At 45.0% G+C, this 70,000-nt stretch overlaps 4 protein-coding genes and 4 non-coding genes across 8 annotated transcripts in view; 2 read left to right on the plus strand and 6 right to left on the minus strand.

Annotated features, from left to right (window-relative positions):
- Nucleotides 1–11,185, minus strand: part of mtus1b (microtubule associated tumor suppressor 1b) — a 48,043-nt gene extending 36,858 nt beyond the window's left edge. The window contains exons 1-2 of the mRNA XM_030787962.1: nt 11,102–11,185; nt 206–2,019 (exon numbers count right to left, since the gene is read on the minus strand). Of these exons, the coding sequence (XP_030643822.1) occupies nt 206–1,807 (1,602 nt within the window). The 5' untranslated portion in view covers nt 1,808–2,019; nt 11,102–11,185. The remainder of the gene's footprint in view (nt 1–205; nt 2,020–11,101) is intronic.
- Nucleotides 11,186–20,007: 8,822 nt separating this feature from the next.
- mtmr7b (myotubularin related protein 7b) lies at nt 20,008–31,382 on the plus strand. Its single transcript, XM_030787878.1, has 14 exons — nt 20,008–20,031; nt 20,744–20,863; nt 21,122–21,284; nt 21,439–21,596; nt 22,065–22,193; nt 23,324–23,458; nt 23,787–23,919; nt 24,431–24,540; nt 24,753–24,878; nt 26,530–26,579; nt 27,343–27,543; nt 29,252–29,386; nt 29,782–29,908; nt 31,044–31,382. Exons 1-14 carry the CDS (start codon nt 20,008–20,010, stop codon nt 31,380–31,382), a joined length of 1,950 nt encoding a protein of 649 aa, XP_030643738.1.
- A 2,190-nt stretch (nt 31,383–33,572) lies between these two features.
- vps37a (VPS37A subunit of ESCRT-I) lies at nt 33,573–42,013 on the minus strand. The gene is made up of 12 exons (XM_030788152.1): nt 41,564–42,013; nt 40,899–40,973; nt 40,672–40,789; nt 40,328–40,428; nt 39,979–40,189; nt 38,926–38,996; nt 38,393–38,520; nt 36,323–36,381; nt 35,782–35,850; nt 34,878–35,021; nt 34,371–34,488; nt 33,573–33,898 (listed from the first exon to the last, which is right to left on the minus strand). Exons 1-11 carry the CDS (start codon nt 41,671–41,673, stop codon nt 34,408–34,410), a joined length of 1,167 nt encoding a protein of 388 aa, XP_030644012.1. The 5' UTR covers nt 41,674–42,013; the 3' UTR covers nt 33,573–33,898; nt 34,371–34,407.
- Nucleotides 42,014–42,551: 538 nt separating this feature from the next.
- Nucleotides 42,552–42,670, plus strand: LOC115824256 (5S ribosomal RNA). The gene has a single exon (XR_004025648.1). It is a non-coding gene; the product is annotated as a 5S ribosomal RNA (ribosomal RNA).
- Nucleotides 42,671–45,346: 2,676 nt separating this feature from the next.
- On the minus strand, nt 45,347–45,561 carry LOC115824355 (small nucleolar RNA U3). Its single transcript, XR_004025740.1, has one exon. It is a non-coding gene; the product is annotated as a small nucleolar RNA U3 (small nucleolar RNA).
- An 806-nt stretch (nt 45,562–46,367) lies between these two features.
- Nucleotides 46,368–46,582, minus strand: LOC115824257 (small nucleolar RNA U3). Its single transcript, XR_004025649.1, has one exon. It is a non-coding gene; the product is annotated as a small nucleolar RNA U3 (small nucleolar RNA).
- A 785-nt stretch (nt 46,583–47,367) lies between these two features.
- On the minus strand, nt 47,368–47,582 carry LOC115824354 (small nucleolar RNA U3). The gene has a single exon (XR_004025739.1). It is a non-coding gene; the product is annotated as a small nucleolar RNA U3 (small nucleolar RNA).
- A 4,391-nt stretch (nt 47,583–51,973) lies between these two features.
- The window catches only part of micu3a (mitochondrial calcium uptake family, member 3a), a 24,330-nt gene continuing 6,303 nt past the window's right edge, over nt 51,974–70,000 (minus strand). Inside the window, exons 5-17 of the mRNA XM_030787879.1 lie at nt 67,053–67,100; nt 64,478–64,560; nt 64,095–64,166; nt 62,590–62,631; nt 61,299–61,394; nt 59,434–59,448; nt 58,322–58,416; nt 57,927–58,098; nt 56,284–56,292; nt 54,341–54,449; nt 53,929–54,086; nt 53,098–53,154; nt 51,974–52,072 (exon numbers count right to left, since the gene is read on the minus strand). Coding sequence (XP_030643739.1) covers nt 51,974–52,072; nt 53,098–53,154; nt 53,929–54,086; nt 54,341–54,449; nt 56,284–56,292; nt 57,927–58,098; nt 58,322–58,416; nt 59,434–59,448; nt 61,299–61,394; nt 62,590–62,631; nt 64,095–64,166; nt 64,478–64,560; nt 67,053–67,100 — 1,055 coding nt within the window. The remainder of the gene's footprint in view (nt 52,073–53,097; nt 53,155–53,928; nt 54,087–54,340; nt 54,450–56,283; nt 56,293–57,926; nt 58,099–58,321; nt 58,417–59,433; nt 59,449–61,298; nt 61,395–62,589; nt 62,632–64,094; nt 64,167–64,477; nt 64,561–67,052; nt 67,101–70,000) is intronic.

Here is a 70,000-nt window from a genome sequence, read left to right on the forward strand (position 1 = left end):
TTTTTCCCCCATCTACCTTTTTTTGTCTACCCTTCATCTAATCTGTGTAATTTTGCAAATGAGGTCCAGTGACTAGAAAGTTTACGTTTGCTTGTCTTTGATTTCCTTCAGAGCGAAGCAGGGTTAAGGAATAGTCACAAACAAACAAACAAACAAACAAACAAACAAACAAAAAGAGTAGATTGGTAATGAGGAGGAGACTGACCTGGATGTTGCTTTTGTGAGTCTCCTCAGCTGTAGGTCGTCCATTGAGGAGGTGCTTTGTGCCTTCAGCGGCTCCTCCTGTCTCCTTCACGCTCTCCTTGTCCTCTGAGACGGTGGGATGAAGTTTGGGGCGGCGTTCCTGGCTGACCTCTGGGGTCGTCTCTGAACTCTGGCAGGTACTGTTGTTCAGCAGGGCTTTCTTTCCTTCTTCCTGCTGATGGTCTTTGACTTTCGGGTCAGGAACATGACCCGCGGAGGGTTTAACGGCAGCCATTCTGGCTTGGACAGAGGACGATCTCTGTCTCTTTCCCCCATCTTGGTTCTCCTCCTTCTTCAAACGTGCTACAGCAAGAAGCTGTTTTCCTTCGTTGGAGTCTCCCTGCGCTGGATTGGCTAATCTTGGTGCAGAGGTGGGTCTGGAGATGATCCTGGCCTTCACATTCCTCAGGTCAGGTCTGGGGAACCTCTTGATTTCAGGTTTAGTGGACTTTGGGGAGGAGGTCTTTGTGTTAAGCTTTGCATTAGACACAGCTGGTTGCTCTTTGGTCTTTTGTGTGTTGAGTCTTTGACCACTTCCGCGATGGGACGGTGAGTTGGTGAGTGAGTGGGCACGGAGGGGTGTGTTTTTGGAATCGTGTGGGGACGAAAAAGCTTGGGCAACTTCACGGTGACCTTCAAGATCGGGAACTACCTCGCTCTCACTCGAAATCATCTCCAGGACAATGGGGGATGAAGACAGCTCCGCCGGTCCTTCCTTGGTAGGCAACTCCACAGCCTCCTCGTGGAGCTCGTCCACAGGGCCCGTCTCAGGCCCCCTGTCGGAGCTCTGCGTCCCTGCCTTCTCTGACAGAGCCTCACACGTGTCCACCGAGGCAGTGGGAGGGAGGTCGAGCCTGGGGGTAGCTGGCTCTCCCAGAGCCGAGTCACTGCTAACGGCTCGCTCTGACTCGGTCGGACTCCCGTTGTCGCTCCTCGTCGCCACCTCTCCGGAGCTCACGGACAAGAACGAGTCCTCCTCCTCCTCCGCCCCGTCTTTGTCATCGTCGTTCTCCGAGGAGCACAGGGGAGCCTCGGTTTTCTGAGAGCCGTCTAAGCTCTGTGACCAGCTCACCTCGTACACACGTACGTTACCGTGGCTGTCCACATCAACATCACCATGGTTACCGTCCTGTCTCTGAAGCTCGGTAATGACCAGGGTGATGTTTTCGTTCCAGCCGTCGTCAGTGGCGTCCAGGTAGACAGAGACAGATTTGTCGTTCTCATTGTCGACAGACTCTGAGCAGTCTTGTCTTTGCGTGGCGTTTTGTTCGGGCGTGTCTGGGTGGCCATTCACGCCTTCCGTGCCTGTTTTCTTCCCCACGTCTCCCTCTGGCATGTCCACGTCCAGAGGACTGTCCACACGTCCACTGCTCAGGCTGCTTAAACTCCGGGTAGAGTCTGGAGACGCTTCGCCACGTCTGGAGGACGAAGGCGACTCGGTACACGATGAGGAGGAGGTCTGAGAGAAAGCGTTTCCATTCTGGTCTCCGGTGTGCAGCGGGAGCATCATACCACCCTGAGGGTTCTTCATCATCATCATCACACCTTCCTGCAGCTCCTCCATGACCGGACCAGTGAAGTACAGAAATACAGTGCAGGATCAGAGAGCTCTAAGAGCCATGTGTTCAAAGCCCAGGTCAGTCACCTGACTATGGGGAATGCAGACGTCCAGTTAGAGGTTCTGGATCAAACTGTCCAGGGCTGAGGAGCTGGATGCTCCCACACATCGGCATGACGAGTGTAGTCCATCGTTCAATGATTCTCCTTCACATGCATCTGAAGATTAAAGACAAACAAACATTTTTTTTTAAATGAAAGTAATCATGGTTCCTCTGAGTGTAATATGTGTAACAGAGCTGTTAATGAAAGAGCAGGACAAGGCTGCCCTCTACTGGAGTGCACTGGAGAAAATCACTCCAGCGTTCAAATCAGCAACACGTCAGGACAATTGTACACGACGGAAATATCAACTTTTTTCCTTGCTTTCTCTTTTCTTAAACCTAAAGGTGAAAGAGTCTATAATATTCTTCCCCTCCTCTTTCACATTAAAAAAAATAAAATCAGTTAATTGCAGAGGACGTTTAGTATGTTAGGTGCACTCACACTGCACTCACAGTGTGAGGGAGTATTATTGGCACTGAGTACAACCAGGAACATGCTGTCATTAGAAAGAACATCCATACTCCACTAGTCCCCAAACCAGACTAGCTGGTTCATAACATTTAACTATAATCTGTTAATTGAAACCCTGAAGGTTATTTTCAGTGTGACGTCGAGTTATGAAACGTGCTATTACACACACAGAGAAGACTCTGGAAAACCAGCCCTGTCAGTCAACTGTGTCAGCAAATGTGGGCCAGAGAGAATCTATTAAAGGAACCGTGGTTTTATTTTAAAATTCAGGACACAGCCTCGCAAAGCGCCTGGTGACAATCAGAGCCACAATACGGGCCTTGTGTTCCCACACAAAACACAGGATCACCATTACCGAACGACAGAGAAGGCAAAGAAAACACCATCCACTGTCTCACCAACGGCCTCAAACGCTTTTCCTCTCTCAACAATGACCGGCCTTCCAAGACACTGCAGAGCTCAAAAACCCCCAGAGACAACGACGCACTGTTTGAACATTTTTGAGAACTGTCATCAGGCGGATGAATGGAGAATGACTGTGGATATGAACTAAACAGAAAACTCCTTTCACAGCCGTGCCCTCTGCAGAGACACACTGGCTGTCGGGCCTTGGCCTGTACAGGACTGTGTGTTACACAATGTCAATGTGTCCCCACATTAAATATAAATGGGGAAAAACCAAAGAGAAGATGACTACGAAGGAGGTATGGAAACCTTAGACAATGCAGAATGAGAACACTCCGATCCTGCAGGATCAACGCTGGCTTTGTCTCCGGTTTCAGTGGTCAATCAGTTGAACGAGAAAAGGTTTTAAGAATCTTAAAAGATCCTGAACTCCAGATATCATGAGGCGCTTTCGCACCGGAGGAACTTTTCCATAGTTCTTAGAACTGTTGGAGAAAGTACCCCCTTATTTGCGTGTTCGCACCGCAGGAACTTATAGTTCTTTAGCTCCTACTTCAGGGTAGGTACTTTCTCAGTGCAATAGGAACCTTGTGACGTAGGTGTACAGCCATTGGTCCAGACGCAGGAATACGATGATTGCAACCGCCATTTTTAAAGATCCGTGCAAAATATAAAGTCTTAGAACGTATTTCATTTAGCTTTTGATATTCATGTCTCAAAATGTCTGGAATTGTAGGAGGGGGCACATAGTTTTTATGTTTTATTTTACCGGTATTTTATATCCCCCAACAATGACCATTTTGCAACGTCCAATGTATATTTGTACATTGAAGAGGTAGCGTACACTCCGCTTCGGTAGGTGCTTGTGTGGCTGTGATCCGCATTGTAACCTAAAATAAGAATGTGTTTATCCAGCTTACGATTGTAGGGCTGCGGCGGGGAAAAAGGGAAAAAAAAACAAACAAACAAACAAAAAAAACCCACGATGCCGGGCACAAGCACAAGCGTTATGCTAGCACCCGAAAAGTACTATGCCCATCAAGTCATTCACTGCTACTGCGGTGGTAAATGCATAAATGCATTGGGAAATTATTTTTTCCATTGGACTGGGTCTATCGCCATACAGTTTTATTTTCGTTAATCAATATTTCTGTCATTCAAATTCAATAAAACTCATTGCGTATACTGTAGTCTAGTTTGTCGATTTCTTTTGCCACAGTAATGGTTCTTTTTTTCCTTTTGGAGGTATTTAAAAGGTCTTAAAAGTCATTAAATTTGTACTTCAAAATGTGCAGCTATCCTGGTTAGTCATAAACAACAGCTCTTAGCTGCTGTACCGTCGGCCGGCTTACGTCACTTCAGCGTTCCTACTGGCGGTGCGAAAGCAAACAGAAAAAAGGCCCTAGAACGAATGTAGTTCTAGGGGAAGCTCCACAGGGGGTAGTTCCTATCGAATTACACCCTAGAACTGTTCGGTGCGAAAGCGCCTATGGAGAACCTTTCCTAGTTCCTAGTTCCTCGTTCAGATGTTTTTCGGCTGTGATCACTGCGATGTCTTTAGAGCTACCTCCTGATTTCTGACAGGGCAGCAAGGTTTCTCTGGACTGGTTTGTCTGTCAAACAGGTGATTAAAGACTCCATTAAAGATGCAAGAGAGAGAGTCGGATGACTAAAGGCCACAGTGCTCATCGTTACAATGCATGCAGGGCGCTCCTACCCACTGCTCTGAGATCAGTAACACTGTAGTTGTCTTTGGCTCCTGCGTGGACCAGGTTCAGGTTCTGCTGTAGTGTGTAGGAGAGTTTCTGACATTTGGGTTTTCACAGTTTGACTCTTGGCTGTTCACGTTAATGCAAGAGGTCGTGCTCCCTTTGGCATGTGCCTGGGAGGGTCACACACCCTCTCTCTGCCGGACAGTGATCACACGATTACGATGTGTGATATCTGAACGGAAGCGGTCAAGGGTCGCTGTAGTTGCGGTTCCTCTTGTGTAAATGGCACTACACTTGAAGCATGCCCTGTCACTGACTGACCCCACACAGCCTGTCATGTGGAAGGAGGCACGGAATCCAGTGTGTTTGGGGGGTAAGGGTAACAGGACGCTGTAAACTGAGGATAAAAGTGGGGAAAAAGTCGTGGCCTTTTGGTGCTTCAGATGGGTAAAGCATTGGTAGAGTTGACCCATGTTCTAATGTCAGAGTAGAGTGTGTAGCTATTCTCTGGTCTTTTAATTCTACCTAAACACAGGCCTGTGCAGACTGACCGGAACAGCCAAGACCCGTGACGAGGTACGTCACCTAGCCATAAACAGAACTGAATATAGAGGGGTTTTTTTTGTTTTGTTTTTTTAAATCAGCAATTTTCATTCTGCAACAGATTGTAAAGGATCCCCAAGAGAGACGGGCCTATGACATAACCATCAAACACCAACTATGGAACCTTAACCAGTAAAACCAATGGGATTTGGTTTTTTTTGTTTTGTTTTATTTTGTTAATTTAATGTATATTTATAAAAAAACCCAGGATGTATGATATGTAAATGTAGGTGGCTGTTCGGACACTGGTACGTTCCGTGTTTGATGCGGAATGTTTTAGACATCTCATACACTGCAGTCTTTTCTCCTGGATGAGATGTGGAAGGCAATGCGTAATCTCTGACTCTGACAACGACACTCGCTCTCACTGTGACATGTCTGATCGTTCCTCCGTTCTCGATTATCCCGTGTCAGAGCGGCCTCGTGTGAGCGTGTCTGACATGACTGTACTCTTCCCAGCTTAGCTGGATCCCAGACTACGCTGCACGCTGTTCCATTCCCTGGAGTCCTGTCTGACCGTGTTAGGATCAATCCTTTGTCCCTGAGGAGGGGGATAACTCTACATGCCTGGGCATTGTTAGTGTGAGGAACTTTCTCTAGTGTGTTTTTCAGCATGCCTGTGTCCATGAAGACAGAGAGGTTTAGAATGCCCTGGAATGTGACGGAGGGATTGCCCCGGACTTTTCACAGGACAGCGAGAACCAAAAAAAAAAAAAAACCTGAAAAGGAGCATTTAGCTGTCAGTGATGTTCTCTTTTGTTTGGTTTTTAAATTTTCCATTGCTGCACTTTTCACTCCTTCTGAACGGTCAGCAAAGATCACACCTGTAAATACCAGCAGACAAATTTGTTTTTGTTTTTTGTTTTTTTACACACTTGGGGCAGAACATGATTATTTAGTAGTTCTTTAATTATTTGTCTATTCGTCTGCATGTTGAAAACATGACCCAAAATTCCGTGTCCCGTCTTTGCCTGGGTGGTTTTGCATTAAGTGAAGTCATCAGAGGAGAGCTAATGGATCCTTTCCTCACAGAGCGCTGTTCCAGAACGTTCCACGGCCCTGCGGCTTGGGGGACCAGTGGGCCGGAAAGATATGGAGCTGGGAAATGAAGTCGCTTAAACGTCAATACTGGGTTTTAAAAGAGCTGGTGTGACAGTGGGGGGAGACAAGGCTCCTGTTTCAGCGTGTGACCTCCCACAGAGACAGCGACTGAGAAAGAAATCGATGTCCCTCTTTCTCCCAACCGTCAAACACCAGAGTGTACGACCTCTGTGTACCAAAAGGGTCAGACGAGGGTTAAACACCCGCACTCTTATATATTTACACAGCAGTGTACACATGGTGCATGCTACATACAGATAACAGCAAACACTGTGTTACTATGATCACAGTTAGAAAACCCAGGTGTTTTATTCGCCTAGTGCAATTCGTTTCCCTCGGAGCGAGGGAAGGCATCGTGCAGTGTCACGTTTCCCGTTTCCCTCAGACTGCGGCGACTGCCTGGGCAGTGGCTCAGGATGGTTGTGCGACGTATACTCAGGACAGTTAGGATTGCATAACGACACAACCGCATTCAAAATGGAAAGAGAAAAATATTCCATTGACAGACGCACTGAGGCGGACTACAAAGCCTGGATTGTTCTGAATGTCTGACTCCCTGTTCGTCTCTCCACTATTTCATCTCAGACCTTCTGCCTCTTCTCTCCCTGTAAACTGTCTGACTGAAAACGCCTCCTTTCCTGAAGGAGGAGAGTCCATTGTTTCCCCCCCCCCCCCCCCCCCTTCTTTTCGGCTCGGTCTCGGCCACCTGTTGTGGTGTTCTGACGGGGCAGAGCAGAGAGTGCTGTCCGCGGGGCTAAAATGTTCTTTTGTCACAAACATGAATAAAGTTCAGTCTGTGTCAGCAGCACACTGGACTTTGGCCCCGGCTGGGACGACGACTTTAGACTTCTAGGGGCAACTGATAATGCATTCCTTCTCTCTCTCTCTCTCTCTCTCTCTCTCTCTCTCTCTCTCTCTCTCTCTCTCTCTCTCTCTCTCTCTCTGACTCTGTCTCCTTAGAAATTAAATCTGATTGGCACTTTATTAAAGACAACAGTCATGTATTTATCAGTGATGTTAGATGATACTTTTCTGTCCCTCGCTTTCTCACTCTCTCTGTCTCTCCCTCGGTACAGTCATGTATTCAGGAGTAATGAGACTAAATGACCAGGCATTAGCGGGTGGTCTACTTTGGAAACTGTGAGGCTTTGTGCTGGATGCCATTCAGACACACACACACACACACACACACACACGCACGCACACAGTTGCCGTCAGTGCCAGCACTGAGCAGATGGATTTTAACAGTATATCGCAACTCATTCAGAGAGAGAAACCTGGCTCTGTTCACCTCTGTCATTATAAACACAGGCCATGCTACGTGCCGGGTCCGTTTGAGCTTTGGATCCCTATACAACTCAGAGTCATATACAAGTCAGAGCAATAATCCAAATTGTGATGTTATTTTGTATATGGAGTCCAGTTAAATGGGTAAATGCTTTAGCACATTAATCTGACTTTAAGGTATTATAACCAAACACAACAGCGTGTATTATAACCAAATACCACAGAGAGCATTATAAGCAAACACTACAGAGAATATTATAACCAAATACTACAGAGGGTATTATAACCAAACACCACAGAAAGTATTAAAACCAAATACCACAGATAGTATTATAACCAAAAACTGCAGAGAGTATCATAACCAAATATTACAGAGTGTATTATCACCAAACAGCACAGAGAGTATTATAACTAGCATTGGGCAGTATCAAGGCATTACGGTATACCGAGGTATTTAGAAATCCCGAAAGTATGATTTTCAATACCGTCAAAAATACAGACGCTCCTCTTTCTATTACATTGATACAGAGATGCTGTGTTGAGGTAGCGTGACCAGGCGTCCCGTTTTGCGTTGCACTGCACAGCATTTCGACCCTTTGTCCCGCATGTCGTTGGTCATTTGGTTTTTTAATCGTTAGTAATAAGAACACATGGACGCTTTCTTTTACCTGCCCGTCACATGAACCGCTTATGCTACTGCGGCATAGTTTCTACTCAATTTAATTGCGCTACGTCGAAAGCAGCAACCTGGTCCATACAAATGCAAAATAGCCAAGCATTTCTAAAAGCCTGGCTTTCATCCAATGGCTAAGAAGAGAGCAGTGAAGGCGATCATCAAGAGGCTGTGACGGCCGTCAATCAAACTGTGCAGTCGTGGGGCCGGTGAACTCCTCTGCTACTTCACAAAAACCAAATTTAAAGAAACTTTGCAGATATGAAGGTAAAAGCTACTAGGTCACATCGGGCTACAAAGAAAGGAAAAAGTTCTTTTTGTAAAGAATGGGCTGCGACCTATTCTTGGGTGTCCTTACTTAACTTTTTCCAGTTAAGGAATAGTAAAATTAGCCTGCGCGCCTCGACCTTTCATGCTTCCGAGCGATAGAACATATGATTGCTCTGAACGTTGCGAACGACTTGGGTTCGCTGACAGTGTCTTAATATGCAATTAGCCTACCTATAATAAACACCTATACTTTGTCCTCTAGTCGATTCCACGGCACACCAGTTAGGCCATCAACATCCCTCCCTCATACAGAACTATATAGAGCAGAAAAAAACAAAAGTAACCTGTACAACATGAAAAAATAAATGCATATGGAATCGATATTCATCATATAGACGTAAGATTACTAGGGCTTTTAGATAACCACTGACCGATTAAGCAACGGCTAATTACTTTATTTATTTATTTATTTATTTATTTTACACAAATACCGTCATGTACCGTATACCCCGGTGACATGTCAGGAAGGTATGAAGGTATGAAAAAATAGACACTACCCATGTCTTATTATAACCAAACACCACAGACAATATTATAACCAAACACTACAGAGAATATTATAACCAAACACTACAGGGTGTATCATAACCAAATACCACAGAGAGTATTATAACCAAACACTACAGAGTGTGTAGAGCCTGTGTATGCGGTCCCTGGTGCATGGCTGCATGTTCTTTCAGACACTGTGAACCTTAGAGGCCCGGTTTCATACTCTCGATCAGTGGAATTTATAGATCTTATCTGTGACAGGGAGTCATAGACCGCATGGCTCAGATTTACGATAACCATAAACAGATTCAACAAATCGCTTAAGGTTATGACTCACAGCCTGGTGTGAATGGAATCATGGAAAATATTTCTAAATCAATGGACACAGTTACACAGTCCAAATTCATCCAATACAACTCACTGTGTGAATATCCAAGTGTCTGAATACACTGTGTCATTTGACTGCATAACTGCTCAAATGTGTGTTTCTGTGTATTACAAACAGCCATGACAGAACATGGTGTACGCAGCTGCACACCACTGATCTGGGGTCAGTGTTCATCACTTATGTTTTTCATTCCTATACTGTACATATGAATCCCCTCTTTTCATTTAAATCATCCTTTCATCCTTGCACTCCGGTTCCCTTGGGAACGGCCTGGCCTGTCTGGTCGTCTACAGACTCGTCAGTCTGGACTCCCTTCTCCCAACGTCTGCTTTCAGTACGTTCTTAACACGGCTGACGGACAGCCCTTCAGTGGCTCACTGTCATAATCCTTCACACCTTATAATGTGTGCTGAACTCCAACAGCCGTAAAGTAATGCCCTTACAACCCAGTCTGTTTCAATGCATTCAAACAGACAGACAGACAGACAGATTTCAGATGCTGTCATTAATGTCTCTTTAAACGTATTCAAGCACAGGCAGACAGACAGAGAGACAGATTTCAGATACTGTCAGTAATGAGGTACTGACATCATCTTACAACATCTGTATCATTCCATCACTCCATCCTATCAAACACTCAGTGGACTCCTTCACTGACAGGAATATGAGAAGGCTGAAACCTGAACACAGACATGCATGCACGCATGCGCGCACACATACACACACACACACACAGGCACACACACACACACGTACACACACAGCTGGTGATGGGTGACTGCCAGTGCAGGGGTCACAGAAGGATCCTGCATTGACCAGAGCTGTCTAATTTAGGGGATTGTGGTGTTTCAGAGGATAGGTTTGTGTATAGGGTTAGTGTTTAGGGGTTAAGTTTGTTTATGGGGTTAGTGATTAGGGGATACATTTGTTTAGGGGATAAGTTGGTTAGGGGTTTATTCTTTAAGGGTTAGGTTTCTTTAGGGGTTCAGTGTTTAGTGGATAGGTTTGTTTAGGGGTTCAGGGTTTAGGGGATAGGTTTGTTTAGGGGTTTAATCTTTAAGGGTTAGGTTAGTTTAGGGGTTCAGGGTTTAGGTTTGTTTAGAGGTTTAATCTTAAAGAGTTAGGTGTCTTTAGGTGGGTTAGTGCTTTGGTTGTGCAGTTCCATGCATAAACAGATCAGTCAGTCAATAGCACTGGTGTGTAACGTCAGGGGTAGCTGGAGAGAGGCCAAACACACACCATTACTAATGCAGCTAACCTCAAACGACTGTATCTCTATTAATCTGCTGTAGCTACTGCTAGTAAAGCCAATGACTTTTCCTGTCATCTGACAAAAACACAGGAAAACTGACGCACCGAGCTTGAGAAGATGATTTGGGTGCATGTGAGCTATCAGAGTGTTACTGTGTGCAGAGACACAGTGTGAATCCACTGGAGTTATGCTATAACTATCGCTCTGTGTGTCATAAATATATCAATTACTTATGTAATACACATACCATCAAATGTCCACCTTCATCAACACAGCAAAGGCATGACGTTTGATCTGTAATACACCAGCTTTAACTGAAACATCATCCCTGCAAGCACACACACACTCTCTCCCCTTCTCTCTGACACACACACACACACACACGTACACACACACAGGCACTCATGCTCGCACACACGCACACACACTTCATGAGAAGTCAGTCAGAGATGACCATATGTAGCAAAAAGTTGCTGATAACTTACCTAATATTCAGCATTCCAGTCAGGGAGTAATATAGCAGGAGTCCTTGAACAGTGATAGGTTTTCTAAGCACACAACCTCCCCCCATGCAGGCACACACACACACACGCGCGCACACACACGGACGCACGCATGCACTGACTGTCCTGCTACTGTGTCTAAGCCTGTCCCTATTGCGTCTGATGATTCTGTTACTGTTCCACACAGCTCTGAGCGTGGGCAGTCTCAGCCTGGCGAGAGAGAGAGAGAGAGAGAGAGAGAGAGAGAGAGAGAGCGCGAGAGGAAGGGAGAAACAGAGAGCAAGGGAGAGGAGGAGGAGGAGGAGAGAGAGAGAGAGACAGAGAAAGAAAAAGAGAAAGAGAGGGGGAGAGAGAGAGAGAGAGACAGAGAAAGAGAGGGAGAGAGAGAGAGAGCACCCTCCCCTACAGACCTCAGCCTCTGCAGCCAAACTGTGCTGCAGTAACACCATCCAAAGCTCTGTTGTATATGTGTGTGTGTGTGTGTGTGTGTCTGCGTGTATGTGTGTGTGTGTGTGTGAGGTAGTGACTTTTCCAAAGGCAGCCAAGGAATGTGTTTTTCCCCCCTTACTGGGAGTCCTTCATGCCAGCAGCAGCAGCTCTTCCCTTGCTGCGACAGACACACACACACACACACACGCACACACGCACGCATACAAACATGCACCCATGTGAGCTTCTTGTAGGTACACACACACACACACACACACACACACGCGCACACACGCACGCATATAAACATGCACCCATGTGAGCTTCTTGTAGGTACACACACACACACACGTAAAACATTCACATATGTGAGCTTCTTGTAGGTGTACACATACACACATGCACACACACACACATACAAACATGCACACATGTGAGCTTCTTGTAGGTGCTTTTGCGCACACACACACACACACACACGTACACACACACACACACGTACACACACACACAGGCAGACAGTTCAAGGACTAGCCCTGGTGGGGAGGGCTCTCTCTACCCATGAGGAGCCATGGTGCTAACTTCACTACAGGAACACAGGGAATGCACGCGCGCGCGGGCTTGTGTGCGTGTGTGTGTGTGTGTGAGTTTGAGCGGGGGAGTCAGTGAAATGGGGGCAGGTTATCATGTAAAAGTCAAAACAGCGGCCCTCTGTGTCAAGCAGAACTACAGTTCACTGTTGCTAAGCAGCCAAAAAACTCCCTCTTTTTTTAGGAAATGGATGAACAGTGACAGAGGAACGGTGTGGAGAAACGATAAAAAAATAAATAAAAAAGCACAAAAGTTAATCTCAAATTTTTAAAATGCCAATGAGCTAAGCGGGATGTAATGCATATATATGTCTTTGTATGGACTATCAGATTTAGATGATCTAATCTAGATTAGAATAATCTAATCCAGGCACATGGATGTTCTTTAAGACAAAAGCCCTCCCACACAGACCCCCCCCCCCACCTTTCTCACATACAGTCATATTCTGGAGCCCTCTCACGAGTTAATTCCACCAAAGCACCCCCCCCCCCCCCCGACAAAGCTGCTAAAAAGCACAAAGCCAGTAAAGAGATTAAATTGGTATATTTGAGTTTGAACCAGTTAAAAGGCAGTGGTGATTCTGACTGTAAATGAACTGTAAAGAGCAGAGCGACGGCATGTGAAAATCCCTTTTAATTTGCACCTTCTGAAGGAAATTACTTGGCAGAGGAAAAAAAAAATCATTCCTTACCTACAAGCCTCAGAACCTCTTTTATTTTTTGACACCTGCAGAGATTCTAAGACCGTTTACCCTGTGGGCGCTTAAAAACTTATTCTAAAAAAGAAAAAAAAAAAAAAAGAGAGAAAAGAAAGCCCAGTCAAACTCATAAACTCAAATATTTTTAAAAGACTGTCTGCTGAAAACTACTGCTTTCATAAATCAAATATCTGAATATTAAATGCGATACATTTAAAGTGTGAGAAGTGACCAGGCGAGTGAGAGGGGCTCCAAGGCTCGTGTGTTTGTCAGACAGACGCTAATGTCACTCAGCCTGGATATTCTCCAGCTGCTGGGAATGATAAAGTCATATCAGAAAGTCTGTGGTTTACTTACATCAATTAAATGTCAAAACACACACACACACACATCTACATTCCTGCTGTGGCTACAGACGCTTCAGCGGGTGGCATTAGCTCTCACACACCGCCAGACAAGGGTGGACTGAGTGTGCAACACATGAGTACTTCAGAAGAATGAGTGTCATAAGGACAGAGAGAAACACACACACACACACACACACACAGAAGAAGAGATAACACAGCACTCAACGTCACTCACTGACAACTTACACAAACAACCTGATCAGGCCACTGTGCTGTCAGAGAGAGAAAGTGTGTGTGTGTGTGTGTGTGTGTGTGTGTGTGTGTGTCTGTGTGTGCGCGTGTGTGTGTGCGTGCCAATGTTTTGTTTTGTACGCTCCATATCTTAAACATGGAAATACTCAGAGACTACTTATCTTCACATAGGCAGCACACATACACACATATCACATGTGGAAGTTCGGGTAAAGTTTAATCTGTGTGTCCTGACCGTGGGGAGTCAGACAGACCAAATTAGACTCTTTCTGCTCCAGTACCCTTGGACTTTTCCCCCTGAGGAGGGTCCTCAGCTCAGCGAACACAGCAGAGCGACACGCTCAGTACAGTCACACACAGATCAGAGTCGGTTTTACACCAGTAAAACCCTCACTAAGTCACTGAATAATCCCACATCTCTCTCCCCACAACACTAGAGCTACGCCCACACCTCTGCCTCAGCTGACTGAGACTGGAGAAGTCATAAGGCTCTCGCTCTCTCGCTCTCTCTCTCTCAAAAAAAAGAGTATATTTAAATATTCAGAAGCAGGCTAAAAATGAGGTCTGGCAAAATCCATGTTGGGGCTGATCTGCTCTCAGACCAAATAATGTGGAAACAGAGAGGGATCAAGCCAGATGAAGAACACACGGTTCACGTGAATGACCCACCACAAAGTCCTGATTATGTAGCCTGTATCACTGTGAAAGCAGCCAGTCTGTCCAGGACTGTCTGTGTGAAACGACATCAAGTCCTGCTTCCCTCTGGACTGGAAATGCTGCGGCTGACTGGGAAGTCGAAAGGAAAACGCCTGCCCAGGACATGTGTTTGTGTGTGTGTGTTTGTTTGTGTGGCATTGTGGGGACCCAGAGTAAGAGGATACACATGTTTGACAAGTGGGCACATTTAGTGGGGACATTTACTGAGAATAGAATGATTCAAAAAAATATTTCAGCTAAAATAAAAATAAAAAAAAAACCCTTTGGTTAAACTTACAGACATGGGACGTGCCTGACAAAAATATTTTTGTTAAAAGAAAAAATGGCAAAATATATCTTTGATTAGTGTCACGGTCCTGGAAAGTGTCTGTGAGCACATACAGGAGTTATGATTAGGTTAAGGTCAGAGGTAGGGTTAGGGTTAAAGGTCGGGTCAGGGTTAGGGGTCTGCAGAGGACAGTAATCTTTGAGAGATTGATTGAAGTAGGGAGAATAAGTGTGATGGAGAGGGGGCGTCTGAACAGTGAGTACAGTAACAGGTAAGAGGCGCATCCTGCAAGTTTTGACAGTTTTCATAGATTGTGATTATCTATGCAATGCGACTGTCTCTCTCTTGATCTCTCTCTCTCTCTCTCTGTGTGTGAGTGTATGTTTGTTTGTGTGTGTGTGTGTGTGTGAGTGAGTGTATGTTCGTGTGTGTGTGTGTGTGAGTGTGTGTGCTCTCTGGGGTCCAGCTGTCTCTGATAATGAGGTTTTAATTTTAAACCTTATCTTCCCTGGGCTGCTCTCACACACTCGGTGCTGTCAGACTCTCTCATCGGCGCGCGGGTGGAGAAAACACTTAGTGTGACTATATTTATATCCCTGAGGTCTGCCCATACAGAGCCAGTGTTTCTGCTCATCGCGTGTCAACTCCGTCTTCCCTTAATACCAAAATATGACATCACTCCAGAGACAGGCATTTAAACAAAATCCATCAGTCCTCACACATTAAACACAGTCTAAACACAAACACACTTGCCTGCCTGCCTTCCTCCACACACACACACACACACACACACACACACACACACACACACACACACACACACACGACCACCCAGGCTCTTAATGCCAGCCACCTACTGCAGTATATTGTACTCAGGTTCTCAAATCCAGACTGGAACCAGTTTGGGAAGGGGGGGGGGGGCAGAGACACGGGGCCATGACCAGATTTACCTCTCGCAACTAGACTTCATCAAAATGTTTACAGGATTAGATCCCATTTAGCAGGACAGTAAACCCTTTTCATTATCCCTCACGAGTGACAGATTTTGGCTGAGACTCAAATTAAATATTTATAGTGACGGAGAGAAAAGGTGAGAGTCGGTGACAAATACAGCGGAAATGTGTTTCTTTCCGAAGAATTCACAGAACCTTCCACTGGGCATGTGGTATGTTTGGCGTGTACATGATGTACCATCACAAAACAAATCTCTCTCTCTCTCTCCGTTTGTTCCCTAACTCTATCCCTCCCTCCATCCTTCCCTTTCTCTTCTGCAGCCTTCACTCCATCTCTAAACAGAACCCGTGAAATGAGGATACACACACTAACACATCCCAAGTTCTCCTGAAGAGGCTCTTGCTGGAAGCCATTGATTTCACCAACTTTTAAAAACTATTCGACGGCAGTACAGAGCAGAGGGAATTTCTCTGTCGTGAATGGAAAGAGAGCCCTTACGGGTAGGAGAATAGAGAATAAAAGTTCAGCAGAGTTTCCAGAGGCTGTCTGGAAGACATGTCAAAGTAAACAAGGACAAGTGTCCGTCCTCACCCTCTCTAAGTAAAGCCATTCATCTCCACCGCTGCCCCAGTCTGGACAGGTCATCCCAACCCCCAACCCTGCCTCCTGCACCTTACAGACTGGAGTCAAGAGCATGTCTGGTTCCTCCACCCAGACCCTGGTCCCTAAAAAACAGCTCAGAGCAAACACGGTGCAGCTCAGACCTACCGCACCTCCATCTCTGTGACCCCTTCATCTCTGACTGGCGAGTGTCTCTCCGTCACTTCATCCCATCATATGTACAGCGGCTCCCTGTCTTCCCCAGGGTCGAACTTAAGGTTAGTTTAGGAAATTATTAGCTGATTTCCAGTGCTGGTCTCATGCTTTGTTTGCAACAAAATATTTCAAACCACTGGGCTGGAAAAATCATCTTTAAGACACACAACAAGAATTTTACAGCAAGGCGTAAGAACAACCAAAACCAACACATAGCTGAGTTTTTACAAACAGCCTGAGGTTACGAAAGATAATCTGGGTATATTGTTCATTTGTAATGTTACATTGTCAGAAAACTCTAATGAAACACCAGCTGAGCCAGTTTCACCAATAATGTCTTTTTTATGAATGTTTTTAACTAAGAACCATAAAGTCTTTTCTGGCACTCACAAATCAGAACACCTCTGACATTTAAATATGAAATCAGAGCGACAAAAGATGAATCGATACACAGCGGCAGTTGCGCAATGCTAAGCCGTGCCATTCTATGTTTGAATAGAAAAGGCTTCTACTCCCTCTCTCAACCAATCCGGCACTAAGATTTATAGCTCCGAGAACAGGTCAAATAATTACACTGCGGTCGAGGCTGACGATATACACCTCTCTGTTTAATTTACAGTGACTGTCGCAATGATTTGTTCTGGACTTTTCTGTCTGACTGAAAAGTCATTAGCGCAATAACACTCCTCATCCACTTGCTCGTGTCATTTTGTTTCCCTCCGTCTCTCATTTGTTCAACTACATCCCCCCATTCATACACACAGCCCTGTCTTCTCATTCTTTCCACCCTTTAACTGTCCCACGGTACTTCCGAGAGCCATATGTGGAAGATTTTACATTTGGTCTTTTTTGACGCCCATCGTTGTCTCTCCGATAGCTGTCTATTCACCCGAGCAATATTGTGCAGCGGCACCTCTTTCCCTGTCTCCCATGTGCAGAAGGATGGGGTGTTTACCTGAAAGTACCGGAACCTTCTCCCGCTCCCCTGCTACTGGTGTCAGGGGGGGACGTCGCCAAGGCAGCGGCGAAGGAAACCAAACACAAACGGCATAGAACAGCTCGTTCGTGTAGACCACAAGAGACACAGACTGACTAAAACACGCAGTGTACAAAACGTGAGGATATCAATATCCCGACACTCAATTCATCCTGCTAACTCTAAACCCAAGTTGAGGTGACATCATCACTGAGTGTTACGTAAACGAGGGAAACGGCAGAATGACGGTGCTCCAGGGTGCCGGGTCACGGCATTAGAGTGTGATGAGAAACTTGGCAGTAATTAAAACGTCTCTGGTTTAAATTCAAACGGCCTGGTCGCGAGACAGCGGCAGTCCCTCTTTGTTAACGACTTGGAACTGCTTTCATCACCGCTGCAGTCTCTTTAACTGGCTGCATCACTGATGATCTTTGTCACTGTATTCTATGAAATGGTGAAATGCCAGTCTTACGTTCACTCAGAGTCAAAACACATGTGAGACGCAATATCGGTTACATCACATCCCAAACAATTTGCATTATCTACGTAACTATTGCAGATACGCAGGGTTGCACAACACGTTGAAGAGAATAGCGGAACACAGCGCAGCCTACCTTGACATTTATATTTTTGACTTGTGTTCCAGTATCAGGGAATACATTTTCACGTTAACGCCAATGACACGCTGAACTGGTTTTAAATAATCCCCAGATCACATCGGAACAAACGTGGCACCACTGCGGTGTGCTGGGCTCTGACGCTTTCTCACCCTCGGCATGTAGGCTGATCGAAATGTAACCGTTGGTATTCGTCACATTTCCGATCAGGGACCAAGCGGGAGGCAACAGGAGCCCGGAGGTAAACGCACCGTGGACGACTAAGCACGCTATCCTCAGTTACTCCCGTCAGTGACGGGCTGCTTAATGCACCACCAAATACTTTCACTGCAAAGTCTGGTCAAAAATCATTGACATGGAGAAAAGCTATGTGCATTCTAATCCCTTGATGGAAATTTCAGGGAGTGTACTTGAAATGCATCCAGAGTAAAGAATTTGTCTCAAACATAAATCCGTGTTCACAGGCTTAACGTTATCATCGCGCAAAATAGGTTACACTGCGGGAATTAGCCCACTTACCTGGGTATCGTGAAAATAACAGAGAACGGTCTAACTCGATTTTTGATCCGCTACACCTGTGTGAACCTCTGACGTCAATAGCACAATTCTCATGTTGGAGACATTAACCCACCACGTTTCCGTTATTCCAAAAACCAAAACTTAAAGAGAGTGCTATTTTCTCCTCAGCTGTAATTTATAAAAATGTAACTATTATTACTATATCATTTAATTATTTTCAATAGTCTTCAAAACATTTTTAACTTATCAAAATACATAGGCTCACAGACTCCACTGAGAAATAAAACTCAGGGTACGAAGTTTGAGATAATTGATTAAAGATCTCTGACTCCACCTAGCGGATTACAGTGGAAATTGAAAAGAAAAACGTCTTGGACACTATTCCGTATGTCCGTATCTTCTGCTCAACCGCCGTTCCCAATTGGACAGCACTTTTGGCTGTTTTGTGGTTAGTCTGGTCACATATCAACAAGCACACAAGCAGTCTGGCCCTTATTAGCAAAAGAAATGCTATTCACACAGATAATATGTAATGTCTCAGAACATTCTGCACATTTTACTGATAGATTAGAAATCTCTACATATTGGATTTAAACATTTGCAGCCTATAATGATATGTAACTTTTTAGCTGAGACATGCTAACTCAGTGGATCTGCGTTAAAGGATTATATTTGCAATTTGAAAAGCGCTGTCCCGCTGGGAACGGCGGTTGTGTGGAGGATACGAACACGCGGAATGTTAAACGCTCGGATGTCGTGAATTGCTGCAGACGTATGGACGTGCAGAGACGGAAAGAGCTGGAATGCTACAGTATGTCATAACGTAATGCTTAGTTTGAAACGTGAATGGACTGGTAATGATGCTGAGGTAAAACAGGTTACAGGATCCGCAGGCTCTTAGTTAGCACAGATTCACACATACGCACAATCTCTCTCTCTCCCTCTCTCTAATATATATAATCTCAGTAACTGCAGCGTTCAGACCGGCAATCATGTGACGCCGCTCTGTCGCCGATATTGCAATCAGGCTTGTTACGCGTGTCAGTAAAGTGTGACAGACGTTATGAACAATGTGACCCCCTACGTCTGATAAAAATGTGACTGATACATTTCCTAAATGTCATTCAACAGTAACTCCGAGGGAACTGAGTGGAACTGTGCAATGCGTAGAGCATATACTTTCATTTGTGTGCAAACACATAGCAACGCCTTCAAAAGGTTTAGAGCAGAGGACAGCTCGGGTCACTCCTTATCACGCACATTTCAAAAGGAGTTCTATCGGGAGAACTTTCTGTTCCTTATCCATGAGTACTTTTTTAGGGTAGTACGGATATGCGTTCTGCGCTTCGCTTACATCAGTCTCGTATAGGGTTTGCACGATATGCGTACACTGTCTCTTTGCCCGAGTGACAGCTAGCTCAACCGCTCTGCGCAGGCGCTGCAGTGAAATAATCCCTGCGAAAACGAACCGTGTTGTTGTCATCCAAGTACACGGGCGAATGTTAGGTTGATCTCCTCCAATCGTGCGGCACGGTGAAACGGAAAACGAGAAATGCACTGCACCGACCGGTCCATCTAACGACGAACGCATAACATGGAGAGCTTGCGTTTGTCGCGCTAAAGGAAACCGGTGGGAGTTTTCTCCCAGTCAGACACGTACAGTGGATTTCTTTTTCGCGCTCCATTTTGGCTAGTTTGTCCGAGGATGGAGCACATCAGAACACCGAAGGTAAGACAGCCCCCCCTCCTGTGTCTGACGTTCTTTCTCTCCATCAAACGCGTTCGTGTCATTTTCACATGACAACCCCCAATTTTCGTCCTTTAACAAAATCCAGTGCCATTTTACGTAAACATTTTATAGAATTAGGAGCAATGATTTCGACACGAAAATAGGTTCTAAATATTGCCAGCTTGTCAAAGCAATCGTGCGACAGCGTGGCTCTCTCCGTCTGGTTTTATCCCGTCATTGCTAGAGCCTTTTTAGGGACGTACGTTTATCTTATTGTAATTGTGGATTTAGACTACATTACGGTACAAGGATGTGGGTTTGGATTTTAACCGGTAAATTAGGCACTTCCTTTTGAAACACTGAAGCACTGATGTTTGGGGCTAGGCCCTGTGATTCAGATAACAAAATGATGAAATTAGAGGATACAGAGAGACTGAGAAAATGCAAACGTCATACCATTGTGAAACGCTACACCGTTTTGAGTAATTACCGTATTAACATGAATGAATGAATAGAGCGAAGAGCACGAAACACAGAGATTTCTGGGTCTGGTTACTAAATAAAAAATGTAATACTTATCACTCCGCCGTTGTAACAAATTGTGAATAGATATTAGAAAACCACATGTCCAGTACCAAGCTAAGTTTGGCTAATGGTGACGTTTTATTCGAATATTTAAAGCGCATTTTATTTATTTATATATTTTTTTCAGGTTGAAAACGTGCGTTTAATTGACAGGGCCTCTCCAAGAAAGTGCAGCGTGGGTACCCTGTATCTGTCGTCCACACACACCATCTTCGTGGAGAATTCGGATGCCCGCAGAGAGACCTGGGTAAGGGTTGAATGCTAAACATGAGCCCACTCTCGAGCAGACTGGTTTAGTGAGAAGATAGGAGCTCCACTGGTCATGTCGACTTGTCACTGTGTCCTTTTCTGGCAGCTTCACTCCCCGTGTGAAATAAGCTTGATTTTTATGAGAAATGGCTTTTCAGACCAAAGGGAGTGCTTGCTGTAGAGATAAAAAGAAAAAAAACATCTTCAGAGGAGGAGGTGAATTGAACAGCAGGAGAACTGTTCTGTGTGTTCTCAGGTGCTGCACAGTTTGGTGAGTACTGTCGAGAAACTCCCCACCAATCCCTCTGGAAGTCCCCTCGTCATCCGCTGTAAGAACTTCCAGGTCATCCATCTCCTCATTCCTCAGGAGAGGGAATGTCTGGACGTCCAGGCCTCTGTGCTTCGTCTGTCACGGCCAGGTCAGACAAACCCACACACCAGACAGCCAAACAGAAAACCACACCTATTTCATATCACCGCCTCTGGTAGCTTCTGCTTTTTAACTGAATACTTAAAATCCAGGTGTTTTGTGTGTGTGTGTGTGTGTGTGTGTGTTTGTGTGTGTGTGTGCAGAACGCTATGTAGAGCTGTACTGTTTCTCGTTCAACCCCAACCTGAACAAAGAGGAGAGAGAGAAAGGCTGGAGTCTCATCGACCCTCGAGCCGAGTTCAGCCGCATGGGGATCCCCAGTAACCTCTGGCATATCACACCAGCCAACAGCGAGTACAGGGTCCGTGCCAACGTCACGCATGCCAGTCTTTCTCACCTTCAGTCCTCAGGACAACACCACTGCATGTTGTCTGTCACGTCAGGGTCTAAAGAGTCGTCCAATCACGGGCCTTTTGATTACTTTAACCAGCAGTGTAAGTCTAAGGCTAGAATAGAACCCCGCCCTGTCTTTGTTCCTCAGAACCTGGAGTGAGGGAGTAACGCTTAATTGGATCTTCTCATCTTTGTAATCAGTGACTGATACATTTTGACTTTCACTAATGGTGAGGCCGTGAACAAAATACATACAATGATTTTAGAAGCTGAAGCTGGAACGAGTTTCAGATCTGACATCAAGTAAATGATCAGATATTCATAGGAGTTGTGGAATCAGGAGGTGAGAATTCCCAGTGTCCCTGAATGGGCTGCGGATGAGAGACACAGTGTAAGTGAAGGCCAGCTGACCGTGTCTTCATTGGTCCTCTCACAGGTCTGTGACACTTACCCTTCCGATCTGTACGTGCCAAAGTCAGCCACGCCAGCCGTGATCGTCGGGAGCGCGAAATTCCGAAGCCGCGGCCGCTTTCCTGTGCTGTGCTACTACCATCGGGACACCAGTGTGAGTACTGCAGTGCCTGGGAAGCTAAGTCTGCAAACCTGAACTGTTTTATCTGGTCGTCTGCGCAGTAGTCTGCAAACCTGAACTGTTTTATCTGGTCGTCTGCGCAGTAGTCTGCAAACCTGAACTGTTTTATCTGGTCGTCTGCACAGTAGTCTGCAAACCTGAACTGTTTTATCTGGTCATCTGCGCAGTAGTCTGCAAACCTGAACTGTTTTACCTGGTCGTCTGCGCAGTAGTCTGCAAACCTGAACTGTTTTACCTGGTCGTCTGCGCAGTAGTCTGCAAACCTGAACTGTTTTACCTGGTCGTCTGCGCAGTAGTCTGCAAACCTGAACTGTTTTACCTGGTCGTCTGCGCAGTAGTCTGCAAACCTGAACTGTTTTATCTGGTCATCTGCGCAGTTGTCTGCAAAACTAAATTGTTTTACCTTGTGGTCTGCACAAGACTTGATTTGATGGGCAGACCTTGCTTTGACTGAGTGTTGCTGGTCTTTGAAACCAAACCAGTGTGTTTGTGGGTTTCTGTGAGGCTTGATTTGTGCCGTTGGAGAGGTTAGAGTGTGTTAGGCTGAAAACTAATGCCTGGCAGGATCACAGAACATGGTCTATGTTAGTCTGATGTATTACAGAACATGGTCTATGCTGGTCTGATGTATTACAGTACATGGTCTATGCTGGTCTGATGTATCTGAGGTCTTTGCTGTTTTTGATCTGAATGCTGTGCTCCAAACTCGGCTTTCAAACAGAGAAACAAATGTTTGACTGAACAAATTCTCCAACTCTTCAAACTGGAGAGGAGAGAACTGGAAACAGCTGAGACAGGGCAGTGCGTGCTGTTTTTAGTACGCTGCTCTATTGTGGGAGAAAAAATTTGACGGAACTTTCTGGTCTTAATTGGCCATGTTCGTAAGATTTGAACATTACCAGACGAAGAGGCGGGACTTATGGACGTAGAAACATGGGCTGCATTTTCATTGTCATAACTCCTTTGTCAAATAAATGAAATGTTGTGCTGTGACATGTCTTTGTTAACCTGTTTCTCCTCTGACTGTGATGCCTGTGTTAACGTGTTTCTGTGTGTGTGTGTGTGTGTGTGTGTGTGTGTGCGCACGCGTGCGTGTCTCCCAGGCCTCTATCTGCCGTAGCAGTCAGCCCCTGTCTGGTTTCAGTGCTCGTTCTCTGGAGGATGAACAGATGCTCCAGGCCATCATGAAGTCCAACCCTGCCAGTGAATTCATCTACGTGGTGGACACCAGGCCAAAGGTGAGAGTTCATCTCTGCAATCTCTCCTGAGGTCAGAGGTCATGGCCTTTACGGACATTTGGTTTTTTGTGAAAACCGTGGCAGCGTAGTGCATGTCATGAGTGCTCTTCAATCATGTGAACAGGATTCAACAACATTCTGTTAGAAATTTGTTACGGGAACTGGTTCAAATTTGGTTCACAAAACTCAGATGAGATGAACTTTGAGAGTGATTAGCAGACAGTTCCAGACACTAGTTGTTTTGGAAATTCAGAGTAGGATATATTTTGAAATGTCTGTGTTTGAAGCCTTGTCACACACATTGTTGTGATCGTGTTGTGCTCACCAGCTGAATGCAATGGCCAATCGCGCGGCAGGAAAAGGCTACGAGAACGAAGATCATTATACAAACATTAAGCTGCAGTTCATCGGCATCGAGAACATCCACGTCATGAGGAACAGCCAGCAGAAGATCACAGAGGGTAAAGTCATTCCCTCACACACACACACACACACACACACAAACACACACACTCTCTCTCGCACACACACACTCACACACACACACACACACACTCTCTCTCGCACACACACACTCACACACACACACACACACACTCTCTCTCGCACACACACACACACACACACACACACTCTCTCTCACACACACACACACACACTCTCACACACACACACACTCTCATGTCTGTGTGTGTGTGTGCTTTAATACTTATTTACCCATGCCCGTAGTGTGTCTGTCTGTATACTCATGTGTGAAAGCTCTGTAAGATGTGTTTTGTGGGAACAGCTGTTGTTTAGACACGACTGAGGAGGCGGGAGTGTTGGTGTAAGCTCTGTGTGCGTGTGAGCGTGTGAGTGTGTGTGTGTGTGTGTGTGTGTGTGTGTGTGTGTATGTGTGTGTGTGTGTGTGTGAGAGAGAGAGAGAGATGCACAAGGTTTTGACCCGTGTATGTTTTGTTGTGTGTTCTGCAGTAGGGGAGTTGAGATCCCCCTCCATGACAGACTTCCTTTGGGGGCTGGAGAACTCTGGCTGGCTCAAACACATCAAAGCTGTGTTAGACGCAGGCGTCTTCATCGCTAGGGTAGGACAGCCCATCGGAATGGACAGTCAAAGCCAGTGTGTGAATGCACCATGAACAGATAATCAGAAATGTCAGTGTGTGTGTGTGTGTGTGTGTGTGTGTGTGTGTGTGTGTCTGTGTGTGTGTGTGTGTGTGTGTGTGTGTGTGTCTCTGTGTGTGTGTGTGTGTGTGTCTGTGTGTCTCTGTGTGTGTGTGTGTGTGTGTGTGTTTAGGCCGTGGCAGAAGAGGGGGTGAGTGTACTGGTCCACTGTTCTGACGGCTGGGACCGGACCGCCCAGGCCTGCTCTGTGGCCAGTGTTCTGCTCGACCCGTACTACAGAACCATCAGAGGATTAATGGTACCTCCTTCACGTCCAGAACACAGTAGTGAGATTAGACCAGAGTCCAGCGAGTCCAGTCAGAGTAAAGCACCCACTGTGGGTGGGAATGACGAACCAGGCTTTAATTAATCACCAGGAAGGATGTTTAATGGACAATCGTATCATTTCAGCTTGTAATTTTGAATAATATGATGGTACTGACATGGGCTTTGGTCACAGCTGTTGGCAGGGATACGGTAATGGGCATGTTTCTTCCAGAGAGATGTGTTAGGGTGCCAGCAGTTTAGACTTATGATGACCAGCTGTGAGGCTGTATGTGTTCTTTGTTTGTTTTTTTTGGCACAAGTAAGGTCGTAATGATGCTGATGGGAATTGTAGTACAGTAGGGAAATGTAATAATGCCTGTGAGAGTTGTGATACAGTAGGGAAATGTAATGAGATAAGATAAGACTTTATTAATCCCCAGGCAGGGAAATTTGGGTGTTCACAGCAGCAGGAAAAAAAGTATAGATAAAAGAAGTATAGATGAAAATACAATACAATAAATATAATATACTATGTAATAATGCTGATGGGAGTTGTAGTGCAGTAGAGAAATGAAATGATGCTGATGGGAGTTGTAGTACAGTAGAGACATATACTGATGCTGATGGGAGTTGTAGTACAGTAGAGAAATTAAATGATGCTGATGGGAGTTGTAGTACAGTAGAGAAATGAAATGATGCTGATGGGAGTTGTAGTACAGTAGAGACATATACTGATGCTGATGGGAGTTGTAGTACAGTAGAGAAATGAAATGATGCTGATGGGAGTTGTAGTACAGTAGAGAAATGTAATGATGCTGATGGGAGTTGTGGTACAGTAGAGACATACTGTTGCTGATGGGAGTTGTGGTACAGTAGAGACATATACTGATGCTGATGGGAGTTGTAGTACAGTAGAGAAATGAAATGATGCTTATGAGAGTTGTGGTACAGTAGAGAAATGAAATGATGCTGATGGGAGTTGTAGTACAGTAGAGACATATACTGATGCTGATGGGAGTTGTAGTACAGTAGAGACATATACTGATGCTGATGGGAGTTGTAGTACAGTAGAGAAATGAAATGATGCTGATGGGAGTTGTGGTACAGTAGAGACATACTGATGCTGATGGGAGTTGTGGTACAGTAGAGACATATACTGATGCTGATGGGAGTTGTAGTACAGTAGAGAAATGAAATGATGCTTATGAGAGTTGTGGTACAGTAGAGACATACTGTTGCTGATGGGAGTTGTGGTACAGTAGAGACATATACTGTTGCTGATGGGAGTTGTGGTACAGTAGAGACATATACTGTTGCTGATGGGAGTTGTGGTACAGTAGAGACATATACTGATGTTGATGGGAGTTGTGGTACAGTAGAGACATATACTGTTGCTGATGGGAGTTGTAGTACAGTAGAGAAATGAAATGATGCTTATGAGAGTTGTGGTACAGTAGAGACATACTGTTGCTGATGGGAGTTGTGGTACAGTAGAGACATATACTGATGCTGATGGGAGTTGTGGTACAGTAGAGACATATACTGTTGCTGATGGGAGTTGTGGTACAGTAGAGACATGAAATGATGCTGAGATGATGTGTCTCTCTTTCTCAGTCGTTCTTTATCTGTCCTTTTCTCTCTAGGTTCTGATTGAGAAAGACTGGGTGTCATTTGGTCACAAATTCTCCCACAGGTGAGACTTGACTTCCCCAGCACTGGTTTAAACTGGGATTTCTCTCCCTTTCTCACTGTCATAAGTCATGAGGCTATTGTCAGCAATTACCCGGAAGTTTTCTCAGTTATGAGCAGATTTTGTGTCGGGTCTGAGATGCCGTGTCACCGTGGATACAGGAAAAAATGTGATTAATTAGTCATGCAGAATTCAGAAACACTGACTCTTTTCTATTCAACCATTCAGTCCACATCAGACCACACAAAGACCTAGTGAACGCCATGTGGTCCCTCCCCCAAAACAGCTCCGCTCTTACATCAGGGACAGTGATCTGAGTAACTGTGTGTCCAGTGCAGGGTGACATGGCTAGTCTCCCCCCCACCCTCTTCTCACATGTCAAACGGTGTCTGAATAACAGTGTAAGTGACTTCAGTGTGTGCCAGAGATGAACGGCTGTTCACTTTGATGACGGGCTGTGACCTAGTGCAGCCTGCTTTTTGGGGTTGTATGAAAGCTCCGTGGATTTATTATCGGAGGGCATGAAAGACTGTCGGTGAACAGACACAGATGAAAGCTCTCGGCTGCTGTGGGATGAGTTTGGATTATTTAGATGCTTCTCTAATGTCTGGAAACTGTTTAAAAAAAACAAAACGATTCTTACTCGCCCTCAGGAAAACAACAGCCACGTTTATGAAACTCCCAAATAACACTGTTGCATCTGAAAGAGTGTGACCTTTGACCTCTAAACACCCCACACGGCCTCTGACCCATCTCCCCTCCCCAGGTACGGTCACCTGGAGGGGGACCCTAAGGAGGTGTCTCCGGTGATGGACCAGTTCCTGGAGTGTATATGGCAGCTGATGGAGCAGTTCCCCTGTGCCTTTGAGTTCAATGAACGGTTCCTGCTGCAGCTCCACACACACGTCTACTCCTGTCAGTACGGGAACTTCCTCTGTAACAGCGAGAAGGAGAGGAGAGACATGAGGTGAGACAGGGCTGAGTCTGTAACAGTGAGAAGGAGAGGAGAGACATGAGGTGAGACAGGACTGAGTCTGTAACAGCGAGAAGGAGAGGAGAGACATGAGGTGAGACAGGACTGAGTCTATAACAGCGAGAAGGAGAGGAGAGACGTGAGGTGAGACAGGACTGAGTCTATAACAGCGAGAAGGAGAGGAGAGACATGAGGTGAGACAGGACTGAGTCTGTAACAGCGAGAAGGAGAGGAGAGACATGAGGTGAGACAGGACTGAGTCTGTAACAGCGAGAAGGAGAGGAGAGACATGAGGTGAGACAGGACTGAGTCTGTAACAGCGAGAAGGAGAGGAGAGACATGAGGTGAGACAGGACTGAGTCTGTAACAGCGAGAAGGAGAGGAGAGACATGAGGTGAGACAGGACTGAGTCTATAACAGCGAGAAGGAGAGGAGAGACATGAGGTGAGACAGGACTGAGTGTATAACAGCGAGAAGGAGAGGAGAGACATGAGGTGAGACAGGACTGAGTCTGTAACAGCGAGAAGGAGAGGAGAGACATGAGGTGAGACAGGACTGAGTCTATAACAGCGAGAAGGAGAGGAGAGACATGAGGTGAGACAGGACTGAGTCTGTAACAGCGAGAAGGAGAGGAGAGACATGAGGTGAGACAGGACTGAGTCTATAACAGCGAGAAGGAGAGGAGAGACATGAGGTGAGACAGGACTGAGTCTGTAACAGCGAGAAGGAGAGGAGAGACATGAGGTGAGACAGGACTGAGTCTGTAACAGCGAGAAGGAGAGGAGAGACATGAGGTGAGACAGGACTGAGTCTATAACAGCGAGAAGGAGAGGAGAGACATGAGGTGAGACAGGACTGAGTCTATAACAGCGAGAAGGAGAGGAGAGACATGAGGTGAGACAGGACTGAGTCTGTAACAGCGAGAAGGAGAGGAGAGACATGAGGTGAGACAGGACTGAGTCTGTAACGGGGAATCGCTCTGAGATGCCCGTGAAAGAGGGTGGTATGTCTGTTTGATACTGATTATTTAACATGCCTCTCTCCAGACGTACGCTAACACAATCATAACATTATGTTCATGCCGCCTGATAAGGTATGGGAAAATTTCCTCTTCTCTCAGGTGTGTGTGTGTGTGTGTTTTTGCAATGAGATTCCGCGTACTGACTGAGGTTGAGGGCCAGACATCTGCGTGTTAAGAACATAGTAAAGTCTCTATCTTTAGATAGAAGAGTTTCTATCTAATGTGCGTTTCCTTTTCTCATTTAACCATTGGATCTTCACTTCCCTCATCTGCAGATCTAACAGCAGACCTAAACAATCAATCTTTTTAACAGCAGACCTAAACAATCAATCTTTTTAACAGCAGACCTAAACAAGGAATCTTTTTAACAGCAGACCTAAACAAGGAATCTTTTTAAGTGGAGGAAGTCTTGGGGTTTTTTGCGTTTAAAAATTTGATTTGTGTAATTTGTGTGTCGTCTATGAGTGGAGAGCTGATCATTTCTGATCCTTATCTCTAATTCACTTCATTTCTAATCCGTTAAGAGCCCTGTAACGGCCCAAGCTTTGTGAAGTGGTAGCAGTTGAAAATCCGTCACATTTTAGCGTATTGTCTAGATGTCCTTGTGGGGCCTGTTTCCGTTTTCTCCCCGGGTTCGGGCTGAAGCTCATGGTTTGTGTGTTTCTGTGTGTGTGTTTTCAGACTGCGTGAACGGACACAGTGTCTCTGGCCCCACCTGTGGGAGAACAGGGCTGAGTACACCAACCCCCTGTACAGGGCAGATCACAGTCAGACACAGGGCGTACTGAGGCCCCAGACCAGCCCCTACTGCTTCAAGTATGTCCCTCACACCACCCCACACACACACCATCCACACACACACCATCCACACACACACCCCCACACACACACCACCCCACACAGACACACACAGATCACAGATAAAGACACAACTTTAGTCTTTAATCTCATCCAAAATGTGATCTGAGCCACTGAGTGAAGCTACGACTTTATAGACAGACAGGTTCATGTGTGTATTGGCTGAAGATGTGACATATCTGGAGTGTCCACTTTAACATAAATGCGTTTTTTAAATCAGCATGTCTAGAGCCTGGTTAAAGATCACTTTAAAACAGTGTGGCACGTTTTGAAACAGCCTCTGCTGAAACAAGCCCCTGCTGGTTGCCAGCCTGGGACCACTGACTTGACACCTGTCTTCTGTCTGGGTCCAGGTTCTGGAAGGGGATGTACAACCGCACAGAGAGGGGCGTTCCACCGCACCAGTCCCCCGCCGACTGCCTGGCCGCTGTGAGGGAGGAGACGCAGCAGCTGGAGGAGGAGCTGAGCTCCCACCAGGAGGTACCGCGGGAGACGGCCCCTGGCTCGCCCACTGGACAAGGCATTCACATGCACACACACACACACACCCCCCCCTCCCCACGCCCTGCCTGGGCCGGCCTCGGGCGTTGGCTCAGAGCTCCTGCAGCCAATGCTGGCCTCTGAATATTTGTTAGTCGAACTACTCGAGAAGAAGAGTAGATGGGTCAGTATATGGCTGAACCCCGAAAAAACTGATACAAAAGGTTTTCTGATGGATTCTGGCACTAGTTGATATGCTAAAAAACATACTAAGAATCTAGTTGATACTGACCTTGGGAAAAGGGTCATTTTCAAGATGGCGTCCAAGATGGCTGCCAGGAGCTTAAAATGGCTATATCTCAATTACTATTCAGCTTAGAAAGGTGATTTTCAGGTCACATAATAAGTTTTAGGGTTGTTGTTATAAGTTAAATTACCATCAGTTAATCGTTTAAGTATTTATTGACAAATCCAATCTGCTAAACTGATAAAATAATCCAGTAAGCCAGATATACCAGTCCATGGTCCGATTTTAAACATACAGTTAATCATTATTCATCATTATCCTGTGACTCCTCTGGAAGAACTCTGTGGTGCAGATCGTCACATTTTTCATGTTGGCATGTTCCACAGGCGGTACTACAATGGTAGTACACAGGTAGTTCTGCAGGTACACAGGTAGTTCCACAGGTAGTAATACATTGCTTTATAACATACTAAAAATCTAGTACATACATAGAGGTATCAAAATCAACTGAAAAACCTTTTGTATCAATTATTTTCGGGTTAGGTGATTATTTTTCATACGCTGGCCCGTCTAGAGTGTCTTTAGTGAACACATCCACCTGAGTGTCACTCGCCATAAACCGTACCCTCGGTCAAATGGCCACTCGCCATAAACCGTACCCTCGGTCAAATGGCCACTCGCCATAAACCGTACCCTCGGTCAAATGGCCACTCGCCATAAACCGTACCCTCGGTCAAATGGCCACTCAAATGGCCAGAACTTGCTGTCTCTGTAAAAAGGCGTTTTCAGCCTGAGCCATAACATTAGTGACTGTCTGTACATTACTAATCAGTGGTGTGTTTTCGTATGAAGGCCTTAGTGTTACATTGGGTTGTCTTTGTCTCACAGAGACTGGCTATACTGACGGGTACCATGCCAACGGCGCGGTGCACGGGGGCGAGCAGAGCGACTGAGCGTGCTCACAGACAGACTCCTCCCACCCGGGGGGATGAGGTCGACGCCCTCCCTCAGGACTTTCTCACCTGTACCAGCTCCACCTCCGAGGTCAAACGTCACAATCCTTCCTTCACCCTTCCCCTGGTGCCGCCCAAGGGCAGTGACCCGGACGACCTGTCGGCCTGCAGCGACCTGGAGTCGGGCGTGGCAGACCTCAGCAGCCGCTCGTCCAGCGCCGGGGACGACTGTAAGGACCCGGACTCTGACGAGGCTGCCTCCACCACTGCCTGAGCAGAATGCGTAACTCATAAGGGATGCGATGTCATTTGTCTTGGGCGGGGCTGGATAAACCTTAGTATTAAATACCCTGTCTGACCACTGGAAACCACTGTTTTTAACTGTCCTTTTAAAATCTGTCTGAAATGGGAATTTGTGTATTGCAGATACTGTTAAAAAAAACAAACAAACAAAAACATCAGAGCACAACCACACGCATTGTCCACGTGGTTTGTTTTGTACTGGGTAAAAACGCCTCAGCTGAAGATCAAAACATGGATCATTTTATCTGTGAATATATTTATGAGTGAAGAAAACTCTTTTTATGTGCAATATTGTTTTAGAGGAATAGCAACAAACCTTCCCTGTCCTGTCGTAACCCGGAAGTGATCCGGGCGCCCTGTCATTTCAAGCACATCTTATCAAATGGTCCTGTTCTCTTCTTTCTCCAGTAGACACGAGGGCTTTTTACACATTGTCCCCGGGACCTCCTCTACTGTAGTCTTACTGCGTCCACACAGGGAACACTGTACTGGGGACAGACTGTAACTGCCCTGGTGTTGGGGGTGAAGTACTGTACTGGATGATAAATTCCCTGGTGTTGGGGGTGAATACTGTACTAGATGATAAATTCCCTGGTGTTGGGAGTGAATACTGTACTAGATGATAAATTCTCTGGTGTTGGGGGTGAAATACTGTACTGGATGATAAATTCTCTGGTGTTGGGGGTGAATACTGTACTGGATGATAAATTCTCTGGTGTTGGGGGTGAAATACTGTACTGGGTGATAAATTCTCTGGTGTTGGGGGTGAAGTACTGTACTGGGTGATAAATTCTCTGGTGTTGGGGGTGAAGTACTGTACTGGGTGATAAATTCTCTGGTGTTGGGGGTGAAATACTGGGCAGCTATATTACACGACACTGCATGTCCAGAGAGCCAGAGCTTAACCCCTCTCTCAAATGTATGAGGTTTTACTCAGTGTTTGTGTGTGTATATATACACACACTCACACACATATATATATATGTGTGTGTGTGTGTGTGTACAGTACCAGTCAAAAGTTTGGACACACTTTCTCATTCAAGTGAATGGGAGAGTGTGTCTAACCTTTTGACTGGCACTGTATATATATATTCACACAGTGGGTAAGGAATCATACGACCTAGCCAAACAGTGCCAGACTCTCAAAGGGAGATTGTTCAGACTATAACCAACAAGGGGACACAAGGCGTTTAAAAAAAAAAGTTACATTCCATGTCTGTAAATGCTGGTATCTTACTGCTTTTAAAGGACCACTGGCTTAACTCAACAAAGGGAGATAGAAAAGCTTCAAGTCGGTAAATAAACAGCCGATTTGGGGGTGATGTGCTGTCTTTTCCTGTAACCTCCACTAAAGTCAACCGCCAGCCAAGCCTTTCTTTGTCTCCCTGTACTCCTAGAGAAGAGAAAAGAGAAGAAAAATGCCTGTCCTAAAACCGTAGCCCTGTCCACATGCTCCTGATCTGTAGCTCCACTTCACTAAAGACTTTTACATGTAGTAGAACCTAGGAAGCTCCATCTTCCAAAAGAACCTACTGAACTGGTTCTGGGACCAGACCAGAATCGCGCCAGCCTTTTGGATCTGTGTTCCCCTCCTCTGTGTACTGTACATGTATTGTTTGCCACCTGTAACTGAGTGCTTATGTACCTGAGCAGAGATCACACATGGACACTGAACTCTGACGTTAATCTGTTATTTATTTATTTTTTTTTTTGTGACATAGATGGTTTCGTAGAAGCATCTGTCAGTTTGATAGGAAACCTGGTGATATCCTACACACCTAAGAACCAGAGAAATACTCCCCTGTCTCTTTGAGTATACACAGTACACACTGTCTCTAATGACCAGCTCAAATAAAATCCATGTCCACAATAACGTCTGGAAATGGCTTGGTTTTTGGCACCCCCATCCCCATACACACACACACACACACACACACACACACACTCACCCACCCCAAACCCCAACACACACACACACACTCACCTATACCCCCATACACACAAACACACACTCACCTACACCCCCATACACCCCCATACACACAAACACACACTCGCCTACACCCCCATACACACAAACACACACTCGCCTACACCCCCATACACACAAATGCATACTCATGACACGTGAGAACAGAAGAGGGCCCAGCTGACACACAGATTTATTCTAAATGTTTTATTAACCCTAACAAATTAAATAAGATATGATACACTGTGTGGGATTATAATAAAGCCTACTATCAACATTATTAAATACAGTATTAAGTCGAAGGTTTTGCTTTCTGTCAGCATTAACATTTGTCAAATTTGAATTCAAGTACATAGGAGATGTGTCTCCATCACGCATTACTGTAAGAAACTGTGGACTGATATGAGCTCTGAAGTCTGACTGTTCTGGGAACAGTTACTAAACACGACACCTTCGCTCCTTTTCCTCTATCAACAGTCGCTCTGTGCTTCTCTTCTGCTGGTGGATCAGCTCCAAACCTGATGAGACACACACACACACACACTTTTAAGAGTCATAGCAGACAGCTTGCACTATCAAACACACAGTGTCTGAGCACAGGAATTCAGCGCAGGCAAGACCTATAGTAAAGGTCAGTGTTCTGAGAGGGGGGGGGGGGTGTTTAGGGCTCACTGCTGAGGTTAAGGGTTTTTGGGGGTTTTTTTTAAATAAACATTACCATGATAAGTGACAGTGAAGTGGATCGTAGAAGTTTACTCCATGTTAGTCATTTAGTCACTGTGTATATGAGGGGTGGGGTGAGCGCACATGGTTGCAGTCATTAAGAGAAACACAGTCTTCAGTCTTTAGGCAGTGCCTGATAGCTGTAAAGACTGTGAAGATGAGGTATTGGTGTGATTTTGCTGTGGGGGAAAAAGCCCAACACTACAGAGCTCAGTGTTCCTGTCAGTCGTGCTCTGAGGGTTTTTAAGTAAGGGAGGCGATAATGACCTTTCTGTGAGAGGAATCGGCACGGTGACGTGTGATGTTAATGGGTGGTGGGGAACTGTCCGTGGGCGATGATGGCCTGCTGCAGCTTCTCCTCTTTGGCTCGTCTGCAGTGACACAGCTGCAGACAGAAGACAGGGTCAGAGGTCAGTCACAGGTCAGAGCGTGTATCGGCTCACGGCAGCTCTTTATGGTCACTCTCACCCCGATTCCTCCATCTGTCTCCAGTTCACATGTGTGCACTACCTCTACTGTTCACTATATGATTCACCACACTAAAACACGCTAAAAACACGCTAAAAGACACTGAAAGACACAAAAGCACATTAAAAGACACTAAAAGATCCTAAAACAAAAAAACACTCGTACAAGTCAGGCTAGCCATTCACTTGTTTTAGCCGTTGATCTTTATGGTTTAATTTGTGGTGGGATTACAGCTAAAGCACATTTTTCTGTACAACACATATTTCTTTTGCCTGTGGAGACTGTCAGTGTTTAACGTGAGGCTACCGTTCTCTTTTCCATGAAGCTGGCGAGGAAGTCGTCGATCTCCGTCTTGCCCTCCAGGAAGTTTTCGGCGGTCTCCTCGGACTCCTCCTCTGCCTGGTGGGCTGCCACTTTGAGCCTGGCCTGCAGGGCACTCAGGCTACAGCTCTACAGCAGAGAGATCAGATCATCACCACACGCTGACCCGGGATCAGCCGCGCGCAGAGACGGCAGTGCAGACTCAAGCTCAAACCCTGATCTCAGATCAGCTCATGTCTGACACAGTAATGAGCCGTTACTTGTTTGGGCAAAATGTAAAACACTGACAATAAAAAGGTTTTGGTGACAAAGGGCAGCGTGAATTCACTACTTTAATGTGGGTTTTACTGAAGCATGACAGAATGGCGGTGCAATGACCAAACCACAGGCAGTCACTGAAACAAGTGGACGCATTTAACATGCTCAGGGAAGGACTGTCACACAAGGTCATTCAGCAAACAAAGAGAAACTACCAGAAAAGAGGAACTGCCATGACTCAAGACTATTTGACCGAACTAGACAGAAACTTGAGAGAAATCTGCTAAGCAACTCTCCGAGTTTAATGTGAGTCAAGCTGAAAATAACAGTGAGATGAGTCCACTCATAAATGTACAGCACTATTAACACAAACTGACAGAGACAGGAAGAACAGCATACTGAACAGGATCATTCATTATGTTCAGAGGTGAGAGAGACAGACAGACAGACAGAGAGTGAGTGAGTGAGAGAGAGGGAGAGGGAGAGGGAGAGAGAGAGAGAGAGAGAGAGAGAAAGGGGGGGGGGGGGGGCGGTGAATTAAAGAAAAGAGAATAGTGGTACTTTATTGTTTTTGTGTCGTACACGGGGTAACTGAGTGACAACACAGAGGGAGGTCAGAGGTCAGCCTTACCTCACTGAGTTCATGCTGTCTCTGCATCTTTGACTCAAACGATGACTTCATCTGGGTCAACTGGTCATACTACACACGCACACACATACACACACAATAACAGAATAAAACTTCAGTGACACACAAACAGCCCAGGGAGTCAGGGCTTAAAGCCTTGGCGGTGTAAACTGTGGTTAGACCCAGGGAAACCGTCTGAAGATGCTCACGTTTTGTCATAATGACTAGTCATGCTACTGGTGTTTGACACGTAACCAGCGTTACCAAGCGGATGTGTTATCAGCTCTTTGTGCTCAGAGGAAAAAGAACTGCTTTTGTGAGCTGAATCCAGGTGGTGACCGTGACGTTACTGAACACTGATCATAAATCTAAACTCTAAAAGACAGAGAGAGAGAATGAGAGTGCATTTATATGTGTGAGTGCATGTGTGTGGGAGAGCATGTGCATGTACGTGTGTGTGTGTGTGTGTATATATATGTATATATATATACATATATGTGTGTATGTGTGTGTGTGTGTGTGTGTGTTGTGTGACAGTACTCACTTTCAGTAGCATTTCCTGTCTCTTCCCTTCCAGCTGGGGTTCCAACTGCAGGTTTTTCTCTAAGAACCAAAGTAAAGGACATTTATCTCACTCCTCCTGGTTCTAATGCATTTATCTTTTTCAGAGTACACATCCTTCCTGCCAAGACACATGAAACTGAGCTTTCTAACCGACTCAGACACTGTAAACACACAGCTGATCTAGTGTAAAATGTCAGCAGACTGACACACTCATTGATCAGTGCAGGCAGTGGGATGCAGATGGACTTTTTTTTCTTTACTGCTGATGGACCGTCACTGAGGGCCAGCGGGCCCAGAGAGCCTGGTATGGGAGACCGGACGCTCCTGAGGAAGAGACCGGTCCCCGTGCCACGCTGGTCTGCAGGTTGTGTCTACGTCCGTGGCCAACTCAGAGGAGGCCTGGTAACAGACGGCTTTAGAAAATTCAGACGTGGCCGCAGCAAAACCACATGACGAGCTCTTCAAAACTCCTCTGATCCCGATGGCCCAGCCGGTCCCCTGGCCTCTCAACTACAGTCAGCCTCCATACCCCTCATCTGGCTCACTATCACACGGTTACCCTGACCCACTTTACCATTAGAATGCTGTTTTCTGAAGGGAAGAGAGCAACGTGTTGTGACATGATCAGTGTAAGGCTGCCCAGGTCTGACTGCACCTGTCGTTCAGAATGATTCAGAGTGAACATGAAGAGAAATGCACTTGTCTGTGTGGGATCCGCCGTATTACTCTGACTGAGATGGGTTCAGTCAATGAGACAAACAAACAAACACTACCTGCAGCCAGGGTGTTTTCACAAGAGACACGACTAACAAATGTCCACTGTCTGTTATGTTACTTTACAACTACCAAACGAGCGCCCAAACGTGAATGTGCCGCAAAGGACACGCTGCCAAACAGGTGCTGTCAGTGACGAGCGGGTGAAGAAGACAGGATCACTTTTTTAAGCATGAGACTGACAAAGACACATACTGCATGATTCTCTAGCCTGAACCCAGCCTGCTTGTGCTGGTACAGTAGACATGCTTCTGTAGCTGAACCCAGCCTGGGTGTGTTGGTACAGTAGACATGCTTCTGTAGCTGAACCCAGCCTGCTTGTGCTGGTACAGTAGACATGCTTCTGTAGCTGAACCCAGCCTGGGTGTGTTGGTACAGTAGACATGCTTCTCTAGCCTGAACCCAGCCTGGGTGTGTTGGTACTGTAGACATGATTTTCTAGTCTGAACCCAGCCTGGGTGTGTTGGTCTTGTGAACAGGGCTGTGAACAGGCAAATGAGGGGGACGAACAAGGATGTTCTCACAGAGATAAAAATCTAAATGAACATCGCCCACTCCGTCACTAAAGAGGAACTGGCCTTCCAAGGAACGCTGGCTTCGTTTTTTATTTTCATAACTCTGTACGGGTCTACGGTGTGATGGGTTCTTTTGGCAAATTTACTTTGATTAGTATTAACACAGTTTACAAGATTTTATTTTTCTTCTTGAAACTCACTCATAACTTCCCACTTGATTCTCAGACGTGTATGTCTCTACTTTTGTTACAACTGCAATTGAACAGTTGCAACAGCCTGCAATGAAAAAATGTAAAAGACCATTCAATTCTGAAGAGTAATGTGCTACCAGTGCGACCAGTTAAAAAAAAGTCATCCCTGCAGTGCACTCTGTGGAAATGTGCTCATCTTGTTTGGAGCTACCAGTCTCTTAAACAAACAGTGTCTAGAGTACAGTCAGCTTCTGCTGCATCTCAGTCTACTAATCACGCAATGTTTCTCTATCTGCACGTTAATCCCCAGCTCAAACACCTGTCAAAGCAGATGCTCACTGAAGACTTTCCTAAGGACGGGCCAACATTAGACCTGTCAGAGAGAGAGAGAGAGAGAGAGAGAGAGAGGGCCCTGCTGACCCAGTCACACATCAGCACTGAGCCTGGCCAGGCCTGGGCCCAGAGGGAAACGGACTGGAGTCTTTTCTGGGACCTTGGGACAGCCTGTGGCATGTGACCGGATGTGCTGCTGTGTTGCACAGACAGAGCGGCTTTGGGCAGGATACTCACTGGCCATGGCCACGATGCTGTTGACCAGTTCTTCTTTATCACTGGTCACCTGTTTCAGCTGAGGCAGACAGACAAAGAAATCCAGCAGGATGCTATCCTGTTCATTCATGTCCTTTAACTGGGGCACACTAGGAGAACAAATAGAGACACACACACACACACACACACACACACACGAGAGAGAGTACAATGAGTCATTCTGAAACTCATTCAGAGAAGGAAGAGAGAGAGAGAGAGAGAGAGAGAGAGAGAGACAGAGAGAAAGAGAAAGAGAGAGAGAGAGAGAGAGAGAACCCGAAGACATCAGTGCCCTTGCTCCTGTGAAATGTGTACAAAACTTCCATAAAATCTATATCAAAATGTAAGACAGGCAAGTAACTTCAAGGAATGCTGTTTTTCACACAAAGCATTTAAACGGCATTCTTGGATTTCGCTGCACTGCATTCTTAGATATTCAGTATGTCAAGAAAGCATATCACTCTCTTCTTTCAAAATGTAAAGCACAACACTACAGCACTGAGACACACAATTACCTCAGATCAGAAAGTTCTGGAAATGTCTCTGGAATTTCAGGCATTTTGTACATGTGTCCATTCAGTCCAGTCTGAAATATTGAAAATGTTGCAATATTGAGTTTCACAACCTCATAATGTCAGACAGAAAAAAAAATGCACAACACGTATTACATCATACACCCCCCTCCCCTCCCCAAAAACCTTTTATCATGTGAGTTTTAAATGGGAACACTGTTACAGCTGAGTCATACACAGTATTGTATCTGAATCAGTTAAACAGTTCTCCACTCTTGAGGAAACATGCACAGGAAATGCATTACCCTGGTAAAACACACATAACTCAGTGCTTCCCCAGGAAACAGTTAAGATTTGAAAGGTTACCGTTAAAGGGAAGTCTACAAAAAATGATACCTCTCCATTAAAAAAAAATCTCCGATCACAATCCATAGTAATGTCCAAGCCTTTATCAATAATTAAAAATGACAGCACAATGTCTGTCACCCGCAGTAATGATCCACAGTCATGGAACTCCATCACTGAGTGTCTGACATGGCCTGGCCATACATTTGTAGAGGACAGTGAGTGGTGTATCTGTGCGTGTTTGGTGTATCTGAGAACCAGTGGTGTGTGTGTTTGTGTAAGATGTGTATTTGAGAATCAGCAGTGCGTGCGTTTGGTGTTTAAGGTGAGCAGCTGAGAGTTGGTGGAGTGTGTGTGTTTGTTGTAAGGTGTGTATGTAAGGTGTGTATTTGAGAATCAGCGGTGCGCGTGTTTGGTGTTTAAGGTGAGCAGCTGAGAGTTGGTGGAGTGTGTGTGTTTGTTGTAAGGTGTGTATTTGAGAATCAGCGGTGCGCGTGTTTGGTGTTTAAGGTGAGCAGCTGAGAGTTGGTGGAGTGTGTGTGTTTGTTGTAAGGTGTGTATGTAAGGTGTGTATTTGAGAATCAGCGGTGCGCGTGTTTGGTGTTTAAGGTGAGCAGCTGAGAGTTGGTGGAGTGTGTGTGTTTGGTGTAAGGTGTGTGTTTGAGAGTCAGCTGTGTGTGTGTGCGTTTAGTGTTTAAGGTGTGTGTGTACCTGCGAGTCGGCGGTGGGCACAGGAAGGGGCAGGTCTGTGATGAGGCCGTAGGCAGGTGCAGCGGGGCGGGGAGGGGCTTGCTGGGACTCCGTACCTGGGTGTGGCACAGGGGCGGGGCCAATGGGCCTCTGTCCATCCTGTGGCGGGAACGAGGGAAGGAAGTGGAAGCTCTGTGTAGGGTAGGGGGCCATTCCCGAAGCCTTATACATGCTAGAGCATAGAGACAAGAGCAGGAGGAGAACAGAGCTGTGAATAAGATTTAGCTTAATTATCAACATTTCATGATGTGTCAGAGGAACATGAATACTCCTTATTCATACACATGAAACTGAGCAAACCTATACTCACAAAGGAAAGTTGGTGGGACCAGACATCAAGACAGGTGGGCTCTTCCAGAACTCATCCAGCAAGCTCTGAACAACTTTCCCTAAATCTGAGTGCATCCCAAACTAACCAAACCAGAGAGAGAGAAGGAGAGATCGAGAAAGAGAGAAGGGGAGGGAGAGAAAGAGAGAAGGAGGGAGAGAGAGAGAGAGAGAGAGAGAGAGAGAGAGAGAGAGAGAGAGAGAGAGAAAGAGCGTGCTCAGAATTTATAATACAACTTAGCTGTGGAATCTTATTTAAAATGTCACTTTACAGTGAACTGCAAGCCAAGCTTTGAAAAAAGCCAAAGGAAACTCAGAGAGACTTACATTGGTGATAAGAGGGCTGGTGACCATTGTTCCATTATTACTGTCCACTAAGTGATGCCCCACTGGTGGGTAAACACTGACCACTGGTTTCTCCTGGGGGAACTGGGGTGGAAGCAACCTGTGACAGGCCAAACAGTGAACAGAACGGCTGGTCAGTCTTCACATGGCACTCACCACACTGCATGTCTCATGAGTAAAAAGGCTTGCACAATGCTTGTGAGACTCACACATTGACGCTGATTGTTGAGTTGTTGACAGTGAAAGGTATTCTGTATTCCACATCTTTCTGAATCTCTGCAATACTGGGGAAACATGTTAGAGGTTTTTAGGTCACAGAATGCAACTACTCAGTCAGTAGCGAACTTTGTAGTCACACAACAAGTAGGTTAATTACTCGTTTGGCATGAGCACTCATACGAAATACCACGGGTTACACTGCTCTCAAGACCAAATCATTTAGGAAAACAACCAACTTGGCAAGTTAACTCACCGAGATTAGGAACAAGCCTGACTAAACTACGAACTATACTTTCTTAGCCGACTGTAAGTTTGGGAAGTTGTCCACAGCCAGAGAAAACTTATCCTTACTATAAGGACACGCCAAGTTAGAGTGACGACAGCGGTAGGATTCAGGCAGATAAAGAAGGCCTTGTCGGTTGTAAACACATAGCAAGCTAATACTTTAATCCTGACAAACCAAGACAGTCTTAGGCTAGGTAGCTAACTTACATAACGACCAGCTAGCCACAACGTTTCGCAATACAGTCTGCAAGTGGAGCGGACTGGCACTCTACTCGCTGTCAACACTTTGTCACAGGGACCATGTGAGCTGGCGATGGATGACCGTGTGACAATGATTATGGTTCACCGCACAAACACGTTTGAGACTTACTTCGAGTGAGCAGCTTTGAGCGACTCGATCTGTCGCTGTCTCTGCTGCTGTAAACTGTTGAGAGGTGGAAGCGGTCCGGAACCCTTGGACAAGGGAAAAATCCAGTTCATCCTCTTCTGGCTGGCCGCTGGCGGAGCTTACTTTGTCAATAATATCTGAGTCACTGAATAAATCAAAGATAGCGCAGTTCAGACGCACGTCGAGAAAAACAAAGTCCTGATTTACTTTGGTAACGTTAGCCGTGAGGCTAGCGACCTAGCTACGCTAGCTTACTAATTACCAAGCTGCTAAGGGTTGTTCGATGACATTTCAAGCGAAGACGTTTCACGAAGTCATAGGATAAGCGAAAGAAGTCCCGCGAACAAAACGAAAGCCGCAAATGTGCACTGTCATTCGCTTATATCCAATAGTTGGTACTTTACACTCGGAGGGAACAGTAAACACACTCGAGTTGACGGAAGACAACCCTGGCGTGTCGAGGGGTGCGTTTGTGTGTGCTCTACGTCACCGTGCACCGTTCGGGGAGGGACAGGAATTATTCCATATTATTGAAACGTAGTTCAAGACAGAAATTACTGCGTTATCAACCTTTGGCGATCGTATGAGTAATTCACAACGGGCAAATGACGCTATTTTCCCCTTGAGATGAGATTCCAATAATTAGAGCAACGGATTTAATTACCCTTTTCTAATTCTAGTCCAATAGTTCAAATGTGAAATTCGTTGTGTGCCGTATTCCTATCGAACAAAAGATAAAAGATAATGAAATATTTGCGTACTCTTGGGCTAAGCTACTAATTTTCTCAACTGACTGTGATATCAATACGAAGAAAGGACATGGAATGAATGATATTATAATTATTACACTATTTATGGAAAATCATTTGCCCACATCTCAGGGTTTAAATTCGCCCCGTCTGCCTCTCTTTTTTGTCCGACCAGTGCCGCGTGCTCAGCTCTAAATAGTGACTCTTTCACACATGCTTTCGCTTACGGCCATACCACCCTGAACACGCCCGATCTCGTCCGATCTCGGAAGCTAAGCAGGGTCGGGCCTGGTTAGTACTTGGATGGGAGACCGCCTGGGAATACCAGGTGCTGTAAGCTTTTTTTGTTCTTCAGGACCCCCACCTCGTCTCTGTGTCGTACACTCATGTTTCTGAATCGGTCGTTTCACATTCTCTAATACTGAGAAGCAAGACTGACTTTTTATCTCAGACTGAAGCCCCTTTTTCTACGCTGGTCTTAACACCGAGTGTCAACATGCTAAATTCATTTCGCATTTTCAGATTCATGCGCATCATCTCCAGACAACGATTCTTTGTAAAATTCATTTCCTCATTATTTAAATATTTAAGCAACAGTATAAAATCCATTAAAGACATTATTTCTCTCGACTAGCCTCTCGATTTGGAGAGAGTTTGTCTCTTACCTCTTCCATTCCAATCTACATACCGAATAACTACATTAACCTGACTTCACAATTTTATCGATATGAACTTGGTGCCTTAAAATTCCGAGTTCATATCTGACAATTTCGACTTAATATCCACCCATTCTGACATATCTTACAGCTGTAACACAGTAGGCCTATGCAGCAATTATGATTAAGTGTCAGAACGATTATGAATGATTTTTTAAAAACTAATTCCGAGTAGTATCACACAATTAGGATTTAATATCTCAGAATTACGAATCAGTATCTCACACTACGCGTTACGGTCTGAAAATTACGACGGAAAACCTCAGACTTGAGACCTGATACCAAGTCGTACTTGATTAGTGCCTGAGATCTCAAACGTCCGTGGTAATAAGAGGGTAGTCGTTCCCCTGCCCTTCCTTTAGAAATAGGCCGAAATTACAGAATTCAGTAGGCTCACCACGGCCAACAATGCGCTAGCACGGTTCCAACATCTTAATTGTGAGAACGGAACAACTCAATTTTGTCTTTACTTTTATGTCCACATGACCTCACATACATTTGGCCTATCTTTCAACCAGCGCAATTTAGCACAAAAAATAAATAAATGACGGTGTATGGAGACCGACAAGTCAATCGGCTTCAGTTTCAAAGCTTTGGCAACACTCCCTACACAACGGTGTATGCTCGGTAGATTTCGTTTACAGGTATCCCTTGTTGCTATGGTAGCAAATTTATTCAGACATCCTTAGCGCCATCTAGCGGGTAAGTATGATAGCCAACAACCTCAAATGGAGATTTGGTGTTACCCGCAACAAGTTGTAAATTTAATAAAAGAGAAAACGGTGGAATAGCAGTTCGTACTGATAAAATATAACGTCGTAATTGTGAATATTAAGTCATAGTACTTGAAATCGCGACTATCAAATGGTCATTTCTGAGTATTACGTTAGAATTGTGAAAGATTCACTCTACGACATTAAGACTTCATTCCAATCCATCACGTTTGCATTGCTCTTTATTATGTCGCAATGGCATCATATTACGGTGCAATACTAATTGAGAATTTAAATTTAAAGCCAATTCTGAGAGAATCTGACTCTTCAGCGACTTTACTGTCGAAAGGAGGCCAAAAGAAAAAAAACAACTAAATCACACCATCCATGTTCCTCCATGGCAAGGAAAAGGGGCGTTTCTTGTACTAGAGTTTCACAGTGAAAGAGAGAACGAAACGCAGAATCACAGAAATGATATGCTATTCACTTTAGAGAGCGAGACAAAATTAAACGATCAATTCAAATTTACCACAAATTGTTTGATCCACTCTTTTAAGAGGGTAAATTTTAAGGAGAGTGGCACATCCAATATCATTACGAATCAGAAAATCGTTCTATACTTTGTTTTTCTGTGCGACTTTACAAAGCACTAGAAAAGAGTCACGCGCATATAGTAAGAATTAACCGAAATAATTAGCATAATCTGGGGGCGCTCTTCCTTGGTACGCAGTTCCTCTTTCTCCGTCTGTTTTCTCTCTGACACAGGTCAAATTCTAGGAGCACCTGATGTTTAATAGACACCACATAACTGATCGGAAGCGGCATACATTTGAGAGGCATTTGCTTAAAAAAAAAAGTTTTGCTTCATGAACTGAATGAGCGATAACCGCCGTTATATGATGACGTTAAATCAACCACCAGTTTGCTGTGAAAGGCGCACAGTGTTGATGGCGGTTCCATAAAGCGAGGTTAGTTATTTCCAGGCCACAACTGTAGATAATAACGCACAGAAATGTCCTGCTGAAATGTCAGACTGCACACTTCTATGACTCTCTCTGATCTCGCTTGTCTCGCTTTGAGCTGAAGTCAGGACCTAAGCTACTCATTCTTTCAGTGTAAAACAAAAGCCAATGGACAAACTAAAAAAATGACAGAAACCAATATGTGACGAAAAAAATCACCATCAAATCAAGTTAAATAATGGTCATTTATTCGAGATACCATACACTGAGAAATTAGTGCATAAATCGCGCTGTAGAAACGAAATTCATTTAACAACCGTGATAGTGTGAATACTCAAAAGGCCGCCCTGCTATACACCTGATTTATAATTGAGTGTTGTCAGACAACATGCTGTACCCATAGTTACTTTTGGTGAAAGAGACTGAACTATTTAAACGTGTGGAACAGATCCAATTTTACATTGTTATTTACAACAGTACACAACTTAACGAACTTCAACTCTGCCCGCCCCACGTCTGAACCAACGCTAACCACCGTTCTCATAAATCTGATATATAACCCACTTAAATACTAAAGGCATTACCAATTAAAATTTCTTCTCTTTTATACTTTGATGATTTCCTAGCCACTCGGACCATATTCCCTTCCTCCAGACTGCCAAAGGCAGAGAGGAACGTTCATCAATAATAGAGAGCGTGTGAAGTAAATCACTTCTCTCTACTCGCTTCGCGCTCAGAAGGGAATATCGTACCTCTTCATCGTGGTTAGGGAGACGCAACACTTTCGAAACACATTTCCTAGTTAGATACTATAGAAATGATCCCTGAAAGTATAGTCTTAACCTCTCAGCACACACGGCGAGGCTACTGTACGACTGAACTACTCTTCACCATGACGCTTACAGCCCACGCGCCTCACCACTGCCACCAACAAGTCTAAGCGAATGTAACAAAACAGCGCCATCAACAGACGTGCAATTCATTTATCAGCATGAGATTTAACAGAATATAACACCATATAAACACACAGAAAACGCCGCTGGTAAGACCTACGACTGTTCTATGCAAATCAACCACACACGGGCAGACCCCGCCACGCGGCGCACACCCCCAACTTTAACTGGGCTCGCTTGTTTCACATTGAGTCAGCACTTACTCATTCATCCAGTGTCAAACACAAGCCAATAGACAAACAGAAATGTCAGACAGCACTGCTTAAAAAATATGAAAGAACTGTGAACAGGTCATGGTTACGTTTTGCTGTGTTACCGGAGTGACCAGTGATTAAATGTACTAAGGACTGGATGTACAACCTAAACGAGCGGATCATTCGAAACATGTGAAATGTTAACAGTTAAAACAGCAACCTCACAGAGATGGAACGTGATCAGCCAACAGGTTTACTAATACTCTCTACATGGAATTTTAAACTGCCAAATGTTTTAATTTGGGCCCAAACCCGAGTTATATTTAATCCCCATACTTTAAGATACAGCACATCCTATTATAGTCCCACTCCCGACGTGCCTCACGTGGTTCGACCACAGAGAAAAAATTCTTAATTTCTCTCCTCAAATGAACAAAAAACATTTTTTAAACTATCCACACTTTTCATTCTTTCTTTACACTACTAAATGTATTTCCTAACCACTCGGACCATATTCCCTTCCTCCAGACTGCCAAAGACAGAGAGGAACGTTCATCAATAACAGAGAGCGTGTGATACAGATCACTTTTCTCTGCTCGCTTCGCGCTCAGAAGGGAATATCGTACCTCTTCATCGTGGTTAGGGAGACGCAACACTTTCGAAACACATTTCCTAGTTAGATACTATAGAAATGATCCCTGAAAGTATAGCCTTAACCTCTCAGCACACACGGCGAGGCTACTGTACGACTGAACTACTCTTCACCATGACGCTTACAGCCCACGCGCCTCACCACTGCCACCAACAAGTCTAAGCGAATGTAACAAAACAGCGCCATCAACAGACGTGCGATTCATTTATCAGCATGAGATTTAACAGAATATAACACTATGAAAACACAGAGAAAATGCTACTGGCAAGATCTAGGACTGTTCTATGCAAATCAACCACACACGGGCAGACCCACCATGCGGCGCACACCCCCAACTTTAACTGGGCTCGCCTGTTTCACATTGAGTCAGCACTTATTAATTCATCCAGTGTCAAACACAAGCCAATAGACAAACAGAGAAATATCAGACAGCACTGCTTAAAAAATATGAAAGAACTGTGAACAGGTCATGGTTACGTTTTGCTGTGTTACCGGAGTGACCAGTGATTAAATGTACTAAGGACTGGATGTACAAACTAAACGAGCGGATCATTCGAAACATGTGAAATGTTAACAGTTAAAACAGCAACCTCACAGAGATGGAACGTGATCAGCCAACAGGTTTACTAACTCTTTACATGGAATTATAAACCGCCAGGTGTTGTCACTGAAGCCCCAACACATATTACAATCTATCAAATTTGAATATAAGCAAAATTGCTATAAAGTAAGCGTCGCGTACTTTTCTCGGTTATAGCAATTTCATGAATTTTACACCACGGCGTGAAGTTAGTCTGACCATACTATGAAATATAGTTTGTCTGTCATTCCACAACACAATTTCCTAACCACTCTGACCATATTCCCTTCCTCCAGACTGCCAAAGGCAGAGAGGAACGTTCATCAATAATAGAGAGCGTGTGAAGTAAATCACTTCTCTCTACTCGCTTCGCGCTCAGAAGGGAATATCGTACCTCTTCATCGTGGTTAGGGAGACGCAACACTTTCGAAACACATTTCCTAGTTAGATACTATAGAAATGATCCCTGAAAGTATAGTCTTAACCTCTCAGTACACACGGCGAGGCTACTGTACGACTGAACTACTCTTCACCATGACGCTTACAGCCCACGCGCCTCACCACTACCATCAACAAGTCTAAGCGAATGTAACAAAATAGCATAATCATTAGACATATAATAAATTACTCTATATGATCTTAAACACAATATACCACAGTTATATTTAACTTTGGGAGTCATCCATTGTGTATTCATTTAAAATACAGTCTTAGCAAACAAGGACATTCAAGAGCGATGAGAAAAACCTCACAGTTCCATAAAGGGTTTGGGCTTCACAAGAGGTTTCACCGTGTTCATATACAGGTATACATGACATACGTAACGTCATATTGCGATTATTCGCATTAAAACAATAATATACGACAGTACATTTATGAAATTTAATCTACCCACAATGCAATGGTGACTGCTCATCTACATATTCTCTGCTGAAAGCATGCTGGTTGCTTCTTTCACTTTGCTACCATGCTGTCTGCAGCACACAGCGGTCCCTGGGAAGACAATCTTTGTAAAACTTCATAGTAGAACGCGATGCGGTCAAAACCCTGCTTACAAGTGTGTTTCGGGTGGTAAAGGTCAATTATTGTGATTGTCACATTGTATATGCTGATTAAAAAAACACCAAAAAAAAAAAGTTCATAGAACGTACCCGACCACACAGGTCCGTCACTAATAAAGGCTCTGACGGAAACACAGGTCGCTACATTTTTAGCCAACAGTGATATTCGCAAGTGTACGTAACAATATTACATGGTTTTCATTACAAGAGCAAATCTGAATATTGGACAGACACTTTGTGCGTTTTTAAGCGATCACTTCAGTTTTTATCGACAACTTCAGTCTCTTCGGTCTGATACTGAACGTCAACTCTGTTCTTCTCCTTATTGTTGAGGTTTTAGACAAACGGGACCGTCGAATTGCTGCCACCTGTTGGTGCGGCGGTTACCTCACTCTACACTGACACGGACAATGCACAGCACCACCCGCGCAAATATACGGGACCGTGACTAAACGGTGTAAAAGCTGGACTGCACGGCAGGCCGTGCCGGTTTGAGGAGTTTTAGTCGCCTTAAACGAGACTGTGTAGCCCAACTGCATTACAAAAACCCTATTTACTGCACCATTCACATCTGAGTGGATGTATTCACTTGCTCACAGCTGTAAGCATGTAATAAAGCTTATACTGCCCTCATGCCGTGACTGGGATGAAACTATACGTGACGACATTAGCAAAATCATCTTCTTTATTCCAAAATTTAGAGGGCTTACTACACCGGTGGGGAATAAAGGATACAATTAACAAACATTGACTCTTACGATGCAGTACAATGAGATTATGTAGCCACAAACTACTGCACACGAATGGCACAAAATATTAATTATGATCTTATTACAACACTGTAATTATACTGAGTTTAATACCCCACCAGGGCGATATCGACCGTTCCCGCTTGGTGTCAAGCACCGGCCGCCTGTTTTTAAATCCCAACGGACGTTAAAGAGTGAGCAAAAACTAAGTTTACCAGCTCCATAGTGTCCTGGAACTCAAGCATGATCACTACCCAACAAAAGACCATCAAAACAACATTTCACAGATTACCTTCGGCGGCTGCTTTTGCACTCCGTTATTCGCATCTTCCGTCCCTCAGCGCCAGACCTAAACTTTCTTCTCGTAATCTTTCAATCGTCATCGTTACTTAACTACCTATAGAGGTCAGAGGTGGCGTGGGACGTACTGTGTGGAGGAGTGTCTGGTGTGCAGTCCGTCACCAAATAGCACTAAACTACCAGCAATTTTACGCACTTTGACTAGTATTAAAAAAACGAAATAATAAAAACCGTGGCCATTTGACGGAGGTGCGTCATTTAACGACCACAGTGTTTGAACCTGGACACAGCTGTAACGGGTACGCTCTATGGCAACTGAAAAGCAACAGTCAAACATGTCTATTAATTTACAAGAACATGCCATTTCTCATGTCACATGATATAACAACAGAATTTGAGCCCAGACCTTAACAGCATCGTTAGCTACTTAGGCTACATACAGGGATCACTTCAGCCATTATGAACCAGCGTACCTCTACCTGTCCGGTCAGACTAAGTTAGCTAGGTCAGCTAGTTCCCGAAAACTACTTACGAGCCCAAGATAAAAAAAACTTGAATAAATGCTGAAAGTTTCACAAAAATACAAAATGTCCTAAACATTAGCGAAGGCCGGAGGAAAACACGTCTATCTTGTTCCCCTGGCGGACCCCTTCACAACCACAGTAGGACAGTAGGTAGACAACTTTAAGCATCAAATTTACATTACAGCTAGGTATGAACTTATATACCCTGATTCAGAGTGTTTCAGAGGACACTTAGGTTTGGAAGCTGCATTAAACATCATTAAGCAATAAGGTTTTCCAATTTCTGCTTTTTTTCCTTTTTTTTTATAACGGCGATAGCTAACGCCGTCGAATTAGCATCGTAGCCGTCATCGAGCACGATATAATTTTTTGCAAAACTTACCGTGTTCTAGGTAGTTGTTTCGCCATACTCTGGCATATTAATTCTGTCTAGAGTCCAGAGAAAAAAAAACAGCGAACCTGCAAGTGACTACTACGCACAATAACAACTCCAGGACAACTCTTAATTATTAAACATGTTCAACCTGCGCACTTGTTTAATAACTCTAGTTCAACAACTACAAAATGGTTCAATTGGACCACGCCCAGTCACGGGAAAACAAGCGCTCACTCACTTAAACAGCGCTTCAGAACTGAGCATGCTTGATCGTCATTTATATGACTAAAAAGAAATTTGAGATGACTAGAAGATTTCTGACTCAGAATTAAACGTTCTGATAACAAATCAATTTAGTTATCTGGACAGGTTGTTAAATCAGAGCAAGAAATAGCTAACAATGACACTACCACACAATGAGGGAGCTGACCGCATGCCTTCAGTGGAGATGAGATTTGCTAGCAGGTGCAGTGCCGAGGAGAAAAAAAAATCAATCTTCATTTAATCTACTTTACCTTTAATCTTAATAATGCTTCAGTTACTCAGTATACTATAATATTTCTAAGGCTTGTATAAGCAAGCAACCTCCTTGTGAAGGAACGAGTAATGGTGTACACATGCATTTTCCAAAAGTCTGTGTGATTTTCTGGACTACAGGTAAAAGGTGAAACTGACAACATTTTACCAATAAACTGGGCAACAACAACTCTAGGGATTAGTTCTTTTGTATTTATCTTGCATGTATTTGTTTGAAAGATATTATATACACACATAGCATATCCCAGATAAGCACAAAACAATCCATTTTATTTTGGACAGAGAATAAACATATATCAGATGGGGGGAAAAAAGAGAAAGTGGATTGTTATGATACTGCAGTGTTCTCTGTGTTAAGCTAAACCATTTACACAGAACATGTCAAGACAAGACACGTCTGAGCTTTCTCTGTAATTCAGGAAGCCTAATGGAGATGGAAAACTCATATGATCACCACCATATCACATCCAGTACCACGCCCCCCCCCCATCTCCCCAGGCTCCACGCTATTCATCCCCTCTGTCACTTTATTGCTTATGAAGTTAGCAGCTAATATCTTTCATCTTTCATTCTTACACATCTGCCAGTGCACCATTTTGACAAATCCAAAATTGAATGCATTATAAAATCAATCTCTGGACTGAAGTAAAGATGGAAGTAAGCTCACACAGACACTGTAATGTTTGTGGACAGGCTTTAAACATTATAGCATGCAGTGACTGCCTTTAAAGAATTCAAGTCTGCATATGATTCCATTATACATTTACAGCAGGATCAAAATACATTCCTCAATATATTGCATTACTTCATGTGACCGGCTGTTGAAAATAATGACAAAACATTACTCAAGATCGTTTCTCATACAGATTTCCATCTCTCGTCCCTTCTAGGGACTGTCCCCCGGCGCTACAGATATGAACAGATTACAGGAAACAAAACTGAAACTGAGAGACTAGACTTCTGAAAAAAAAAAAAAAAACTTTACAGGAAGACACCCATTTGAAGTTGCATTCATAACACAGACAACAAAACAATGAACTTACTGACCGCTATATAAATTGCGTGTGCTTTTCAGAACATTCCGGTAATGTCTGACAAATGGAGATATGATGTTACGCTACGAGGCCTGACTGGATTGAGGGATGACCGTGTGATCAGGGTGATCTTACAGAGGAAGTCACATGGTTAGAGATAGTCGTGCATAAACACTCTGTCCATATTCCAAAGTGCTTGTGATTGACAGATGGAAGATGATACAGTGAAACCGAGACGGTGTCTTTGGACAGCGTTAAAGATGTCAGTCGAGATTCCTCGTGTTCTCCACCACTACATCTTCTCCCGGAACCTTCTCCTCAGCTGGCGAAACTGTTTCCCAGCCTCCGTCCGTACGCAGGTGGAGAAGGAGATACTGCGTCTCCCGTTCACCTGGTACACAGAGGAAAGAAAGGATGGAGTGAACACACAACACCAAATACAGGCGGAGAAGACTTCACACAGCTGCATCCCTCACACAGCTGCATCTACAAGACAGCGTCATTTACTGCCATGTCAGTGAGGGGTTGCATGACACATCACAAACTATATTACCATAAACCATATTGTCATGGAGTCGCTAGGATAAATGGCTGTCTTTGCCAAACATTCGAAAATTGATTTGAAAATTGTGTGTCATTGGGTTTGACTCTAGAAACAGCTGTCTTGCTTGCTTGGGTGTTAGTATGAGGATCATAGGTTGGAGTGACAGTGATTATTGCTGTCTAGGTTGGGCATCATAGAGAATGTAATGCTGGACAGGCCACTCTCCTTGTGTCTCCGTGTGTGTTACACTAAAAGACAAAGAGGCTGACTTGACACATTTTGGAGGACACGTGAGTTGTGACAAAGTGGGAGAAAAGGCTTTGAGAGGTTTTCTTCGTATTAAAATATTTTAGTTATGACTGGGTTATTATTTTAGTTATTTTAGGAAGATTATACATTAGTGCTACAATGAGGTAAAATGTTATTAGGTCATATAATGTTATTAAGTCATAGAATATTATTAAGTCATAGAATGTTATTAGGTCGTATAATCTTATTAGGTCATAGAATGTCATTAGGTCGTATTATGTTATTAGGACATTGGATGTTATTAGGTCATAGAATGCATATAATGGGTATATGGGTATATGTATATGTACAACCAACACATGACGGCCCTTTTGTCTAAACAATACCATATGACTGCACACTGTCTGGTCGATACCACATGACGGCCTGTAAAAGGCCACTGACACAGCTTTAAGAAGATCTTAGAGATCTGAGAGGAGTGACAGAGAAGAGTTAGTGCAGTGTTGTTAAACAGAGTCAAGCCTGGTCATGCCTTTAGGCTTTATCACACACAACTTTAACACTCTCACCGTCCCTGCCGACAGCAGACGGGCTACACACAGGACGCATACTTATCTGCTAGCCAGCTCCTTCTTCAGACATGACCTGAAGGAGGTGAAACGCTCCACGGGTTTATAACCCTGGGACAGCAGAGAGTGTCATCACAGCAGCAAGGAGAGAGAGAGGGTGAGGGAGCGAGAGAGAGAGGGGAGAGAGAGAGGGAGAGACAGGGAGAGGGAGAGGGAGAGGGAGAGGGAGACAGAGAGAGAGAGAGAAAAAGAGAGAGGGTTAGACAAGACAAGCGAAACAGAAGCCAAGACTGTGAGGCCATTACATGCAACCAAGAGAGAAGAACAGAATCTGTGTGCACACACAGGCAGGATTTACACCGTGTGTTAAAGGGAGTGGTTTTTAATTCCAGTACTGTTCAGCGTATCTTTGTCCTCCAGTATCACAGTGGACTGAGTTTATCAAGGATTTGATGATTAATGGAACACTGTTAATCATGGAACAGCAGTGAAACAGTGGTGAACCCACTGCTCCGTTCCTCAGATCCTCCTCTGCCCTGCACTAGCATACCTGTTTCCACTGATCAACCAATCAAGAGTCGAAAGACACTGGCTTAGCGAACTCTCATGTGTTTCCTCATATTCACCACTAGGTGGTGATAAAGTCCTAATGATATAGTTGTGTAAATGCCTACGGGACACACTAGCAGTGTTTATGTAATAACATGCTATTATAATAATAAGGAAGATTCTATCAACAATGTAATATTGAGTTGCTTCATTTAGGGCGAGCAAAACTATTACTACTGAGTGTCTGCATTTCAGTAACCTCTGTCTCTCGCTCTCTCTCTCTCTCTCTCTCTCTGTATCTCTCTCTCCCTGTCTCTCTCTCTCCCTGTCTCTCACCCTTGCTCCACGGTGCAGTCTATCCTTCATAATCCCGATGAACTCTTTATAGCTCAGCTGGTCATCATGGTCCACATCGAAAATCTTAAAGATGGTGTTCACCAGATGACTGGTCAGCTTCAGCCCAGTTGCCACATACACGGCCCTGGCAAACTCATCTGGGTGACAGAGAATAAGAGAAAGAAAGAGAGAGAGAGAATGATAAAGAGAGATGAGGAGGAAGAGATGAAAGGGACAAAAGAAAAAGAAAAGGAAAGGAAGAAGCATGTTTAAAACTGAAACTCTTTCTTTTCTTAAACCATTTCACAAGAGCATGTACCACATGACACTGATTCCTCATTGCTCATGATGCAAGAAAGAGCCTGTCTGGAAAAACATTTTAAAGTTTACATAAACACAAAGGAAATTCAACCTTGGCCAATGGAGCGACTGGCAAAGTTGTACATTTGCATGGCGATGGTAAAATCCTCCAGGTTATTCAGGAACTGGAAGAACGACCTGAACTCGTCAAAGGTGATGCCCTAGACGAAGAGGAGAGGGAGACAGATGTGAGGCAAACAGTGAGAGAAAAAGGTGTTGTGTGACAGACTCACTGCAGTAGTCTGACATTGGCTCTTTGTTTTGGTGTTGGGCGGAAGAGTGGGTAACTGAATTTTACAGAGCACAAATAACTGACTCAACCCTCAGGGTCAGAAGTCCAGTACTGAGAAAGCTGATGGTGTGATCTAGAACATTCCATTCCATGCAAAAGCTAACTGTCATCGAGGAGGGGGGGATGACAGTGTTTAAAACGAGCAAACCAAACTTATTGCAATTTTTAAGCGAGGCCATATAAAAAATACAATACCTCAAAGAAAATAACGAGAGACAGAGAGAGAGAGAGAGAGGAAGAGGGAGACAGAGAGAGAGCAAGAGAGAGAGAGAGAGAGAGAGAGAGAGAGAGAGGGGAAGAGAGAGAGAGAGAGAGAGAGAGAGAGAGAGGGGAAGAGAGAGAGAGAGAGAGAGAGAGAGAGAGAGAGAGAAAAGATTTGAAACATGCACATCAGCAACACAAAGACAGGAACATAAGCAGCACCCACCCAGGCACAAAACACACTGCATGATGTCAGCATCGCTCCCACAAACCTCCTGATTCACAGATAGGAATGCTCCACTGCACTCATACACTTCTACCCATACCACAGCACCGACAGCCTGCTCTCCGAGACAAGCCTGCTTCACGGAGACACTCTTCAAAACAGCCGGGACAGCATTACAAAAGTCCCGCTCAAGTGAACGTGAAAGACCCAAAACAATCACGAAAAACCATTTTCAGCTCTAAGGAAGAGCACGTAACCAATGAGGATGATGAATCAAAGAGAGGACAATAAAGACTAGAACATTCTTTATGTGAGAAAAGAAGTCTTTGTGTTTCTCGGTCTCTGGCAGAACACAGTTAGATCATATAATTGTAGATATATCCTGATTGTCTCTTTAGCTAAACACTCCAAACTGCTTTGTGTCTTCACTGATAACTATATGAGTCAAACTACACCTTAACATGAACCCTGGCCTGACAAACAGCTGGCAGTTTTTAGCCTTATTTTTTTTTCCCCTTCTTTTACTCTCGATATCCTGAAAAACGTAGCATGACCACCTCTACACAAGATCTAACAGGATTATTCAGAACTGGACCCAGTTTTCAGATTAGCTTCTTGTGCAGTGGACAACCTAGGAAAAAAAAAAAACAAACAAACAGTCACACCAGTCTGCTTCCACTGGAGTGTAAGAGAGGGAAGTATTTAATGTCGGGCATCTGACTCAGAGCTCAGACAGATAAAGCGTGTAATGAGGGAGAAAAGGCCCTGGACAAACAAGGCAGCTGCGTTAGCCGCTAACCACTAGCCACCGCGACCGTGCTGTGGGAAAACCCCAGGGCAATCAGCAAAACCATTACAGGCCGGAGGATCGGCAGACTGGGGAACCTGACAGTGAGGCCCAGGGAACACGATACCCTCAACACAAACACAGCTCTGGCGTCCAGGGCCCGGGCAGAGGTCGGTCCTATTGGAGTGAAGTCATGCGTGTCGGAGCGGCTCCGTTCGGAAACCTTCCCCTGCTCCTGAGAGAGCAGGCTTCCTGACAACACCACCAGACCCTGCCAATTCTTTAGGTGCTTAACAGAATTAAAATACCTGTTAAGAGAGGTCTGTTTTCTCACGAGGGCTTTCTACAGTACATCTGGACCACCCTTCATGTGAACAATTCATTATTAAACGTTCGGGATGCAAAACCAAACTCATGTCTGGAAATGGCATCGCAGTGAGAGAAAAAAAACCCCACAGTGATGAGATGGTTAATGTGGTAGGAACAAACCTCTTGTTTCTTCCAAAGCATGAAAAGAAGAGAGAAAAAACTCAGCTACTCATAAAAATACTGGAGCACAGAACACGCCTGCCAGGAATTCCACTTAACACGGCCTTTCACACTGATACGTTAATGTGTAAAACATTTCTAATATAGATCACATTATAAAACAGAGAGAAACACAGGAACGGTTTTGGTGTTGGGGATACTCCCTGCATCACGCTTGTGTGCAGACATCCGTACAGAAATTTACCAAAAGCACAACTGGTACTGACATCCAGTAGCAGCTGTCCTTCATTACAAAGTGAACGGAGCCAAGGCGAGGCTTGTGTTCAAACTTAACACTTAACTTCACACTAAGCTATGTGGGGCGGCGGGTCGACCCAGTCAATCCACCAGTGGCAGTGGAGACATCTGGGACAAAGGGTGGGGGGGTCAGCGGCGCTGAGAGTGGCTAAGTGAGAGGAAACATGTAAGTTTACACTGTTCCATTCAGGCAGGTGTCAAATATAACATGTTCACTATCTGATGCTGAGGCGGTGGTGCGTTCAGTTGTGGAGAACAGAGAGAGGGGGCTGGGGTGTGGTGGGGAGGGCAGCTGGGGGCATGGAAACACTTCAGGAAGTAGAGGGGGGGGGGCAAAAGTGAGGGGGGGGAGAGCAGCGTGAAGCAGGTATGACTTTAAAGGAGTCGGGTCAGGCGCTAGTAAATGTGAATACTGTGTGTGTGTGCGTTTGTACGTGTGTGTGTGTGTATGTGTGTGTGGGTGTGTGTGTGTGTGTGGGTGTGTGTGTGTGTGTGTGTGTGTACGTGTGTGTGTGTGTGTGTGTGTGTTTGTGTGTGTGAGTGTACGTGTGTGTGTGTGTGTGTGTGTGTGTGTGTGTGTGTGTGTGTGTTTGTGTGTGCACGTGCGTGTGTGTACGTGTGTGTGTGTGTGTGTGTGTGTATATGTGTGTGTGTGCATGTGCGTGTGTGTGTGTGTGTGTGTGTGTGTACGTGTGTGTGTGTGTGTGTGTGTGTGTGTGTGTACGTGTGTGTGTGTGCATGTGCGTGTGTGTGTGTACGTGTGTGTGTGCGTGTGTGTGTGTGTGTGTGTGTGAGAGTGTGTGTGTTTGTGTGGTGCTGGGACAGGGTGTTTGTGCCAAGTGGTTGGAGAATATGCTGAAAGGCAGAGAAATGTCCTGAGTGTATTCTGTATAAACCTTCTCTTGTCAATCAGTGAGACTTGTGTGTTACATAAACTGAATAGATTCCAAGGGTACAGTCACACATCCAAAGCTCTGCACACAGCAGGTACTGACATGAGTGTCAGACCTAAGGGTGAATGGCTTACAGGCCCCGATATCAGAGAATGTTCCAGAACATTGTGTAGGTTCTTATTGAGTCAGCGTCAAATACTGTTTGACGCTGACTGTCTCCCTGAGATGCCAGACTTTCCAATACTTTCCATTTATAGGTGAAGGGAAATCTCTTGACTATACTACTCTGATAATTTTATGGGAATGCTTGGAATGTTTTGTAAACACCACAAAAACTAGGAAGAACTTCCCTTGACGGTGACTCTTGGATCTTTCTGGGGCTTGGAACCACAGGAGTTGTAGGAGGTTGCGACCTTCTGAATTCATATTGGCTCTTGGACTTGGGGGTCTTACCTTTTCGTCGGGGATGCACTGGCGCACGTTGGCCAGGTAACTCTTGATGTCTTCCACGTTGGTGTAGCGTAGCAGAATCCGGGCGAAGTCCTCCTCACTGATGGTGGTCATGCCTTTGGAGTAGGTCAGAAACTCAATCTCCAACATCTCAGTCTGCAGGTTATCCATGAACCTGATGGAGAGAGAAAGAGAGAAAGAGAGAGAGAGAGAGAGAGACAGAGAGGGAGCAGACAGAGACATGTAATTAACCATCTCAGATCATCTGATTCTTGGCATGAATGGATAGTTTTCTGAGAGCACGGCGAAAAGAGAAAAATGAAATGTTGAGGAAGAAGATCCATTCAACAAGGGACAAAGAGGCGGACACAGAGGTGTGGTGGAGACCTCACTGTTACCTGTAAAAATCGTCAAACGTCAGCTCTGCCTTCCCTTTCTTCCCGAAGAAGTGTACCAGCAACGTGGTGTCGATCACCATGGTCTCATCCAGACGCTGTGATTGGTCAAAATACAGAGAGGGTGGGAACAAGAGAGAGAAAAAAACCCACAATGCAGTAACTGATAAAAACACAACAGTCCATTGGTTGAGGGGCAGTTCGTCAAGAGCCAATCCATCGTGCCGACCAGCGCCTACAGAGACACATGGCTTAGGAACAAGGCCTGTCAGCTTTGGCTGTGTTCTGATTGAGCCTGGGATATAGCATTGTTTTACATTTCTGCTGATCTTTACATCATCTGCATCATTGGCGTATTTGGAGAGTGATATCCAGCTGGTGTAAAGATCACGCGACAGACGCCAACGTTAACCTGCAGCGGCCGAACAGCAGAAAGAACGACAAAGGTCGGAGAGACACAAAAGCACAGCTACGCATACAGCCATGCCTCTGTACGACACGCAGACATAGAGACAAGGCCAGACAAAGCCAGAGGAAACCAAAGACGCACAGGAAACCAAAAACACACAGAAAACCAAAGACACACACAAAACAAAAGACACACAGGGGTCGTCGCATCCCATGCACGTGTGTGAGACAAACTCCAGACAGCGGTGGAGCTGCAAAGGAAATGCGTCGTACGAAAATCGATTTCACCTTTTTCTGAACGTGGAGCAGAATGCGTTCAGAGATTTCAGAGTGCTCTCTCTGCGTGCAGGGCTGTGTCCCTCACAGAGGGCAGAGACACAGTTTTGGCTTTCTTCACTAATATTAGGAGGTCGATCAATTTGATAAACGATAACATTCTCAGAACGGCTTGAGAGGTCAGAAAAAGGTGCTTGTGATCTTTGGCTACAACAAGAAACCATTTGGACAATCGTGTGGCAACAACGGGGATGACTGACAGGTGAAAAGACCAATCAGAATGGTCTCTCTCACATCATGCCACCTCCCCTTTCCTTGTTGAGTTTCTTACAGGAGCGTCTCATGCTGAAAAACATCCAAAAAAGCTGAACACTCAAAAGTCACGTCCCCTCCAGTAGCATATCACACTCAACATCATGCAATGTCACTACCTCTAGTCTAAAGTCCTATTCAGGGAGGAAACCATCCGAAAGAAAGATTGAGAAAGAGAAAACATGGTTCTGTTTGACTGCCCAAATCCACTTGGACTTAAGCAAAGAGAATGTTCTAGAACAGGTGAAAACAGATGGTGTGCTATGGTCACCGAGTAAAGGATCACATAGCACTGGACTAGTGAGAGGACATCACTGCCTATACAAATAATCGTCAGAGAAATGACGGGTTTGTTGTTTTTAAAACTGTATTTTAACTTGGCTGACAATGGTCTAAACACAGCTTTAAACCAAAGACTTTGGACTAAAAATTAAATGAATAAACCTGAAATCACGGAGGATTTTACATTCATAAAGTTTCGGATTACATCTCTCTTTGTGAAGGACTTAACGAGTCCATTAGCAAATCAGAACTCTCCGTGAGTGGGGTAAGGTGACAGAGTTCAGGAAGTGCAGGAAGAAAAAAACTCTTTTCTCTGTCAAAAACATACACACACACACACAAAAGAAACAGTTTGTCCTGCTTTTTGTCTGGCTCCCTCTTTCCCTTCATCTCCAAAGTTCCTGGAAGTGAGAGATGAGCTCATCACTGGGTGATGTCACAGACCCGCCCCCTGCTCTGCTAGCCCCACCCCCCCACCCCCGCCCACCAACCCAACAAACAGTGTGTAAGCTTTCGACACCTGGAGGTGTCTTCCTTTGATCTAGTGAAAAACAGCTATTACTGCTGTCAACTCAAGACTGAGTAACTGTCATTACAGACACACACACACACACACACAGACACACACACACACACACACAGACACACACACACACACACATTGACTGGAAACAACTACTTTTTTTTTTTTTAGCTCAGACAAACACCCATCATTAAACACTGTCATCTGAGTGAGGCAAAAATTACCCTCTCATTGTGAATGAATGACAGAGCGTTACAGTACTGGACAGGATTCACCTGTGCTCAGACTCATTACAAACACAACTCTCTCTCTCTGCCTTTACAAACACAACTCTCTCTCTGTTTTATTACAAACACAGCTCTCTCTCTGTGTCTTTACAAACACAACTCTCTCTCTCTGTCTTTACAAACACAACTCTCTCTCTGTGTCTTTACAAACACAGCTCTCTGTCTTTACAAACACAACTCTCTCTCTGTGTCATTACAAACACAACTCTCTCTCTCTGTGTCATAACAAACACAACTCTCCCTCTCTGTCATTACAAACACAACTCTCTCTCTGTGTTTTTACAAACACAGCTCTCTCTCTGTGTCACAGACACCAGTCACTACTGTCAGAAAAACAAACTGTAGCTACGAGAGGTCAGAGTGTCTGCTCTTCTCCATTGTCTGGGTGGGTTGTTAACAAACGCTCTTTAATGTGAAATGTACATATATACATGACTGATCATGACACGGACTGTGTTGTTTCAGGTCATGACCGAAGTGAACTGAACTGACGATGGGTCGCATCTTTGCTCTCTGACTTTAACGCCTGGCTCGGACTGCCGCTAATGTAACATATCAGAGCCTGTCTGGATCCACAGTCAGTAAAGGGCAATCAAAAACAATGCAGAAATGAGATTTCCATATTTATACTTATACTGCTGTGAGCCAACCAGACTCTTTATCTCCAAACCAGCACTGCACGCTAGATGAGGTAGACTGACCCCTAGAAAAAAAACAAAACAAAAAAAAACCCAAAAACAAAAACCCGAAGAACAACACTAGGGATGAGTGAAGGCGGCGAATGATAAGTAACTGGTGGTGAACTGTTAGGTAAATGAAGAGAGAGAGACAGAGGTTGACGGGACAGGAATGAGAGGCTGGAGTCTGTGGGCGGGACAGAGGACTGCTATACCTCTGCCAGGTCTGAGAACAGGGCTTGACTGGCGCGGCGTCTTAGCACGTCCCAGTAGCTCCTTGGCGCAATGTCTTGGGTTTCTTTTTTAACCACCTGCAGAAGCGTTTGTGTGAGAAGGACAACCATTAACACTGTGCGGCTGATGGGTAACTAGCCACTTAATCAACCAATTAACCACAACAAAAAAAATCAACAAATACATGAAACACAGGGTGATTCTGAAGAGGGGATTTTTTGCAGCAGTGAGCAGTCACGTGAGTGATCAAAATCCTGCGCCCGCTGATTTTTTTTTTACTCTGATGTGCAACATCAAAGAGTCTTTTGACGGCTCAGAGAGGGAATTTTTTTCTGATCATCATATCACAAGAGGACATGACATTTTTAATAAGATACTGTATGTACTGCTGAATTTGACTTGGTTGAAACTTCAATCAATATTTAACAAAGAGCTGAGTGAGTTAACAAACGGGATAAGTGATAGGATTTATGGTAGGGACAGGGAGAGACCAAAGAAAGGTGAAATTATGTTCGCTCACTCTCTCTCTCTTTCTCTCTCTCTCACACACACACACACACACACACACACACAGAAACACGTGTCAGGGAGTCTTTTCTCTCTGCTCACATTAACAGGCAGGGAGGGCAGACTGTTTGCTGTTGTAGTGACAGGAGACTTTTTTACACAGAAAAACACTGTCACCCTGACACCCCCCCCCCCCCCCCCCCCCTTAACTCAGAGTGGCTCTGCATTTCAGCTCAGACAGACAGAGAGAGTGGTCTTGTCCACACATCACAGAAAGTCCCCTCTGAAGAACCCTGCATGTGACAGAGAGAGATATAGTGATGCTATCTGTGTGTGTGTGTGTGTGTGTGTGTGTGTGCATGCTTGTGCACACTCAAACACAAGGTTACTGTAGCCACCCTGAAAGCTAAGACACACTCTCACACAGGCTCAATTTAAAACACATTTACCCCCTCCCAACACCTTCCCAGTCCCAATCCAAACTCAAATCACCCTCAAGATCGCCACCCAAAACACACACACAATACACTGATGGGATTTGGAGCCGGATTTGTCCACTGCAAAAATCAATTAAAATGAAATTCTCTGCAACTCTTTCAGTCCAAACCCAGAGCCTTAAATCATTCCACCTCCACCACACATTTCCATCACTCTTTCATTCGCTCCGTCCATCATGCCGGCAGTCAGGCCAAGGACACGCAAGGTCACCGTGGAGTGGGAGGGGCTGTGAAGGTTCGGGGGCGGGGCGAGCGGTGTGATACATACGCTGCTGACCGGGGCGGCCTGATATCCATAGAGTTGCATATTCTTACTCGCAGGGGCGATAGAGAGACAGGGACAGGTTCACGCCGGACAGTCGGAACAGAGGAGGAAGAGGAAATTGAGAGGAAGAGAAGGACAGAGACATGTTAGAACCTGTAGAGAGAGCAAGAGCGGTTGAAAAACACGTCATTCCCAGTGTTAAGGCCAGGTTCCTGTCTCTGCTCTGCTGCAACACTGAGACCACAGTAACACTCTTTTTTGTTATGCTGCCTCAATTACCAAGCGATAAACCGAGATATGTTTAACAAAGGTTACCTTTAACGCTTGATTTAACTGACTTAACAAAGGCTTGATTTAACAATGTTACATTAAATGGTTAAATCAAACTATAACAATTATTTTTCTCTTTGTTGCTTGGTAGTTTAACGCAGTGTATAAGAAACCATGGATATATACAGCATACAAATACATTCAAGAAACTTGGTAGGCTTGAGTAAACAAAATGGCCACTCAAATTTCTTGATCAAACAGATACAATGAGAGAGAGACAGAGAGAGAGAGATTTTTCCTCTTCGAAAACACATGAACAGGCTGGTCGTCCAAAGCACAACTCATGACATATTGACCGTGTGTTGGGCAGTAAACTATAGTGAGAATACGCTGGAAACAACGCCTAAACTGTTCAGCATGTCACTCACTCTCATATGTTTCCTTCGTTACCATGGCGCTTAATCACACATAATACTCTGGCATCAGTCAGTCACGTTTGAGACCTTGTTACGCTAGAAACAGCCTCTCCATTTTACATGTGTTTAAAACAACATTCCTCTGGTCCAAAAAAAAAAGAAAAAAAAAAGAAAAAAAGGAAAAAAGAAAAAAAAAAAGAAAGAAAGAAATCCACTCTGAAGAGTGTGCTTTGGTGTTTGAGGCTAATGCAGTAAAGTCCTCAGAATCTCTGTTATCACGCCATCACCGCCTCCTGGTTACATTGGCCCACTGTGGCCCTAATGCCCAGAGAAAGGCCCGCCTCCCGGGAGCGTCTCTCTAACCACACCACAAGTCACTCAACAAGCAGACACTTCTCCTCCCTCAGCACACCCTCGACTCCCAACGCCGCTCCCGGAGCCTCACGGGGAGACCACGGTCCTGTAAAACCTTCACTCGTCTGTCTCCTCCTCGTTCCGTTTTTATTACCCGCAACATTTCCTGTCCTACCACTTTCAGTAACGCTTCCTCTGTCGCCTGCCAAAATCCCAAGGTTCAGCGGTCACGGGGAACCTCCTGCTCTTCTGAACTGCACAGTTTGCTGACAGGGAACGGAAGTTCGGGTGACTTGGATCAAACTGAGGCGGTTTTAAGTCTAAGCCCACTGAGATGTAAAGAACATGTATAATAATCCCAGAGGACAGACCCAGGACAGAACGACTCCTTTACCATGTAATGTCTGTTAGCAGCAGAGCGTTAGCACACAGCCTCTCCCGCGCTATCCCATCAGCCCTCAGTCTTACCAGCTGGGCGGACTTCTCAGCGTCCCCTTTTCTCCCCTTCTTCTCGTTTTTCTTACGAAAGATCTCCTGCAGCTGGATGACGTACAGACAGGAGAAGTTCCGGTTTTAGTGGTTTTAGTGGTTTGCTTATGCTTTGAATAAACTGCAGTAAATAAAAATAAAAAACGATCAAAGCAGCAAAGCTCGGAGTGCACACTGATCAAAACCAAATTCTTTGATTAACGCACTTTTTTTTTTTTTATGGTTCTTTCTGCTTAGTGCTAATTTCCTTTACTTCTTATCATCATTGGAAAAAAAAACCAATCAAAGTTAAGTCTCTTAAAACTCTTTGTATGCCATGTGAAAAATCATTTCCGCTAAAAAAAGATGTTTGACCTACTCACCACCAGAAATTCTCTCTTGTCCACCATTTGGTTACCGTCAGCGTCAAACATGTTGAAGGCAATCTTAAAACCAGCATGAGGCTCTAACAAAGACAGGACAAGCACACTGCGTTATCTCTTATGATCTTATATAGACAGACTTCATTAATAACCACAGATCATTTTATTGTTCAATAACTGACCCAAACGAAACATCACCCAATGAGTGTGTTCATTCAGAACAACAGACTCACACCGTTATGACATACTTCCAGAGTGGTAAAGTGTCATTATAAAGAGCACCACAAGGTGGCTCCAGTCTTCTCAAACAAAACAGTTCCCTCTGTTAGAGCGGTGAGGCCCAGGTTGACAGGCTGTAATTAAACAAGTAAAGTTGTATGTAGCTCTGCCTGTCACCACCCTCTTGAGACGTGCATTTTTTGAACTTGTCGGAAACCACGGCAACTGCCCTCCGCTGTGCTCTGCTGCCATGGAAACGCAGGCACAGAGAACAGGCAGTGTTGAGCGAGATCCTTCACGAGGTGACGGCGTAAAGCACGGAGCTGCAGGAGTGTGAGTCTGGACACTAAGAGTGTGAATGACATTTTCAGTGTCCACACAGGCACCGTTATGACTTCACACACACACACACATATATATATATATATGTACACACACACACACACACACACACACACACACACACACACACATATATATATATATAAGATTTAAGGTCAGTGTCCACACAGGCACCGTTATGACTTCACACACACACACATATATATATATGTACACACACACACACACACACATATATATATATGTACACACACACACACACACATATATATATATGTACACACACACACACACACACATATATATATATGTACACACACACACACACACACACACACACACACACACACACACACACACATATATATATATATATAAGATTTAAGGTCAGTGTCCACACAGGCACTGTTATGACTTCACACACACACATATATATATATGTACACACACACACACACACACACACATATATATATATATAAGATTTAAGGTCAGTGTCCACACAGGCACTGTTATGACTTCACACACACACATATATATATATATGTACACACACACACACACACATATATATATATGTACACACACACACATATATATATATATGTACACACACACACACACACACATATATATATGTACACACACACACACACACACACACACACACACACACACATATATATATATATATAAGATTTAAGGTCAGTGTCCACACAGGCACTGTTATGACTTCACACACACACATATATATATATATATGTACACACACACACACACACACACACACACACATATATATATAAGATTTAAGGTCAGTGTCCACACAGGCACCTTCACACAGTCCCTCATATATATATATATATATGTACACACACACACACACACATATATATAAGATTTAAGGTCAAGAATTTTTCTTTAATTATATTAAGATATACTGATATAAAAGCTAAAATAAAAGAGTAACCTGTCACATCAAGCACTGATACCAGGACAAAAGAAAAAAAAAAAAAGGTAAAAGTTTATTTGCACGGTGTTCACCTGGTTCGCCTCTTCCCAGAACCATGAGAAGGACATAAAGGACATTAGAGGAGGGAGGTCCTGAGTGATCAGAGCTTCGGTGCGGTTTTGTTATGACAGGAGCGGGCCGCTTTCCCCCGCGTTCCTACGGATCAGAGCGTGGGTGGGCCCGGCCCGGCCCGAGCCCACGGCACGGCCAACCTTAACAGCCTCATTTTTTTAAACGACCAGTGTTTAAAACAAGGCCCGTCCGAATCAAAGGACAGAGAAAAATGAATGAAAAAAAACCCTGAGGGCGGTAAAAGGGAGGGTAAGGAGGAGAAAGAGAGAGTGAGGGAAAGAGAGAGAGAGAGTGAGGGAGAGAGAAAGAAAGAGAGGGATAGAGAGAGAGAGAGGGATAGAGAGAGAAAGTGAGGGAAAGAGAGAGAGAGAGTGAGGGAAAGAGATTGAGAGTGAGGGATAGAGAGAGAGAGTGAGGGATAGAGAGAGAGAGAGAGTCAGGGATAGAGAGAGGGAAAGAGAGAGAGAGTGAGGGATAGAGAGAGAGAGAGTGAGGGACAGAGAGAGAGAGAGAGGGAAAGAGAGAGAGAGTGAGGGATAGAGAGAGAGAGAGTGAGGGACAGAGAGAGAGAGAGAGGGAAAGAGAGAGAGAGAGAGTGAGGGATAGAGAGAGGGAAAGAGAAAGAGAGTGAGGGATAGAGAGAGAGAGAGGGAAAGAGAGAGAGAGAGAGTGAGGGATAGAGAGAGAGAGAGTGAGGGATAGAGAGAGAAAGAGAGTGAGGGATAGAGAGAGGGAAAGAGAGAGAGAGAGAGAGAGTGAGGGATAGAGAGAGAGAGAGTGAGGGATAGAGAGAGAGAGAGTGAGGGATAGAGAGAGAAAGAGAGTGAGGGATAGAGAGAGGGAAAGAGAGAGAGAGTGAGGGATAGAGAGAGAGAGAGTGAGGGATAGAGAGAGAGAGTGAGGGATAGAGAGAGATGGACTGATACTCACTGGTGAGAATGCAGAGCAGAAAGAGGTACTCGGTGTAAGCGATGATGCCTGGAAGAGAATATCAAAAGGTCACATTCATTTTCCTAATGTACAGTTGCACACTAACAACCCCAGCGTCTGCCGGCCATTTATTTCATTTATTTTTCCTTTTTTTTTTCTTTTTTCTTTTGCCCTCGTCTGGACTGAAAGCACTGGAGGAGGCTTGTTTGAAGACAGGATTAAAATGTTTACTGATTTTCAAAGCCGAAGGGGGGAGTCTATACAGACAAATGGAAGTCAGGAGACCCTTCCTTCGTTCTCTGAGGGGAGGACGAGTAATCCCTCCTTTCATGCTGATAAAGATCTAAAAAGGTGCCTCCGGGTTTTGGGTTAGCGCCAGCGACGTCAGGCCCCACACACCGGAGCTGAAGACTCCGACACCGTAAAATGACCAGCACTAGAAACAACGGAACCCCCCGCACCCCCCCCCCCCCCGCCCCCCCCGCGGGCAAAGGCTTCTGTTTGGACAAGGCGAGGTGCAAAGCATCCGTCAAGAGACTGAAAACGCGGCTCCATTAAAAGCCAAGACCCTGGCTTCTCCTTTGTTGAGGGCGTGAGAGAGAGAGAGAGAGAGAGAGAGAGAGAGATGGAAAGAGGATGAGCAGAGGGGAGACAGCGGCTGGAGGGTGGGGGGGCGGAGGTGGGGAGGAGGTGGATAAGTTGTCCGACAGGACAGCTGAAAGCGTTTGGACAGGGAGAAGACAGGAGGCCAGGCTCAGATAGTTGTGGGTGAGCGGACTGATACGGCCCAGTGCTTTGCCTTAAGGACGTGAATGTGACACTGGTTCTTCAGTCCAGTTTCAGTTCAGCTTCAACCCAAGTACTTTGGGAAGAGACTTTGTGGGGGGGACTTGTGCTGAGGAATCTTGTGTTACAGATGAATTAGACCTTTGTTTGGCAGCATCATAACCATTAACAGCTCCACGGTGACCTCTCCTGCCCTCTCTGATGACACATGCATTCCAAAGGCATTTTGTGGACTTGGAGAAGATCTCAGAAGAAGCAAAGATGACAGAGAGAAACAGAGAAGCATTTTACCACACTATGAGGACAAACATCCCTTTTCACGCTTAATTAGCCGGAGAAGTCATTGCATCATCTGACAGTCAACCTGCATCTTCCACATATCTTCCCCCTCTCTCTCTCTCCCTCTCTCACTCTCTCTCTCTATCTCCCTCTCTCTCTCTCTCTCTCTCTCCTTCTCCCTCTCTCCCTCTCTCTCTCTCTCTCTCTCCCTCTCTCTCTCTCTCCTTCTCTCTTGCTCTTTTTCTCTCTCTCTCTCCCTCTCTCTTGCTCTCTCTCTCTCTCTCTCTCTCTCCCTCTCTCTCTCCCTCTCTCTCTCTCTCTCTCTCTCTCTCTCTCCCTCTCTCTCTCTCTCTCTCTCTCTCTCCCTCTCTCTCTCTCTCTCTCTCTCTCTCTCCCTCTCTCTCCTTGGTGGAGCTCTGATTAGCATGGTTGAAAGTCTGGCACAGATTACGTCCCCGAAGCAACAGAGGAGGAAGGAAAACATTTTCTCAGTCCTGACTGGAGGCCAAGAACGTTCTCCCTCAGGACAGACTCAGTGAGATGCTCCACAGTTCCCACACCCATCTCCAGCCCCTCAGGCCTTCACTCAACCCAACCTCCTTCCACCATCTCGCAGCACAAATACCCTCGCAGTCGCACGCCTATAAACCTCGGGCTTTCTGACAGAATGTGCCGGAAAACGCTTCGCTGCCTCGTTCATGTGCGTTCACTTTGCCTGTTTCAGCTCTCTTCTCCCACCCATTCTTAGTTTCTTTCCTGTTTACCCATTAAAAAAAAAAAAAAAGAAAAGAAAAGTGCTCTCTGGTGTGGCCGGAGGGATTTGGGCCTCTGTGAGACTCCAGGCTTGTGGCACAGGGACAGCAGGCTCTGACCTTCAACAATCTCCAGGAAAACGCTGACAGGTTACAGGCTGTCCTGTTCCCTAGGGCCTTGCTAATAACCTGGCCAAGTACTGACATGACGCGGCGTAAGAAAGTGATCCTGTTACTGATGGGCTTTTCCCAGTTTCCCAGGTCCTGCAGATCAGCCCCATGTCACAGACCTACTTACACCCTCCTGCTCAGCTCTAGTCAGAAGTAGAATCAGTTAAAGGGTGACGGGTTGTCACTAAATCGCACACAGAGGCAGACTATCTCCTTCACAATCTACCACTACAAGAACAGCTGGAAACGTCTAAACAATTAAACGCCAGGCCTCACACGCCGAAGCGCGTCCTCTAAGCAGCTAAGCAGCCTGGGGGCGGTTTACACCGTTCACACCTCGGCAACACCTCACGGCGTTTCCCGGAGGCCTTCGCTCCCCTGGCGACTCCGACGAGGAGCAAACACGCCCGGCGAAACCGCTGTGACGCCACCAGGCTCATTTTCCAACACAAGGCGCGGGCGCGGCGTGGAAACCAGGCGCTACGCTAGAGCGGCGAGCACAAGCATCCATCTGCACTCATGGCTCCACATCAGTCGCGCCAACAAGATAACCTGCACGCGCCAAAGTAAATCAGTGAAGAAAATATCACGATGAAGGAGCAGAATCACTCTGACGCTCTATATTTAGCTCTCCAACGGAACGAGTGGTGGAGTGTGTGTGTGTGTGTGTGTGTGTGTGTGTGTGTGCGCGCGTATAATTATCACCACGGGGAATTCGTACCATGTGTTTCTGCTGCTACGTGCTGTGTGAGCAAAAACTTTAATTGCAACTCAACCATTCAGGCCTTTCATATTTAGATGTTTATTTATTTTATTTAATCTTGTTTTTTTGTTTGTTGGCAAGCCGGTCTGTCCGTCTGGGGAACCCTGGTTTTCACAGAGACGTACAGGAGGCAGACCTATGGGTGGCTGTTGAAAGGGAGGCAGGGGCTATTTTTAGATATGAACTCGGAGCTTTTA

The sequence above is a fragment of the Chanos chanos genome, chromosome 11, assembly GCF_902362185.1.
Source record: "Chanos chanos chromosome 11, fChaCha1.1, whole genome shotgun sequence".
In the NCBI taxonomy this organism is placed as follows: domain Eukaryota; kingdom Metazoa; phylum Chordata; class Actinopteri; order Gonorynchiformes; family Chanidae; genus Chanos; species Chanos chanos.

Excerpts from the sequence above, each read along its gene's own strand:
- mtmr7b (XM_030787878.1), top strand. The coding sequence starts at position 20,008 with ATGGAGCACATCAGAACACCGAAG. Across the intron at positions 21,597-22,064 it reads CAGCCAACAGCGAGTACAGG|GTCTGTGACACTTACCCTTC; the intron begins GTCCGTGCCAAC and ends GTCCTCTCACAG. Across the intron at positions 24,879-26,529 it reads GAACCATCAGAGGATTAATG|GTTCTGATTGAGAAAGACTG; the intron begins GTACCTCCTTCA and ends TTTTCTCTCTAG.
- vps37a (XM_030788152.1), bottom strand. The coding sequence starts at position 41,673 with ATGAACTGGATTTTTCCCTTGTCCAAGGGTTCCGGACCGCTTCCACCT. Across the intron at positions 38,997-39,978 it reads TGCCCACCGCCGACTCGCAG|ACTGGACTGAATGGACACAT; the intron begins GTACACACACAC and ends TCAATATTTCAG. Across the intron at positions 34,489-34,877 it reads GCTTCATGGAAAAGAGAACG|CTGTGTCACTGCAGACGAGC; the intron begins GTAGCCTCACGT and ends TTCTGTCTGCAG.